Source organism: Brassica napus, chromosome C7, assembly GCF_020379485.1.
Source record: "Brassica napus cultivar Da-Ae chromosome C7, Da-Ae, whole genome shotgun sequence".
Lineage (NCBI taxonomy): Eukaryota > Viridiplantae > Streptophyta > Magnoliopsida > Brassicales > Brassicaceae > Brassica > Brassica napus.
Genome location: NC_063450.1, coordinates 48,828,262 through 48,889,091, shown reverse-complemented (window position 1 = coordinate 48,889,091; position 60,830 = coordinate 48,828,262). Strand labels below are relative to the sequence as shown.

At 33.3% G+C, this 60,830-nt stretch overlaps 5 protein-coding genes and 2 non-coding genes across 9 annotated transcripts; 5 read left to right on the top strand and 2 right to left on the bottom strand.

Annotated features, from left to right (window-relative positions):
• Positions 1–17,549: 17,549 nt before the first annotated feature.
• LOC106414408 (eukaryotic translation initiation factor 3 subunit B) lies at positions 17,550–20,180 on the bottom strand. Of its 2 annotated transcripts, none has more exons than XM_048763036.1 (7): positions 19,849–20,180; positions 19,651–19,734; positions 19,492–19,563; positions 19,254–19,416; positions 18,890–19,137; positions 17,987–18,815; positions 17,550–17,901 (listed from the first exon to the last, which is right to left on the bottom strand). In XM_048763036.1, exons 4-7 carry the CDS (start codon positions 19,398–19,400, stop codon positions 17,845–17,847), a joined length of 1,281 nt encoding a protein of 426 aa, XP_048618993.1. In that variant the 5' UTR covers positions 19,401–19,416; positions 19,492–19,563; positions 19,651–19,734; positions 19,849–20,180; the 3' UTR covers positions 17,550–17,844. The 2 variants fall into 2 exon arrangements, with proteins under 2 accessions (XP_048618993.1, XP_013710525.1); XM_013855071.3 differs by having other exon boundaries at positions 18,890–18,990; positions 19,063–19,137; positions 19,651–20,176.
• Positions 20,181–32,472: 12,292 nt separating this feature from the next.
• Positions 32,473–34,980, top strand: LOC125590076 (protein DETOXIFICATION 56-like). Of its 2 annotated transcripts, XM_048763035.1 has the most exons (2): positions 32,473–34,410; positions 34,515–34,980. In XM_048763035.1, exons 1-2 carry the CDS (start codon positions 33,139–33,141, stop codon positions 34,518–34,520), a joined length of 1,278 nt encoding a protein of 425 aa, XP_048618992.1. In that variant the 5' UTR covers positions 32,473–33,138; the 3' UTR covers positions 34,521–34,980. The 2 variants fall into 2 exon arrangements, with proteins under 2 accessions (XP_048618992.1, XP_048618991.1); XM_048763034.1 differs by having other exon boundaries at positions 32,478–34,980.
• TRNAK-CUU lies at positions 34,848–34,920 on the bottom strand. The gene has a single exon. It is a non-coding gene; the product is annotated as a tRNA-Lys (tRNA).
• An 8,190-nt stretch (positions 34,981–43,170) lies between the features above and the next one.
• On the top strand, positions 43,171–45,917 carry LOC125590075 (ACT domain-containing protein ACR7-like). The gene is made up of 6 exons (XM_048763033.1): positions 43,171–43,466; positions 43,949–43,994; positions 44,088–44,202; positions 44,292–44,359; positions 44,447–45,118; positions 45,183–45,917. Exons 1-6 carry the CDS (start codon positions 43,405–43,407, stop codon positions 45,570–45,572), a joined length of 1,353 nt encoding a protein of 450 aa, XP_048618990.1. The 5' UTR covers positions 43,171–43,404; the 3' UTR covers positions 45,573–45,917.
• A 4,616-nt stretch (positions 45,918–50,533) lies between these two features.
• LOC125590074 (AT-hook motif nuclear-localized protein 2-like) lies at positions 50,534–52,496 on the top strand. Its single transcript, XM_048763032.1, has 4 exons — positions 50,534–51,259; positions 51,534–51,601; positions 51,682–51,813; positions 51,884–52,496. Exons 1-4 carry the CDS (start codon positions 50,857–50,859, stop codon positions 52,268–52,270), a joined length of 990 nt encoding a protein of 329 aa, XP_048618989.1. The 5' UTR covers positions 50,534–50,856; the 3' UTR covers positions 52,271–52,496.
• Positions 52,497–52,910: 414 nt separating this feature from the next.
• On the top strand, positions 52,911–55,260 carry LOC106442631. The gene is made up of 5 exons (XM_048764335.1): positions 52,911–53,196; positions 53,282–53,537; positions 53,576–53,723; positions 53,820–53,852; positions 54,024–55,260. Exons 1-5 carry the CDS (start codon positions 52,911–52,913, stop codon positions 54,078–54,080), a joined length of 780 nt encoding a protein of 259 aa, XP_048620292.1. The 3' UTR covers positions 54,081–55,260.
• On the top strand, positions 54,419–54,491 carry TRNAK-CUU. Its single transcript has one exon. It is a non-coding gene; the product is annotated as a tRNA-Lys (tRNA).
• Positions 55,261–60,830: the final 5,570 nt, after the last annotated feature.

Here is a 60,830-nt window from a genome sequence, read left to right as displayed (position 1 = left end):
AACCTCACCGCTTGCAAAACGAAATATGTTCCTGAACAAACCTCAGAGCACGTAAACTTAATTCCCAAAAGCGTAACCTAAGCTCCATGCATTGTTACACTTTTATATCCTTTGCCTGAGATATCGTATCTTCCAGATATCTCTCCAACTAACGAGATCTCTGATTGCTTATCACCAAAGCAATACTCTCCTAATGGTTATCTACCACGTCATCACCTTGTAACGACTTGTTAACCGATATTTCACATACCGGTCCAACCATGTGACACTTCCTCTGATCTACATCGGTCATGCTCCAAACCCGGAGCTAACATTCTCCCCCTTTTTGTCTAAATGTGACAATCTATGCATCCTGCAAATATCAGAGGCCTTACAAGACATTCACAATAACAGGAATCAACTGCAACACACCATCATGTCCATCACTAAGTCAAAACAAATTCCATTAGTTAGACTAGATCCACAAGTTGGTCTAGTACCTGTGTCATAGCATAAGTCATAGATTACAGAACCAAAATACAAAAGAAGGATACATAACCAGAAAATAAGAACAAATTACACACATAGGTCTGAGCCTATGTTGGATCACAATGGTTCATCACTGACACTCAGCCACTGTCTGTATCATCTTCATTCTCCCCCTGGTGTGGATATTCTCCCCCAGCAGAGATGCACATTAAGACAAAAACCATTAGATTTCGATACAGAGAACCATTACCCCATAAGGACATCTTACTCCTGAGCCCGATGCAAATTCCCTTGAGGAAGGCAATAGTCTGATCAATGTCTTCTTCAAGGTTAGGCGCCCTTGAGTCAACTCCTGAGCCAAGGCCAGCTTTCTTGTCCTTAACCACCAGCTTAGGAAAGTCTGATTCCTCTTCATCACTAGCGTCAAGAGGTACAATGCATTGAATGAGCATGACTTGTTGAATCAAGGTAGGCAAGATGATTCTTCTTTTCTTTTCAGTCTTGGTGTTTTCAGCCATGGTCAAAATCTGGTTGTAGACCATTTTCCCAAAGTCAAAGATTTTCCTATGGTAGAGCATGTAGATGAAGCGAAGGCGTTCCACATTCATGGCTGTGTAGCTCATTGTTGGGTTCCAGTTTGAGCAAACCAGCTTGTACAACATTTGATTTGTGGCAGTCAAGTACTTTGAGCACATGTCCTCCCAGCGTTTGATTCTGTCGCCAGATAGAAAGGTGCAGACTTTGTCAATGTTCTAATCCCACCAACTGGGATCGTCCTCAACCTCTGGAATGCAGTACATTGTATTGATCAAACTTGGAGAGAATTCTACCAGAGACCCACATACATAGACAACAACTCCATCTCCTCGTGGTTCAGCGTCCACTAGATTTGCTATGAACTCTCGCACTACTGATGGTTGAAATGAGTCAGAGTCACAGACCGTGTAGAGTAGCCCGGCGTCAGCTTCTACCTTCTTAACATCTTGTAGGTTCTTGTCCGAGAGAGAAAGTCGTTGCTGGTGAATGAACTGCCTAGTTCTGAGATCGACATACCTTTCTCGAGCCCCTTGTGTAATGAATCTGGCTGATAGAGGTCTCTTTGAAGAGCGCAGTAGTTCGGGTTTCTCTTGATACAGAGCCTGAAATGTCGCACGGCTGCTTTCATACCTCGTCTCTTTGGGAAGGAGCTCATCCTGCATGTCCTCATCTCCCTGATTATCCTCCTCTTTTGATGAGTTCTCTTCAGACAGAGACTCTGTTTCAGGTTCAAAGTCCTCGGGAGGTGGGGTGCATCTTATGCGGCGTCCCGAGCATTTGCGCGAGTTTTTCCGGGAGCTGGAACCACTGGTCTCGGATGCCGGTGTCGGTGAGGTTGCGGAGTTGATTTTGTGAGTTAACCGCGAGCTTCTTCTTACAGATTGCATGGTGTGGAGATGGAGTGTTGCCGACTTCGTGTGTTACATCCGAAAGGTCACGCTCCCCCTAAAGTAGTAACCCTAACATACTCACAAGAAACCCATTAATTGGCCCAAGGTAGCGGGCCCAAGTACATTAGGCATTTTACATACAAAACGAACTAGTCCATTAGTAGAGTTTTGAGATTTTACGGAGTTACACACCCTATTGAATGTGTCACACACCCTCGTAACATGACACATTCAAGTGAGAACTGGTGAACATCCATCAGTAAATCATAGAGCTTGACCACCTGAGATTCCTACTATGACTTTCATTTACAAAATTACTTACATAGAGCCTATCATGTTGATTCAGTCAGAGGAAGTTCAAGATCTAACACAAAATTAACCACACATCAAGTCATAAGCAGAATCGTCTTAGTGTCACAATGAGCATACCCTGATATTCTCAGCTGAGTAGCTTTCACAGATCAGTTCCAATCTTTTGAACCACACACAGAGTCTCTGAGGTTACATGACTGACACATTTGCTTGAAACACTTCTCTGAGTTCTCACCTCTACCTCACCTTTTATACAACTTTTTATTCTTCAGAAGTCAGACCAGGTTCATGCCCAATTAGAACAGTGATCGATGCCAGATGAGAGTGTGGCAGCACCCTGATCTAGAACGAGTGTTCATCACGCTAGGCCGTGGTCCAGACTTTTGCCCAATCAAGGCAGTGATCGACTCCATATACACGAGTGTGGTAATACCCTGATCCAGGACGAGTGCCCATCACACTGGGCCTTGAGCTGTGATATGTTTTTCTTGGCAGACACTTCATCATTTTCAGCCTTATATTTCTTCAGGTGTTTCTTGATCCAATCCAGACAATGATCATAGCTCATATCTAAAATGGGGTGACATCCTGATCCGAGAAGAGTGTCTTTCACCATAGGATGTGTGTCAGTAACAAGTACCTCACGTCCAGTGCATGTTTTTCTACGAGATGGAGTAGTTTGCTCAAGATTTCGCTTGATGCAGACTCGATGTGTGTTTAGTTTTGTACAGACAGACCTTCTTCCCTACTGACTCATGTTGCTCTGTTCAGAGGTCCACGATTCCCAGGGCCTTTGGGAGCCCCAAGAAACTGTTGAAATCCAAAGGTTTAGTGAAGATATCTGCAAGCTGATTCTCAGATGGAACATGTTCAATGACTATCAATTTTTGCTCAACCAGTTCTCTTACAAAGTGGTGTCTGAGATCAACATGCTTAATACGAGAGTGTTGCACTGGATTCTTTGTTAGGCTAATGGCACTCATATTATCACAATGAACAAGCATAGAGTCAGAGAGGTACGCGTAGTCAACTAGTATTTGTCTCATCCAGAGGAGTTGAGTGCAACAACTTCCCAAAGCGATATATTCAGCTTCAGCAGTGGATAGAGAGACACAGTTCAGTTTTTTGCTGTGCCAAGATACTAGGTTGTTTCCAAGAAAGAAACATCCTCCAGAGGTGCTTCTTCTGTCGTCAACGCAACCTGCCCAATCGGCGTCGCAGTACCCTGCAAGGTTCACATTAGTTTCAAATGTATAATGTAGACCGAAATCTAGTGTACCTTTCACATATTTGATGATGCGTTTAACTGCATTCATATGGGACTCCTTCGGTGAGGCTTGATACTGTGCACAGATGCTGACACTGAGACATATGTTTGGATGGCTAGCAGTGAGATACAGGAGGCTGCCTACCATGGCTCGATACAGTTTCTCATCCACCTTTGTGCCTCCTTCATCTTTGGAGAGCTTGGTTGTGGTACTCATGGGAGTTATGGCGGTCTTGCTGGTTTGCAATCCAAATCATTTTACCAGGTTCTTAGCGTAGGTGCTTTGAGTGACGAATATTCCACCATCCATTTGTTTGACTTGGAGTCCAAGAAAATAGCAGAGTTCACCCACCATGCTCATCTCGAATTCCTTTGTCATTGTGTTCACAAATTCGTCGACTAGAGCCTTAGAGGTGCTCCCAAAGATAATGTCATCGACATAAACCTGTATCACCAAAATATGTGAGTTGATCTCTTGAACGAACAGCGTCTTGTCCACAGCTCCTCTTCTGAAGCCAGTAGCGATGAGGAGTTGAGTTAATCTCTCATACCATGCTCTAGGAGCTTGTTTCAGCCCATAGAGTGCTTTGCCTGAGATATCGTATCTTTCAGATATCTCTCCAACTAACGAGATCTCTGATTGCTTATCACCAAAGCAATACTCTCCCAATAGTTATCTGCCACGTCATCATCTTGCAACGACTTGTCAACCGATATTTCGCATACTGGTCCACTTCCTTTGATCTACATCCGTCTTGCTCCAAACCCGGAGCTAACAGTATCTTGATCAATAATTGTTCCCACTCACTAATTTGAATTTTCAACTCATTATATCACAGATCTCATCACCTTCACACAAAACGTTACATTATAGAGGATTAATGGATAACGATGTTAACCTTGTTAATATAATTTCTAGATGCGTAGCTTCAGGTATTTTGATCTACTCATGCGCACATTAGCTTCTGACGTAAATGCAATGGCTAAAGAATTGAGAGAGAAAAGGAAAGAAAATGGAGGGATCAAACATGGATACGTCAATCAGAGACAAGAGTAGAAAATTACAAAGATGATCATATTCTCTGGAGTAAGCTTCGTGAACGAGCAGAGACTGATCTTCGAACATCTCAAGGATCAAGAACAACGAAACGACACGCCTTAGTTTTCTATTCATATAAGCTTGGGCTTTCTACCATTTTAAAGGCCCATTGTTTATTTCATTGGAGGTATGTGAGAAACCTTACCAGGCCTCTTTTATCTAACACGTTAGTGTTGCTCAAAAACGAAAAAAAATCTTACACGTTAGTTAAACGATATCAATAGAAACGATATCAATAGTTTGATATGTTTTCTCTTATTTTCTTCCACAAAAAGCTTTCAATCTGATTTTGGAGAAGGAAAAACTAATTTCTTAACTATAAATTAAAAAAATGTGACCCTTAAATTTGATATCTAATTTTTTAAACATTAATCTCCTGGCTAAGCCATTAGGCAGTATTTTGAAACCCGATCCGGATCCGCGGTTGAACCGGTATACCTGGTAACCCAAAAAAATCCGGTTTGGGTTTGGGTTTTGGTGAAAAACTCAATATTTAAAAACCCATAAAAACCCGTAAAAATCCACTAAAACCCAGAACCCGGTACCGGTTGAGCCAATAGATAACTTTTTTTTTTAATTATGTTCTTAGATTCTATTTTATATTCTAAATTTCTAATTAAGATTTCATTTTTATATTTGTGATTTTTAGAATTTGATGAAGATTTCACTATGCCATATTAGACATTTAAGTATTCATGAAATTTAATTTATTATTCACATTAGACATTTAAATATTTATAAATTTTCTATCTTGATTTTTTTTACTTTTTATAACTCGTAATTTCTAACAAAGTATTTAAATAGTTTAAACTATTTTTTTTTGTTATTTTGTATGTCAAATGAAAAATAAATAAATTGAAATTAAGTATTTTTAAATATTTTTTAAACATAGAATATATACATATCCAAACTATTGTCTTATTTTTAAAAAAAAAATATTTATAAAATATTAAACTTTGGTTTCTATAATTTTATTTTCATACCTAATATTTTATTATATAATAAAATTAATTAATTTATTAATCTGCGGTTGAACCGCGGTCGACCTAGTGACCCGGTGAATCGTCCGGTTCGGGTTTAAAAACATTGCCATTAGGTAAAATATAAAGACGTTTCAGCAAATTTGAAAGATTTACTTTAGATAACTGAAATATTATATTTTCTAAGAATGTACCTAATGAAAGATAATATCTTAACCAAGAGTGTTGTATATTACTTCTAGCTTCAACGGAACAATTTCAAAATGTAAACGTTTTCGTTGATTGAGGATTAAAAAATGACATGTTAACAAACGAAAATAAATACAGTTACCAATATATACAGCATGATACAACCATTTGGTTTTTGGTGTATTTTTTTTTTTTTTTGGTTCTTGGTGTTTTGGTAGACAAAAAACCTAAAACATTGATTGTGTCACGTAAGTGCCGTGTGAATCGGAAAGACATATCTAATATGTCACAAAATATTGCCAAATTATATTATGTTTTTAAAATCAAATAGTATAATAAAAAATAAAAAATAGTAGTAATTACAAAAATATATATATTTTTAACGTCGTCAGCAAAACATTAAACTCTAAATCCTAATCTCTAAACCCTAAACCTTCGGATAAACCCTGAACTCTAGGCTAAATCCTAAACTTTAAATCAAAATCATTAAACACTAAAACATTCGAGGGTTTAGGGTTTAGGATTTAGAGTTTTAGTGCTTAGTGTTTTTTATTCGAAGTTTATGATTTATCCAAGAGTTTAGGATTTATCCAAGGGTTTAGGGTTTAGGGTTTACACAATTTTAGGGTTTAGGATCCTGTGTTTAGGGATTGGGCTTATATCATTGGTTTATTTTATTAATCCTGTAATCCTGTAATTATATAAACAAGAAAATTTGGCATCATATCATTGGTTTATTTTATTAATCCTGTAATTCTGACCATTGAGAAGTGAGACCTGTTGCATGCAGAGACCACGTGTTTTGTCTTTGACCAAATCTTAATCCTCTCTTTTGTTCTATGATTCTTTAAGATCTAACTTAGCCGAGATCTACGGCTCAAATCTTCCGACACTTCACTTCAAAACATCAAGATATCACATAAGTTACTCGACGATGATGCGAGATTTTTTTATCTAAAGAAACAAAAAACAATCCTCCAAACAAATTGATCCAATGATAGTTTACCCATATTGGTTTGAAATACTCTCAGCATTTAGTTTACATATTGAAATGCTATGATATTCATACAGTCATTTTTTAGTTGAATCCCCCAGCATTGAGTTTACATATTGAAATGCTATGATATTCATACAAAGTCTTTTTTAGTGGAATCCCCCAACTATGCCATCGGTCGCCTAATATCATTTTTTTTCTTTTGATCTGTGACACTAATCACACGCTTAAAGTCCTTCTAGAACGCATCTCCCATCTCGGATTCAAGTCTAGATAAATGTGATTACATAAAAAGACGAAAAACAAAAAACACATCGTTGCTACCTGCTACAACTACAAAGCACTCAAGCAGACACGAATCATGTCTTCTCCATTTAATTAGTCTCGAACGTTCATTATATATCACATGACACTTTCAACCTCTCAAACATTTCATTATATATTTTATATTGGCTAGAAAAATCAGATTTCCGTTACTATACTTTCATATAAATAGTGGCAAGTATTTAATGGTAACAGAACAACGGTTACGATCTACTGTCATTTATGGCTAAATTTGAGACGGTGAAAATTTATGAATATGTTGGGTATCTTCTTTTAAAAAACTCAACCATGCCGACCAAAGTCGTTCGCATGTCGATAGGTACACGTGGGACCAACTTCTGCTTTGACGCGCCTTCGACTAGTCTTAAAGCCAGCCATTTCTTCTTTACCGTGACCACATGATTCTTTTTTTCCCACCATTTTTCTATATTTTCAAAACGTTTTTATTTTAAATTAAATAAAACATACCCTCAACTTCTTATCTTCTAATTTTCACAATTCCTAACACTAATATTTTTACTATAAAAGATAATATCCGTTGCCAAAAAAAAAGATGTTATCCAAACCGTATAATGTTAAAAGTATAAACATTTGGTTTTCTCTATTTTTTTTATAATATCTTGAAAAATGTAAATATTAATATATGTACCCAAAAATAACTTTATGTTACCTCTTAACTTTAAAAATATATGGTTTCTAACGTAACAAGTCATATAGTTTCCCGCTATTTTAGTTTACGAAGTCTTCTATTTTAGTTTCTCGCTAAAAATATTTTATTTTTCAGCTAAAAATATTTTATTTTCAGCTAAAAATATTTTAATTTCCCGCTAAAAATATTGAAGTTTTCTGGACGACTTACAAGTAAGTCTTCTGAATCAAAAATTAACCTAATTGGATTTTTTGTCTCCCTATACAAAGAAAAAATTACACATTCTCTCTCCTCCTCACAAATGGCTGCAACAAAAATATAATGTTCATCATTCTAAAACTCTTCAACCTCTCTCTAATCTCTTTGAACTTATAGACACCAAACTTTATATCAATTTATTGTTTCTGTCTCATGTCTTTCTCATTAATTTATCTTATTTTTGCAGGTTTTTCATCACATGGTTTTCATCTTTCACTCATTTAAAGGTAGATCTATTAATTTTATATATGTATTTTTGTATGTTCTATAAAAGTAGATCTATCTAATTTTTCACTCATTTTCTCTATTTTAAGTCATTTGTAACGTTTTTGGATATGCATGTTTTTCATATCTGGATTTGGATACGCAGGTTTTTCAGACCTGGAATAGTTCTGAAAAGTCTTCCAGACGACTTCCAGAAAGTCGTATAGCATAATCTTCTCTCATGTCTCCCTTTCATAACAGATCTGAGCGTTTTGTAAGTTTTCAACATAGATGAGTGAAAGTAGTTAATTATGATATTCTTTGGTTTTAGGGTTTGACAACATATGTTGTAGTATTGTATGTATTCTTAGGGTTAGATTTTGGAAAACTAGAATGTTTTTTTTTAAATTAAATTTTTACCTATATGTGTTATTTATGTGTATAGTAAACACTTTTTTAAGTTTAATTTGATTTTATGAAGTGTTTAATTAGTTAATTAAGTTTAGGGGTTATGTTTAGGGTTTAGACGACTAACTTGTAAGTCGTCTGGTAAATAATTTAAACCAGATGACTTACATGTAAGTCGTTTGATGAATAATTTAAATCAGACGACTTATATGTAGGTCATCCTAATATTTCTGCCATGGTTGTATCTTGTTGTTTAATGATTGAAAGACTCTGAATTTAGTTTTGTCTTGCTATTGCATTATGTATATATGATATTACATTCAATTACTGGTAAAGTTTCAGACTTTGAAGGTTTTTTTGAGTATATATGATATTACATTCAATTTTTGTTTCATGGTTGATTCATATACCTCTATCACACTTGTTTTTACTGAAAATTTGTGTTCATGATTTCTGTAATGTAGCAATTTGTGGAGAACAACATCTGAAGAAAAGAGAGAGATGGAGCATTTAGCTTGTGAAGTGACTCAAAGATGATTCTTGGTGTTGAAGACTATAATGTTTAGTCACATGTCTAATAGTTTGTTTATGATCTATATGTGTACTCTTTCAATTGTAATTTCTTGTTTTTGTAAACTTGCCAAAAGTACTTTTATTGATACAATATATTAAGAATCATTTTAACCATTCTATTCACTCATAGCAAAAAACATCATTGATGCTTATAACAATAATAATGCTTAAGTCATTGATACAACATTTTTAAAAAAGAAATATTTTAACCATTCTATCCACTCATAGCAATAATCATCATTGGTGCATACTTAAGAGATGGAAACAACCAATAGTAATTAGTCAAAACATATCACAATTGTTACAAGTTTGTGTTAAAAAACTTAGTCAAACATATCACAATTTTTACATATCTTGAAGTTACTTAACACTCTTAAAAATACAAGTTATTCAAAAACTAGAGTAGAAGACTTAAAACTAGAAACTTTAGTTAACATGAAGTAGAAGACTTAAGACTTCCACGAAAGTCTTCTCGGATCAGCTAGAAACTTTAGTTAACTTGAATGCTGGTAACCTCATCAATATCACGAATTAAATTATAACTTTCATTCAGTAGCTCAAAAATTGATTAATATACATGAATTAACAAGAAAATGTTAAAAAGTCTTTATAGTTTTAGAGAAAAAGAAAGTTCATTAAACTTTAGGTTTTGTGGACGACTTCTATGTAAGTCGTCCATTTAGGTCATTTTTGCAATTACAATTTCATTGGCGACTTACATGTAAGTCGTCTAGGGAAAAGGGGTTAGTTTTGCATTTGACCGGAATGTGTCAGAAATTTGACTTATTCTGAACGACGTACACGAAAGTCATCCAGTAGAAAATAAAAAAATAATATTTTGTTTTTTCTAAACGACTTACATGGAAGTCGTCTCATGTTAGTTTTGCAATTGAAATATTAAACAAAAAATAAATTTCTAGACGACTTACACATAATTCGTCCGTTCGACGACTTTCAGGGAAGTCGTCCAAGATAAGCAAGGTTTGACCAGAATCTCGGAATACAATCATGGATGACTTCTATGTAAGTCGTCGGACGGACGACGTACGTGTAAGTCGTCTAGAATTTTTGTTTTGTTTATTATTTCAATTCCAAAACTAACCTGAGACGACTTCCATGTAAGTCGTCTAGAAAAATAACATATTTTTTTTAATTTTTTACTAGACGACTTATACGTAAGTAACCCAGAAAAAGTCAAATTTCTAACTGGTTCCGGTCAGATGCAAAACTAACTCATTTTCCCTAGACTACTTACATGTAAGTCGTCTACAAAAAAAAATTTAAAACTCAACTGCAAAACTAACCTCTGCGACCAGACGACTTCCAGGTAAGTCTGGAAGTCGTCTGGACGAACAGATGTGGAAAAAATCTCGATTTCATAGTTTCAACCAGTGAGATAACTTGTTTATCACATAGAAGTCTTTTCCAAGCACCCAGAATCTTAAACAAAAGTGACCCACCAAGAATCGTAAGCTTCAATGGCTCTATGAACCATAAAATTTTAGAATCAAAATCTTGAGTTTTCTTTGGATGAATATGGAGAGAAAGTGAAAGAGATGTTGTTTTTAGTTCATAAGACTTGAGAAAGAAGGAGTGTACATAGATTTGAGGTGCATTAAGAGTTTCAAATTGGTTGTTCGTTGTGGTTGATGTATTGATGTAAATGGCTTGAAGAAGATGAGGTTGAGAGAGTAAAAAAATCAATTTCGAAAAATAATAGAAAAAAAATTAATGGTAATTTTGTAAATAAACTGAACTTACGAGGTGAATAGGATAAATGAAAAGTCCAAAAAAATAAGATGTTAGTTTTGAATTTGAGTTTTGAGTCACGTTTGCAAAATCACCCTTAAATAATTTCACAGACCAGTCGGTGCGAAATCATTAAAGGGTCTGCAACTTGACATACAAAGTTTGACATATTTAGGAATTAGGACCCTAATCACGACCTACGTGATTATCATCCGAAACAACAATACAATATCGTATATCTTAATCTGTTTGATTATGGTTAATACCTTTGACTGAACCTTGCTTTTCCAAAGGTGTACAAACTTGGCTATCATGTGATTAATCTATAGTTTTATTATTCTGTATATTAAAGAAACTCAAGTTTATAATTCGAACATATATTCAAGTCATACGCCTGGTTGCATTTTTAGAATTGTTTAGGAAGTATATTAGTTCCCAAAGCTGGCTTTACATGGATTATATATTTGATGTTTTCAATTATACATGTCTTTCAATTATATGTAGATACAAAAAATAAAAGAATAAATCATCAGAAATAGATCAACTAGAAGATTATAGGTGACCAAAAGGAAAATTACTCAAAACTGTTTTAATTTTACTAAATTATGAAAAGCTGAAACTAATACGTAATGTGTTTTAATTTTCAACTAGACCCTGATCCGCGCGCCAGCACGGATGTGAATTTTTGGTTTTTGATTATTTATTTTATTAAATGATGTATTTTTAATATTTGATCATATTATATACACTAAGTAAATATTTTTTGCATCTAAAACTATCTATTTTTTGACGAATATGTGATATCATATTAAAAAAATTGAGTATATAGAGTTAATTTGAAAATCGTAAAAATATATTTTTTTCTTTCGTGTGTGATATCATATAAACAATGACCCGTCCAGTTAATAGAAGTCATGATTTCTTTCATGTGTGATTTTTTATATGAATCATTGCCTAAAAACTATATTAAATTTTAAATATTTTAATTAGAATATTTTTAAATATCTTTACCTTTTTATTTGAAATGCAACTCAATTTTTTTTTAAACAATTATAACAAAATCTTTGAAAAATTTTTTTAGAAGTTTTTTGAAAAATCTGAAAATTAACATTTTAAATTATAATTATCCTAAAATATGATTAGTTTTGTTGTAAACGAAAACTAAAATTATGTTAAAAATAATTATATTCAATGATAATAACATTTTAAATTGATTGTTTTTTAAAATATATGTTTACAAAAAATATTGTTAGAAAGAAATATTCATTTACCTTTCAAATATAAAATGAAAATATTATAATTAAATAATAAAAATTATAAATAAAAACCATAAATTTAGCAGATGACAAATGAGTTATATTATGCTAAACTTTTTGCTTAAAGTTATACTACAGATATGAACAAATAATACCATATAAATATTTTTTAAAAGATATCCATTGTTAAATATTTTTTGAATAAATAATTATTTTTAAATTTAATCAACTGAAAAGTAATACACGTACGATTATGTAGGTCAAAATCTAGTTTTATTGTGTATGTTATATATTAGTGCTGCATGTTTAGATAACATGTTAATGATACACGTTTTGAAAAATATCTATTATTAAAATTATGCACGTAAAGATAACTTATAAGTTTTTTTGTTGATTAAATGACATTGCGTCCAAATTTATTTAAGGATATTTCATTAATGTAACTGAAAAAGACAAGTAATAAAATAGATAGTTTAAATTCATTTAAGGATATTTCATTAATGTAACTTAAAAAACAGGAAATAAAATAGGTAGTTTAAATTCATTTAAAGATATTTTATTAATGTAACTGAAAAAGACAAGCAAAAAATAAAAAGTTTAATTAATGAAGTATGAGCATTTTCAAATGGGTACTTCTCTTTTAATAATATAGAAGTAAGAAAATATTTACATAGCAAATAATACTTCAACAACAAAAGGGGTTGTCTTGAAATCCAATAAATCTATAATATTTCATTCCTGAGCAGCCACGTCAGCAGGTAAGTGGGTCCCACTTTTTAAAAATGTGAAAAAATGTCATGTATGTGGCTCGAACCCGGGTTATTGAGTTATAAACACAAACATTTATACCACTAAACTAAATGATACTTTGTATATTGAAGGCTAAAACTAATATATTTATGAAGGTCGAAAATCTTTGCTTCTTCAGTTTTTTCTGTGAGACCTACACTTAATTTTTTTTTATCTAATGATTTAATAAATACTTTATAACTCACGTTTTGAAATGGGCTTCGTTGAAAAAATGTCCAATAGATCTCTTTGGTCTGTAAGCGTTATCTTCAATGGAAGTTTAGGGCTTTCAATTTTTAATCATCGGTTCATGACTCATCTAAGAAACACAGATTGACTCTTTGAGTTCCATGGATCAGTTTATCTTCTTTAGTCTCTACATCTCTCCATCTTTAATAAATTCATCATCGGTTCTTTTATTTTGCCTGATAAATCATGATTGTGTGGTTTTAATTTTCTTTGGTCATCCTTAGCTTGCACCATTTGATCTAACCAAGAAGATGAAGAAGACATTTGTCGTTCAGGATGCCATCGAGGACGCAGCTGAGTCACACGGAAGGCATACTATATGTTGCCTGATTGTTCAAGAAGAGTTTATGTGTTGTGAAACATATTTGTTTCTTTTCATCAGTTGCTTTGTTTAATCTTTTTTCCTGCAAATAATGATATAATGATGGCTTTGACAGTTCATTTACGGGAGCCAAGAAGTAAAAGAAGAAGAAGCCAGTGAGTGTTTGACATTTTCTGTCTTTCTGAGTTTTTTTTCCATTCATTAAACTTGAATTTTAAAGATTATGTGCCTCATATTCTTTTTATTTTGATGGTTGTTAGGTTGAATGAAGATCGTTGAATAAAGAAAATGTTGATGCTCTAGAAGATTTGGAGGGTACTTTATATTTCTTTCTCTGATAATTCTAGCGACATAAATTTAAACCTTACAGAGGGTATATTGCATAGCATCCTAATGATGAGGAAGAGGTGGAGGAAATTGATCTGCACCAGCAACGTTACCCATGGGAGGAAAGTGACATGCATTACTTATACGACGAGGTAAGCATATCATTAGATGGTTTGCGGTCCATCTTTGAGAGCCGTCGATTGTAAGTGTCTATCGTTTTGAAGTTGCACGACACTAAGATGTAAAGAATTACAAATCACGATTACCTTATTAGCAGAGTTTTTTTGCACAGTTATTGTCAATGGAATTAACACTTGAAATTGATGGTGCTATATTTCATGTTCCAAATGCTAACGCAAGCTCCAATGTTGATTCTCAGCTTTAACATGCCAAAATCACAATGCAGTGGGTGTTGTAAGGTAATTCAGTAGGCACACATGTTTAGTTGAAAAAAAATTCTAAATTGTATTTATGCATCAAACTTATCATCTGTAACATAATAATATGTTTTTTCTATGCTATGAACTGTTTGTAAATAAATGTCTCGGATGTATATGACTGCTGAGTTTGTTGCTTTTGACAGTGAAATCACTAAGCTTGCAGTGTGTCAGGACAATAAAAGCATCTCAACTGATGGTTAGCTTTGCAATTTCATTGGTTTCTTTTTCCTATTATGTTGGATGGATTATTTTAGCTAACAAATATCGCAACAGAGTGCTGACAATAACTTTAATAGATTTATATATACATTTAGAATTGAAAGTTTGGTGAGAACATGAACAAGTACTTCTGTCACGCTATTGGACAGTTATACGCCATTTCAAGAGAATTAATTTCTTATATTTTCAAAATCAGTAAGATTTTAACTGTTTTGTCTACTTTGCATTCATACCTCATTCTCCATCTAACTTCTCGGTGCTACTATATAATGATCAAGTCATTTTCTGCACAAATAGGCAAGTGGGGATGTTACGTTGGGTGTTTGGTTTATTGGGCTTGGCTATACAAAGTTTGTTGTGACTCTAAAACTTTTACCTCATTTAACATTGATTATGGTTCTTGGGAGAATTGCAGATTGTGAATGAAAGGCACAAGCAGGGAACATATGTGTAGCTACGTTCGACTCGACATGTAGCGGTAGCTGCAGATCCATTGATCCCGTTGTGGAGGTTAACGTGCAATGTGTTGCCTGGAAATCATTATTTGGAAGCTCCATTTCGAGGCCTTTCCTCAACATATCGAGGCCTTTCCTCAACATATAAATAGACCAAGAGATATATCCTTTGTATGATGATTGTATTATGATAGCTACTAATATAGGAGATGAATAGAGAAAGAGAAATGAGTAAGAATCTCTTATATGGGTAGTTTTTGTAAACACATTTGGGTTTATTAACAGTTGTGACAAACAATTATGTTTATAGTAAATGAAACCCGTCGCAGCGTCAATAACAAATGCGCCTGTTTTTTGTTGTTTGGGATTGAAATAGCTTATGAGTTTTCTAAATCAATATAATTGATTTGACTAAAGCTATCTTGGATGACAAAAAGAAGGATTGCAAGTTTAATAACTTATACTTTAGACTTTAATTTCAACTAACTTATAATCAGTTTTTTATCATATCATCTTAGTTATAAACGTAAGGATTTATTAGAATAAATAAACAGTTTCGACAATATTTAATATGTGATTTAATAAACAAAAGAACACGTATGATTTTTAGGATTTAAAGAGTTTGGAGAAAATAGTTAATGAATATGAAAAGAATACGAAGCAAATGATGAAAAATGATTCGAGCAAATTAATGGCAACATAGAGCTAAACGAGATAAAAATATCAATCAATAAATAATGAAAGAAGAATGAGCAGGGTTAAGTTATTACACAAGCCAAAACTAAGACAAATCAAACGACAGAACGTGAAAACAAATGTAAACAAGACAAGAGAAGAGAGTGAAAATAAAATGCATTGAAAAACTGAATGGTAGATTCGTAAGCAAGAGACAAAAAGAGATTAAAATGCAAAAAAGCGCGGGTAACGATCCCTAGTTACTTCAATGGTTGGCTTGGCTTGGCTTGATTCTTTGGCATGGTCTCCAGACGTGTGGGGAAAGCGTCGGTAAAAGGTTCATAATAATTTTTTTTATCTGAATCATTTTACAAAACTAGACAACAACTTTTTTAGCGGCATGGAGTGATCGTCATGGGAGAAAACGGTAAGATTCTTACCGAACTCGTCAAGGGTAAAAGACCAAAGATACTTGCAGAGAACATAGTTGGAATATAGAATTACGAAAGATTGAATACATTTTTCACATGGTTGGAGTTTCATTAACTTTCCGCAGGGGACAAATCACAAGTTGCCGATTTTATATACTATGAAATTTTTTTATTTATATTTTTGGGGGAGTGCTATGAATATGTGTTCTTCTCAGGTCTTAAATTTGGACGGTATACTAAGCACTTAATAAGTTTTGATTGCATAGCAACACGAAGCCATAACCTTTTTCTTTTGTTTTTGGTAATGATCAATTGCGTTGCTAAAGAATTAACAATGTTGACCGGGTGACTGTGGTCGAGTGGTAAGGAGACGAGACTGAGACGCCACCACGTTTCAGGTTCGATCCACCTGCTGCGCGAAACTAAGTCACAATTATCCTGGTTACCTAACACGGATATGGGCCTATGCTTTAGGGCCCATTTGAATACCCGGAGAGAAGATCTATCCGTGGGCTGCACCTCCCCTTGGGGATTAGTCTGGACCTCTCCATGGGCCTGGGATACCCCCAGATTAAACAAAAAAAAAAAAAAAAAAAGAATTAACAATGTTTATGTATACACTACAGGCGTGGCCAGTAGCTTTATGAGCATTCTTTTCCTTTGTTTTACTTCATTGTGTTTTTAGATAGACACTTGGGTACAAGTGACAAACCATTATCTTCCTTTTGAAAGTGAAACATGGTTCCATAACATAGTTTCCAGCTCAAATAGCTAACAGTCTCGTTGAGGAAAAAAAAAAGCAAACATTCATTGGTACTAATAGAAAAACAAAAGGTTACCTTGGATAGACTACTTTCAAGAGTTTTTCTCTCTCTCTGTTCTGCAGCCTGGCTGCCGAGAAATGGGTTCCAATCGTTGAAGCCCAGGTGAACGGTTTGAAACTTCAGTTGGAGAAAAAGAAACGGGAATGCTTCTCAATCTTGGGACTGGAATTAACAACTAAAACTGTTTTATTGGACAAATATAAGCACATGAGCCAACCAATAGCAAAAGTTTTCTTCTTTTTCTCTCACTTTCCCCATGGAACTAAATGGATTTCTCAATGTTGTTGTAAAAATTTTGGTTACATTTTGGTTCTAATACATGTGGATATAAAACCATATACTGAGAAGACACCTTAAACTCTTTTCATATTAAAACTTTCATCTCTTTCTGACTAATTACAGCATCATTTAACACAAAAAGAAAGAAGGAAAAAGAAGCAAGAGTCTCTGTTGGTACATATAAACACAACACGAACTGTATGCGAGAAAGACACGTTTTGTTGTTTGTGATGAACATATAGACACACACACGAAAACAAACGGGAGCTTGTAAAACAAGGTTTACCTTTTTGCTATGGGTCTATAATTCATATACGCAACTGTTAATAATGCAGCAGCTATCACAAGTCTTCTCACTTTGTAATATAAGAATAAAAAAATAAAGAAAACTAGCTACATCATATGATGAGTTGAACAAATGTGCTCTCTGCTAAACAACAATGATGCTCGAATACTAAAACAAAAGCAGCGTACATGTGTTAAACATTCAAAGGCATAATCTTCCTACCTCTATTGGACCAAATAGTAGCTTTATAACAAGTTAAATGAGTGCTGACAAAAATAAGAAAAAACAAGTTATTTATTCTACCAAAGAGAATACTTGCAGAGAAGTTGACAAATAACATAAGAAGTTTAAATACTTGCATAAATTTATATAAAGAGTAAAGCATTCTTCTTCATTGCTTCTTAAGCATGTCATCATCTATGATTCCTCCGTAAGGGCGCCAATCCAGCTGCAACCAATCAGCGAAAATAAAGAATATGAGTAAGCCAGTTCTGTATTCTACCAAGAGAAACTATGTCATAATTGTACTTTACCTGGGTTATAGGAAATTGACACTGATGAACAAAAAGACGCTTTCCATCGGAGGACCAGATAGTAAAACTCTCACGAGGGTCATCTGGTTCACTGTGACAATCACTATGAAACTTCTCTTGTGGAGTTGTAAACACCGTGGCAACATATTTTCCACTTTGATTCCAAGCAACCTGGTTGGCCACCACGTTTGCAACTGGGGAAATTTGAGCAAGCTGATCCACATCAAAAAACTCAAGGTTGCCCTCTTTCAATCCAGCAAGAACAATGCGATTGCCTTTGGGCGACCAAAATAGAGCATCTGCTTGCCTGTTGCTCAAAGTAGTAAGCTCTGTGACCTTTCCAGGTGTCTTCTTCATCGAGTAGAAACTGACAGATAGAGTTGGTTCGTCTCCGTAAATCACAGCAAATCGGTGACCGCTAGGCTCCCACGCAAAAGCCAGGATCTTCTTGTCCACCCTGAGAGAATCTGTGGGTATGCCTTCCTCTTTGATGCGGAAAAACTCAAATCCCCCGTAAGTATTGACAGCGAGGTACTCACCATTGCTCTGCCAGCGCATCGTGCAGTCGCCAAGAATAGCGGTAAGATCCTTCTCGGCCAGCTTAACGTTGTTGGGGAATTGCAGAAGAACAACCTTGACAGGCTGCTTGTCACTTGCTTTCAACAGTATTGCAAGTACAGCTTGAGTAGGAGACCAGGAAATATCTATAACATCATCAAGGAGCAGTGGGGCGTTGCCCAACAGGTTGAATTTCTTGGTCTCGTAGACAGCTACAGTCTTGTTTTTGCTAATAATGGCAAAGAATTTATCATCTTTACCCCCAGCCCATCTGCATGGAAAAACATTTAACACATCAATGAACTTGTATAATAATAAAAATTTAAATGCAGTTAAAGAAAATACCTTATAATAAGAGGCCACTGGGGGGAATCAGCAACATCAACATTATTTAGTCCAACGATTGCTGTCCCAGTTTTCACATCGAAGATCTTAAGCCAGAGTCCCTGCAAACGGCACAAGTTAGAACAATTTTGCAACACAGAGAAATTTTGGGAAGAAAATATCAAACTCATCACATTTGGATCACTTGGTTTTGGTTTGCTATAGGTGACCAGGTATTTTTCACCTGGGGAAATATCAAACTCTTCTACCTTCAATGACAAAAACAAAAACAAAAAAAAAAAGGAGAGAGGGTCAAAAATTCTTCTTTTTTTTTTTAAGGAGAGAAAGCATGATTGATTATTTCAATATAAATACGAAGAAATACCTGATAATGACAAAAACGCAAGAGTTGGCCAAAGTCCGTACAATATCTTGAGCCCCAAATAATGACCATGTTGTGGTCAGCTGCTGTGACAAAGAATGTACCTTGAGGAGACCACCGCGAAGGCACCCTCTTATCAGCAGTAAACATGAAAAAAGATGCGGTGCTGCAAAGAAAAATATATTTGGTTAGCATCCTAACCTAGCCATGATATGCAGATGAAAACAAGACAGTGACGCACCTTGGACTCCAAGGGTATGTTAAAAAACTTCCTGGTCACAGAAGAAGAGCGTGGAAGATCACAGAGAGTATTCTGCACAGACAGAAACACAACAAAGATATGTCAAAAGAAAATTGTTTCTTACTCCACACATAATTGAAACAAAGATCTTGTGCCTACTTTGGTTTCGATCTTGATAAAATGCAAGTAAGAGCGCTCCGTCTGAATGTTTGATTCCTCATGCCCTCATGGGACCGAGCTTTGCTATAAATACAGGAACCATTAATTGTTCAAAAAAAACCCCAGCACATATAACTGAAAACCGTCACGAAGAAATAAAAAAGATCATGAAATAGAGAGCCATAAAAAGAATATCACCACGCAACCGTCCGTCGAGTTCTAGTCTTCCAGGTATCTACGCCTTGATTCGCCATGATTGGATTGAATCTACCTGAGAGATAAAAGGGAATGAGAGCGGCCAAGTACAGACGCAGAGTGGCTAGGTTTTCTTTTTCCATGGAGGCCGAAAACCTCTTTCTATAGAGCTTGCTGTCTCACTAAGAGTGTTTGGGATACATACAAATTGTTTGGGATTAATTTACTTCTTTCTTTTCTTAAAAATCAAATTAAAATGCCTTTTAAGTTTTAATCATAATTTTTTTTTTTCCTTTTTAACTATATTTTCTTAGCATGTAGTTTTCAAAACTAAATTCTGACTCTCCCTTCCAAAGGGCGGGTATATATATATACATATATATATATATATATACATATATATATATATATATATATTGTTTTTAATTATTTTTTAAAACAAATTCATATTTGTGTATAAATCATAATCAAAATCTATTTTATAAATTAGTAGCAATTTAAAAGTTGATTCGGCGTATGCTCGGTTCTTTGTTCTTTGTAATCATATGCTGTATTTTTGTAATCATATTTTTCTGTTTTAGATCTTCGCCTACGGATATAATGTTGATTTGTAATTTTTCTTTTCTTTCTGTAAATATGTAACATTTTCTGTAATATTTTTAATATATTAAAAATATTTAATTTGATTTTTATTGGCGATTTATGATTGATTGATGGTTTGATATAAATATCAAGCATTCATAACATTTTTCTGTAATATTTTTAATATGTTAAAATAATTTAATTTATTTATTGTTATATAACATAGGATTATCCTAACGTAATGGTTAGTGTATATTAACAGAAAACCGCAGGGTTATATAACGTATATTAGCGTATGGTTAATTTTTTTCTTACTTGTTGATAATAAGTTGAAGTATATATTAAAATACATGTATATATTTTATTCTGTTATAATTTATAAAATAGTTAATAAATAGATTAAGTTAATTTATATTTATTAATTGTTGTAGTTATTTTATTTTGGATATAAATTATGTATATGTAAATATTATAGATTTTTTATTTCTTATTATATAAATGAAAAATGAATTGATATGTTTTCAGTTATAGTTAATATTATTTACTAAACGTCGAAGTGAATTTATTTACTCTCTATTAGGTCAAGCGAATGTTAAATCATTTTTTGTTAACATATACTCCTTCTGTTCCTTTTTTTTTGAAACACATACTCCTTATGTTCCTAAAAGATAGATTTTTTAGTGTTTTGACACATATTAAGAAAAACGCATTAAATCACTATAATAAATTTATCGTTTTCTGTAATTTTTAATTTTCAACAACTTTTACCAATAGTAATCTAATAAAACCAATTAATTTTCTTAAAGTTTGCAATTTTTTTATAGATAACATAAAATATACATCTTTTCGAAACAAAATATTTTTCCAAAACATAAATCTTTTAGAAACAGAGAAAATAGTCAATAAGCCTCCAAAATAAGTCATGAACTTTTTCTCCAAGAAAATAAATAAAGTTTGTTATGAAATAACTTATAATTTATAGTATCGAGAAATTTAAATAAGAGTAGAATTTAATACCCGTAGGAAGCAAATAACACTAATATGAGGGAGAGAGTTTATTATAAGGAAGAAGAAGAAGATGTAATGGTGTTTGATTATAAACTCTTGTTCTTGTTTATGGTGTACAAAAGAGTGAGATGAGTGATGGTATTTATAGTGAACAACAATACATAAAATAACAAAGATAGTGCTTAATTTGGTAAATGAGTGGGTGATCATAGTGTTTGATGAGTAGATGATCATAGTGCTTGAGTTGGTAAAGGAGTGGATGATCATAGTGCTTGAGTTTGGTAAAGAAGTGGATGATCATTTCAATGCTTAATTTATAACACTCCCCCTTGATCATCCATCTTGTATTACGTGGTGCCTCGTTAAAAACCTAGTCATGGAAAACCCAATGGGAAAAACCGTAGTAAAAGTAAAAAGAGTACAACTACGTAAGCTCCCCCTCGAATGAGTAGTCATAGAACCTTTAGAACAATGATAGATTTTCATCTCTCAAATTTTAACATTCTCTTTGGTTGTCTATCTTTTGTATGTTCTTTGTTGCCTCGTTAAAACCTTGTCATGGAAAAACCCAATGGGAAAAAAAAAACCATGATAAGGAAAAAGAGTACAACCACACTTACTATCATATTTCTTTCTCTGGAAATAATATCTTCAGGATATGCATTCCAATCAACTCTCTTCAGAGAATTAAGCTTAAGAGAATAAACTCTATTCATTTCTATTATGATATCTAGGGCCTTTAGACTTCTTGTCCATAATTCTCTTTTGACTTAGACAATAGTTTATTGGTCTATTTGGATTTCAAACCAAATTTCTTACATATAATTGTATAGAAATTCTAATTTGTAACTATAGAAGTTACTATTATGATTTTCTTTCTTTTCATATGAAATTACATATTTCAGTAATGAAAAAGATTAATAATTTTCTTAAATAACACTCTTACGTATGGTATTTCAGGACCAAATATATACGAACATCTTAAATAAAATACTTTAAGGATCTTTATGATAACATCTTAGTTTTAGATCTCCAGTTTAGAATACATAAAACAATATAGTATTGTCAAGAGTTTTCTTCCAAAATATAATTTTTCTATAACTCTTCGGGAGTTTTGATTATATTCAAATCATGATTCTATTGATTTATAATCTCTTGATAAATACAAATGGATACATTTGTTAACCTTATAATATTTCATATATTCCATAAAATAGTTTGTTTCAATTCGATCGAATATGCAGAGTTCCCGGGAACATGATTTTGATATCATCAATCCTTCATGGATTATACTTTCAGGGATTAACATTTTTCAAGTGGATTGTTTCATTCAAGTTCTTCCTTTATTACCAGACTATAAGGAACTTGAAACTAGTTGCATCTACCACATGAAATTATGTCTCTTCACAATTAATTTCATATTGATCCTTCTTTGTGTGCAACGGTTCATTTACATCTCACTTGTTTTACACCTTTTAGTGTATGGACTACTGGTCCAAATACTTCTCTATTTCACAAGAAGTTTATATCTTTGTCTATTGCATCTTTCTGATTTGGCCAATCATTTCTTTGTGTACACTTTTCAATAGACTTTCTTTCATGATCCTCTTTCTCATTTATTATATCAACTGCTACTTTGCATGTATAATATCATCGACGTCAATTTTCTTATCGGTTCCATTTTGTTTCATACATGACATAACTTATTGAGATCTCTTCATTTGTCTCAGGTACCTGAATTTTCGTCAGTCATGTTTAATTTCTCTTCTGGAGATCATACAAAACTATATTGCCTCGTTTTGACCATTATCAATATATGCTCCTTTTCATTTACGAGGATTTATCTTGGGAACCAATCTGTCTACCACGCTGCAGGCGTGACTAGCAGTTTGATATTGTTCTTGTAGAACATTTATTTTATTGGAGCATTTACAGCTGGTATATGTGACTTGATCACTATATTTATATGGGTCGTGTCTGGCAACTGCTTTAGTAAGTTTTGAAATGAATTATCTTTTGGACTTCTATTTCACATTGTGTTTAGCCCGAGGATCAATGATAATTCATTTCAACTTATTTTCTTTTCCAGCTGTTTATTTTCTCCCCCTTATGTTGGAAGTACTAACTCACTTTTAGAATTCATGTATAGCCTTACTTATAGTTTTCGGGGATGGCTCTGGATTCTTAAGTGTCAATAGAGATTTATATCCAACATATATTTCCAACCTCATTTGAAAACACATCTTCATTTGAAGCTCTGTGGCGGAGCAACATCCAACATTCTTAGATGAAAATGATTGGTTTCTGATTCTATACCAATGATGGGGAGAACTAGTGAATATTTATTGGCTTGATGCGATCCAATGTTGCTCAAAATGTTTAGCACTTATCTCAGTGAATGTGCTATAGTCGTTAAAGACTTTAAGAAGTGAATTCACCAATATTATAAAAATGCATAGTGGGTGATCAGTCCACTAACATCTTCGTTATTTATGCCAATATCTTATTTTGGCTGGTGAAAACCATATTACCCTTTTATCTTATGGGTAAGCAACATATGTCAAATCATTCGGAAGAATCTTCTGGTTCTTATATGACTATGCATATGACCTTTAAGTATATATTCGCATTATTAATGAACCAAAATGGTCTAACTGATTCATGCCAAATGTAAACTTCTAGTTTACTATACATTTATCTTCATTATACTAATCTTTGTGTAGTACAATATATAAGAGGCTGTAGATATTTTCTCTAAAATACTTATACTGCTTTGAGAATTATTTCTGATTGAAATGTATATATCATTTCGTTTGCTTATTGTCTCAACATAAGTGTCTCAAAATCTTACGGATTTACTTTGAGAAAAATTCATTAATCTTAGTTTTAGTGTAAACATAATCTTCTGGATGTTTGACTTATCATAAAAAGTGAGATTCTTTAACTCTTCCCCTCGAGATGATAATACTACAGGTTTATCAATCTCGAATGTATCTCATTTTCTTAATCAACAACATATCCTACATGGGTTATGTATTTTTCGTAGATCCTTTTAACTTTTGATACTTATAAAAATACAATACCTTAAGAACTTTAAATTGCATTCTTAAGAACTTTAAATTAAATTTTTATGTGCAGTAATACTATGTATACTTCTGGAGCATCATATATATCCTCTTTTTAAGCATTCTATAAGTTTTTACTACCTTGTATTGTACACACAATAAATTTTCTTTCATCTTCAGATGAATTCATAATTTCTTTTCTTTATTACCATGTTTATTTTCTCAACTTTAAGTGAGAGTATGAGTTCTATAAAGAAACTCTTTGGACCTTGACCTCATTTATGCTCACGTCTAAAACCACTATTTATGAGTTTTTTAAATGTCATATTCTCTTCAGGAGAATGAATCATAATCAACTAGACGTGATTTATCAATAGATATTTTTCAATATATATGCATCATAAAAAAAAATTTCTTGAAGAAATTTTACTTTTAAACTTAACATCCAACATAGTTGGCTTTATTTACAGACTTCGGGTCTTGTAATCTTTAAATGCAAAATACAAAATGAGCTTTAGGTAATCACTTCAGGTGATAATACCTTTTTTATATATATTATCTTCCAAAACTTATGGATCTTTTAGAGTCAAGCTTTAAACTTAAAATCCTCAATATAAATGGTAATAAAATCAAAATATTTCAAATATATATAAATATGTATTAACAAAGGTGTCTTATTATATCAGAAAATAAATAAAACTTTCATAGTAATTATTATATAGACTATATTATTACTCTCATGCTTTTTAACAAAGTTTAACCTATCAATCAATTTTAATGAACAAATTTATATCACTGCCAACTTCATGCAAATTGATTTATCTAATCAAGTTTGTTAAACTTGTATATAAAGCATAAAAATACTTATCTTATAAACAGAAGTATATCGGCGATGAAAGTTTCAGCTGTTCACGTTTCTGAATTGGCTGATAACTTGTACATATCTTTCCGAGAGAATACACAATCCTGAAAACTTTAAATTTTGCTCATATAAATATGGCCATTACATTAGTAAATATCAACATATAATCCAAATTCTTTTATGATATTAGACCAAAGACTAATCGACCACAAAACTAACCGATTACAAATAATTTCTTTTATGATGTAGACCATGAATCATAAAGTATGTTTCCTTAATACCATTAAACCATGAAGCATATTAAAGTATAATAAGCAAAATTTAATTCATCAAATAACTATTATTCTTACATATAGACAAGCGTTGATATATATATATATCATCGTCTAAAATGACAATATATATATATATATATATTTAGAATTTCGCAATTTTAAAATGAACCATTTATTATGAACTTCATAATTTAAAAACCGTTTACATTAATCATACAAGCAATTACAAGGAGAAGCGATGTAAAGAAAATTAAACCGATAATCATCTTAAATTCACTCGGAGTAAATTCTCCATCGAATAAACCATAAATAGAAACACAAATAAAAATGGCACATAAAAACAAAAGTGCGCGAATCATCTTTCTTGAAAAATCGGAGGAGAGCGATTTTGAAATTTTTGAGAGAAGATGAAATGTTTTGGATGATGAAATGAAGTGAAAATGAGTTGTATTTATAGATGAAAATTACTGTTCATGACCGTTGGAGAAAGGGGAAATTTTTGAAAAAAATTCTTTGTGACCGTTGGGGTTAAATCGAGTGCACCAAAAATTAGTCCGAAAATATCGTATTAAACGGTCAATCAAATCTATAAAATTTAATAAAAGTGAAAAATTATGACAATGAAATATTTATGTTATATGACAATAAATCATGCGACGGCTCAGCCGATCAATGCAGAATAATAAATAAATTATACGGCGGCTCGGCCGACCAATAAATAATAAACAGGATATAAGGCGGCTCGGCCGACCAATAAATAAATTAAATTACTAGTAAATAATATAGGCGGTATTCCGGCCATTATAACATGATATAAATAATAGTAGAGGCGGTATACCGACCATTATAACAGGGTATAAATGATACAAATAAATTTTACCGAATTGCAGAGTGATCGTGCTGATAACGTGTTATGAAATAACTTATAATTTATAGTATCGAGAAATTTAAATAAGAGTAGAATTTAATACCCGTAGGAAGCAAATAACACTAATATGAGGGAGAGAGTTTATTATAAGGAAGAAGAAAAAGATGTAAAGGTGTTTGATTATAAACTCTTGTTCTTGTTTATGGTGTACAAAAGAGTGAGATGAGTGATGGTATTTATAGTGAACAACAATACATAAAATAACAAAGATAGTGCTTAATTTGGTAAATGAGTGGGTGATCATAGTGTTTGATGAGTAGATGATCATAGTGCTTGAGTTGGTAAAGGAGTGGATGATCATAGTGCTTGAGTTTGGTAAAGAAGTGGATGGTCATTTCGATGCTTAATTTATAACAAAGTTTATATTTTTATTTTGGAATTGTGTATTTATAGTTTGACATTAAGAGAGACTTTTTTAACATTGAGATTAAGAAAGTTGAGAACTAAAGCAAATTTTGGAGGAGACATGTGGGTTAATTAGTGATTAAGTGGATTCTGTAGGACCAATTAGTTGGCCTAGTTGGAGACAAATTAAGCTAACGACAAACTAAAGCTCAAAGAAACCTCACATGATTCAAGGTTCTTTCCATTAGGAATCTCATTATTATCAGTAAAGTTATATCTTCCGTATACACACATTTCATAGATACAAGTTTTCAAACATGGATCGCCACGAAAATATTAAAATCTTTAATTGTGTTCTTGTTTGGAGTGGATAGTACTCCAAACATGGGCAAATAGTTAGGCTCTACTAAAGTAGTAGTTTACAAAACTGTGATACTTATAATAAAAAAGGCTTCTGATACTGTATAATATATGATTGTTGGATATTAAAAATATATGCTTGTTTGGACTTTTGATTTAGGAATAACAGTGATCGAAGTGAAACAAAATCTAACATGTAATAGTTTTTATACTGTTTTTGTTGGAGTTCAGTTTTTAATCTAATGTACAAATTAATTGTGACGTATTTGGTTCAGTTTAGTTTTAGGATATAGAAAGAAACCCTCATCTTAACTAAAATGTTGAACATTGTCTGAACGGAATTTTGCATTATAAACAATAATGGCCTTAATTATATTGGTTTGTGCAATAGTTATAAGTAGGCCTGAGATTTTTGTCTGAACCGAACCAGCCGGACCGGACCGAACCGGAATTTTTGGTTTTCGGTTCGGTTACGGTTTTGGATTCGGTTTGGTTCGGTAAGCTTTTTAAAAATAATTCGGTTTTCTGTTCGGTTTTCGATTTTCAAAAAAAAAAAAATTAAAACCGAAAAAAAAATCGAAAATATTTGAAAATAACTGAAAAACCGAACCAAAATTAACCGGAAAAACCAAAAATAACTGAAATAACCGATTTTAACCGAATATATTCGGATTTTTTGAGAATTATACCGAAATTACCCGAAAATAAAAAAGAAAATCGATTATTTTCCAAAATAAAAGTAAAAACCGAAAGTAACCAAAAACCGAACCGAACCAAAATTTAATTCGGTTAATTTCGGAATTAATTTTCAAAATTTCGGTTAACTGAAAACCGAAAGTTCGGTTCGGTTTCAGAAAACTGAAATCGCAGGCCTAGTTATAAGTTAAGTCGTCCAACTTTTCAGGAACTCGTCGAGGATTAAATTCAATTAACATTTTAAATCTCTATAATATTATTTGAGAAGTCAATTTCCTATGTGTCGCTCCTACATTAACTGTCACGATGGCTGATTACACTGATATCCTTAATGAATTAAAATATTACACTTAAAATACTATTTTTTATTTAGTTTCCTTTTTAAATTTTTCCAAAAACATATACATATAAGAAAAAGGAAAAAAAAATTAAAATTAAAAAAACGAATTGAAAAACGAAAAATATATGTATATATAATATGATTTTATAAAAAGGGAAAGTTCACAAAATAATAATATTACATTTAAAAATATTTCCAAATAAAATAAAATATACTTTTGAAGTAATAAAATACTTTCTTTATATCTATATTTTCTTAGATGAAAAATATAAATTTGTATATAATGTGATTTCATTAAGAATTTACATAGATAATCTTGATATTAGAAAAATAAATATTATTTCTTTAAAACATAATTTTAAACAATACAAAAAATTCAAAGTAATATAAATATTTTTATATATCGATCTTTTTCTTAGATGACTACATTATAAAATAATTAAGTAACATAAAATGATATATGTTTAACTGACTAAAATAGTTTATAATTTTTATTATTCAAGTGTTATTTATTTTTCATATATTTAGTTGACTATGATATCTTGCAATAATAGAAAAAAATATCGATAAATTATAGTTCACTTATATAATATTATTTTCAAATACAATCACAATTTTGTTTACTGCTTTTTTAAGAGATATTAAAAAAACTAAAAATAAATTTTAAAAATAAGCATCGTTTAATAAAATAGTTACAAAATAGTTTAATAAGGTAGATATACTATTTTTTATCATTATTAAAGTTATTTATTTTCTTAATATTAAATTTTCTTATAAATTTTACTTTTTTATGTTTGTGGAACTTGACATAACCATAATAAAAATATCAAAGAAAATATAAATTCTCATTTTTAAGATTATTTAAAATAAATTTCAGTTTCCATTCAATAAATCAAAGGCAAAAGTTATTTAGAATTTATAAAATATTTTAATTATTGTAAATATTGATATGTGTTCATGAGCTCCTAAAAATGTACTAGCTACTTATGCATGTAACTTCCTATTGAGCATTGCTTTATTTTCTAATATTTTTTTAAAAAACATCAACATATAATTTGATAAATATTATAAAAATACATGCACATTTAAACGATAAATAAAATTGATTTGATTTGACTTAATTATAATAAAAATAATTATAATTCATTTTGAATTTGAAAGAATATATGTAACCTAATATACTCACAACATGACTGAATCGACTAATCCAACTTATATATAAAATCATAGATTTAACTACAATAAGAATATATAATTTTATAAAAATAGTAATTTGTTTTATAAATATAAATCATAGGACAACTCAAAACATATTAAAAATGAAAATAAAATAGTAACCAACTGTTACAATTTAATTCTTTTGTAAAATTTATATATATGCATGAGACTTCAGAATATTATCGTTATATTAATTTAAATAATTTGAAATTAGACACTTTACTTTATTTATTTTTTTCATTCTAAGCAAAATATATCTTTAAATTATAGATAATCTTCATAAAATATATTTACATATCTAAGACATCAACCACCTAAATGTGAATAAGAAATTAATTAAAATTTTAATATATTTAGAATAAAAAATATTGCAGTTGATTTCAGAGATTCAATCAAATTTACTCACATGATAACGAAATCGACTGTAAAAACAACAAAATTGACTGTAAAAAATAACAAAATCGATTAGATATAATATATATTTAATCATATGTATAATTAAAGTAATATAATATTATTAATATAAATGATTCATACAAGTTATAAATTAATTTAAAATTAAAAAATAAATAATAATTAATTATTATAGTATATTTACTTTAGAAATATTTATATCCGTTCATGAGCACGGAAAAATCAGCTAGTATATATTGAACGCTAATCTATCTTCCGCTGTTGGCTCACCAAAATGTTTCCGGACAGCAATTGTCTTATTCTGCCAACCAGCAATTTTTAATTGATCTCTTCTTAATAATATTACTATAAAGATTTTTAACGTTAAAACCCCTCAACTACGTTTGTTTTGGGTAAAAACCTCCAAACTAAGTATTTAACGTAAAAGCCCTCAAACTAACTTTATTTAACGAAGTAAACCTTAATAGGTCATAATTACCAATACTACCGGTAAATCTTTAGTTTAGGAGTTTCTACATTAAGTAAATATAGTTGAGGGGTTTTACCATTAAAAATAAAAATAAAATCAAAATTTTATAATATTATCTAAAAATTAGTAACTTAAATTTTCAAAATTAGCATTTTTAATTTTTTTTGTAAATATATGAGTTTGATGTGTTATTAACATCAACATTATATATGTATAAATTAAAAATGTAAAAACCGAGAAAATATAACAAAAATTATATAAAGAATTTAGACGCAGTAAGACTTTCTTCTCTAACTTCCGGATCAGACATATTCCAAGAGCACAAAATACTATGGCGGACAAGCTTGCAAGTGGTGCGAGGAGTTCTCCTTCAGCTATGTTATATGTCGATTCAATACTTTCGGTTTGGCTTTCTGAATCGCGCGGTCCAGTTACTTAGTTCTCGCTTATGTTGTCAAAAATTTTTTATTAATTTTTAAATAATATTATAAAATTTTAATTCTCGCTTATGTTGTCAAAAATTTTTTTATTAATTTTTAAATAATATTATAAAATTTTAGTTCTCGCTTATGTTGTCAAAAATTTTTTATTAATTTTTAAATAATATTATAAAATTTTAATTTTTTTTGTTTTTTAAAATTTTAATGGTAAAACCCCTCAACTATGTTTACTTAATGTAGAAACCCATAAATTAAAGATTTACCGGTAGCAATGGTAATTATGACCTGTTATGGTTTAATTCATTAAATAACGTTAGTTTGAGGGTTTCTTCATTAAATACTTAGTTTGAGAGTTTTTACCCAAAACAAACTTAGTTTAGGGGTTTTAACGTTAAAAATCTTTACTATAATAGTAATAATACTTAACTGCAAGATAACTTAAAATATATATATGAAGACATGAGTTTTGTAGTCAGGTTTTGCTTTCCCAGATCCAGTACTTCTCCGAAGGTACATGTAATTCTGTAAGTTCTCTCCAATAATATAAATTTTAAGCTATTTCAGCAAAAATATTCTTTTAACTTTCTCCAATAATTTTGATTAAAAAGCTTTATACATATCAAACCAAATATCATCAGAAGCATCGTTATTTTCTTTATCAGTCAAGGATCACATGTTTAATTTTGCCCGCGGTTTCAAGAAATGCTATCAGTAGACAGTAGTCATGCATGGCACTATCTTTCAATGGTTTGCGACTTTGAGCTTCACAGTCATAGACTTAATTTGTGTAGGTTAGAGGAAAACTCTTTTTTACTTTTATTTTTCCTATCCATTCAAATGGATCGACTCGGCAGTAATGTAACATGTTTGTTGGCTTGTTGCCTAATGTGTCGAGCAGACGTTGAAATACTCTCTGATGGTCCGGCACAAGTAAATGAGCCCTTGTAAGCCCAAATGGGTAGTTTCTCATTGAGTTGATTGATTAATTAGTTGCATACTTTTCAAGTTGCGATAACAAGGGCAATTAACGAATAAAACTCTAAACGTCTCTGATTCTAAAGCAACAATCATTTCTAAATTATCCTTCTGAGAAAATGTTTCAGTTAAAGTTGCAATGTCTGATTGCGATCATTAATTCGATGTAAGAGTGGGAATCATATCAGTACGATGGTATCATGTTTTTCATGCATATGATTTCCATTACACCTACTTTGGGTTATTTAATTTAAACTTGAAAAAGCATCTAATTAGCGCCAAATCGTGGATAGTAATTTTCTAAAAAAAATTTAAATTTTCTGATATCGGCTCATGTCCACTATCATAATCACTCATGATTTATGAAATAAACACGGATAGACGGATAGTTTGCTACATATGTTTTTCCTACAATTTTGTTCAACCACTGATTTAATACTTATCATCTCACATAAACTTACCAACCAGTTGAAGCCCCTTTTTAACCTTTTTTTTTCTTCTCTTTGGTTCTTTTAGAATTTAGACGAAACCTCTTTTGAGAAGCACCAAAATAAAAGTTGAATTATCCTGTGATCCATAAAAAGCGTTTGTATATTAAATTCATGATGTTTTTCTTCACACAATTATATGCCTAATTGCAATTATTTGTTGCTTTTCTATAAAGAAAAATAGAAAGCCAAGGTCGCATATCCTCTCTCTTTTATTTGTCTTTTGACTCTTCTTAGATTTATAGGTACTAAGAAGAGATCAGAGATGGAACTGATCAACTATCAGTTTTGTCAGTAATAATCGGGGCTTGAATCCGTGCACTATAGTTATACTTTTGACCATCATAGAATTTCGCATAGTAGTTAAAACAAATCTGGAATCAAGTTTAGAAAATCTTTAAAAAGATGATATTAATAATATTAGTTGCTCATTTAAAAAAAAAAAAATAATAACAAGAAAAAAAAAACTGAAAATGGAACTTGTATGGTTTCACCATCATCAACGCACTAAGAAAGTATAGGACACCCACCAAGTTGTTCCACCTCTTCTTCTTGAGCGTTACAATAACTCTCTCCAGAAAATCGCATCCTCTCACGCAAACCATGCTTTTAATTTACAATTTACCTACACGAAAACATAAAAGCCATTTTCCACCTACAGAGTTGTTGATCTTATCAACAAACAAACAAACAAGCAAAGCAATTATCTCTGCATTTCTCAAAACCAGGCTAAAAAATTGGCTGAAGCCTCTCAAAGCTCTTTTCCTTTTATTCCTTCATTTATCAACTTCTCTTTCCACAAATTAACCTCTTCTTCTACACACACAAATGTCAGAGGCATCGAAGTTAGAGACTTTTCATCCAGAAGTCTCTGAAGGGTGCTGTTCAAAGACCTCGATGCAGAGCATTGTTAAAGAGCTGAAACTTCAAATGAGAATAGGTTTACCATTGGTGGCTATGAACTTGCTGTGGTTTGGTAAGATAACAAGTACATCAGTGTTTCTTGGCCGTCAAGGCAAGCATAACCTAGCCGGAGGCTCATTAGGGTTTTCCTTTGCAAACGCTACTGGTTTTGCTGTTTTATACGGAATCTCTGCTGCAATGGAACCCATTTGTGGCCAAGCCTTCGGAGCCAAGAACTTTAAGCTTCTCCACAAAACACTTTTGATGTCGGTGCTCTTGCTCCTCCTGATCTCGATCCCTATCTCTCTCTTGTGGCTCAACGTTGACAAGATCCTCATCAGTTTTGGTCAAAAACAAGACATCTCCTCCATAGCCAAGAGATACCTTATCTACCTCCTTCCTGATCTACCAGTCCTCTCTCTGCTTTGTCCCCTCAAGGCTTATTTAAGCTCACAAGGCGTTACGCTCCCAATCATGTACACCACAGCTGCAGCCACTTCTCTTCATATCCCCATCAACATATTCCTCTCTAGGGCAAAGGGAATCCAAGGAGTTGCAATGGCGGTTTGGATCACAGATCTTATCGTCGTGATTCTTCTAACGGGGTACGTGATAGTCGCTGAGGGATTTAAAGATAACAAATGGAAACAAGGTGGATTGTTGGACCAACGTGGTCAAGACTGGCTTAATCTGATCAAGCTTAGTGGACCGTGTTGTCTCACTGTCTGCCTCGAGTGGTGGTGCTATGAGATCTTGGTTATACTAGGCGGGAGGTTACCAAACCCTGAGGAGTCTGTATCCACCTTGGTCATAATTCTAAACTTCGACTACTTGCTTTACGCGGTGATGCTCTCTTTAGGCACGTGCGTGGCTACACGAGTGTCTAACGAGCTCGGTGCGAATAATCCCAAAGGAGCTTATAGAGCAGCTTACACTACACTCGTTGTGGGTGTTGTTTCGGGTTGCGTGGGAGCTTTAGTGATGATAGCGTGTAGAGGTGTGTGGGGGTCTTTGTACGCTAGCCATGACCTGATGATCATAAACGGTGTGAAGAAGCTGATGCTGATAATGGCCGTTTTTGAGGTTATAAACTTCCCTTTATTGGTGTGTGGAGAGATTGTTCGTGCAACAGCAAAGCCGTTGCTTGGAATGTATGCGAATCTTGGTGGGTTCTACCTATTGGCTTTGCCGTTAGGGGTGAGTTTGGCGTTAAAAGCTAAACTAGGTCTTGTAGGGTTCTTGATAGGGTTTTTGGTTGGAGCATCAGTTTGTTTCTTGATATTGCTCATGTTTATTGCAAGGATTGATTGGGAGAAAGAGGCCGGTAAAGCACAGATTCTAACTTGTGACACAGAGGGAGAACATACTCCACAAGACTCTAAACAAGATGGGATCACAATATGAAGAAGTATGTTGATGTCTTAGGATATAATATGTTCAACGACGCTCATATAGAATAGAAGTATCTTATTAGTATTAGGATTCAAGTTAAGATAAGGAGTCAATGCAGAAAATGTGAAAGCTCCAGTGAGTTTACCAAATTGGAGTTTAGAGCAACTGGTGCCTATATATTAAGGTTTTCCATTTGGAAAAAAAAAAAAAGACAATGTCGACTAGAGGAGAGAAAAAGGAAACGCCCACCGTGGGGCTCGAACCCACGACCACAAGGTTAAGAGCCTTGCGCTCTACCAACTGAGCTAGACGGGCTATTGGTAGTTAATTAATGTAAAGTGTAATACTCCTTGGTTAGTTGATCAATCTTTACTACTCCTTAGCACCATCACATATCGCGCAATGATAATTCTGAAAAGGTTCTGAGTGATTTCAGAACTGAGAATGATTATCCTAAATTTCCCTAAAGGAGGAGGGATTGAAATTTGGATTTAAAAACATTTCTCTAACATGCATTCAGGTCACTTACAGATAAGATAAAGCTATACAATTAAGGATTAAAGTGATAAGTCAAACCTGGTTTTAGTTACAGAAAATCAAAGTGCTTTTTACGAGATCTTCACACACCCTGTAAAGCACACATATATATATGTAACCTTAATCAACAATTATTCCCACGCACTAATTTTAATTTTCAATTCATTATGTGTATATTAACCACAAGACTCATCACTTTCACACAAAACGTTATACATATAGTTTTACCAAAAAGAAGTTACATAGATAGGAGTATTGGATAAATATGGTAACCTTGTTAATAGGATCCAGATATGATAGCTTCAGGGATTGATATGCGCGTGCCCACATTAGCTTCTGATGCAACCTGGTCGTTTCGAGACAGAGTAAAAAATTATAGAGATCATCAGATGGTGAAGAAATTGATCGGCACACTTTCGTGCGGATAACAGAGAGAAAACGAATATCCCAAAGAGCAAGAGGAGCCCCAGGAATCAAGAACAACGAACCATATCGGTTTGAACTAGTTGACTTTTTCATCAGCTTGGGCTTTCTGCCATTTTAAGGCCCAGTTAGTATTTTATTTTATCTTATTTTCTTCCCCAAAAAGCTTTCAATCAATTTCTGAAAATAACGAAAAAATGAATTCGTGATTTTGAAATAGATAAGATAGTTACGGCTCTGTTTGTTTACGTGTCGCGCGACCTGCAATCTGCGACTAAAATTACGTTCATTTACGTGTCGCACGACCTGCGACTTGCGGCTAAAATTATGTTCGTTTACGTGTCGTGCGACCTGCGGTCTACGACCTGCGATCTACGACCTGCTACCAGTCGCAAGATCAAAATTTTCTTAATTTTTAATCGCTGTTTTTTCGGACGACTTGAATGGAAACCCGTAACTGGTCGTGCGATCAGTCGCGCGACATCAAAACGAACAACAACCTGCGGTTTGCGACATGCGACCAATCGCAGGTCGCTTGTTATGCGACAGTAAAACAAACAACAACCTGTGACTTGCGATCAGTCGCAGGTCGCATATCGCAGGTCGCAGGTCGCGCGATAGGTAAACGAACATCGCCTACATCGTCCGGCATCTAACTTTAAAGCTCTAATCTCCTGATAATAAAAAGATGTTTCAACATATTGTAAACCGCTTCTTTAGATAACTGGAATGTTACATTTGTTTAAGACTGTACCTAATGAAAATTAATATCTTAACCAAGAGTGTATATCACTTCTAGCTTCAAGGGAACAATTTCAAAATGAAAATGTTTTCGTTGGTAAAATAAAAATGACATTTTACCAAACGAAAATAAATACGTTTACCAATACAATAAGGCACAACCATTTCGTTAATGATGTTTTGGTAGACAAAGAACCTAAAAACATTGATTGTGTCTTGTGAGTGCCATGTGAATCGGAAACACATATTTGAGGGAGAGTGTGGGTGCAATCAAATCTCATTGTATAATACTATAATGTATATATGGGTGGGTGTAATACTATAATGTATGTATGGGTGGGTCTAAAGCTTAATGCTCTGTAATTAAGAAAATTAATTTTATATATTTTCTAAATAAAAATATTCTTATCTATATAATTAACCATATTTCAATTAGTATAAAAATAAACTGGAAAATATAAAGTCATAAAAGCATATAAATTTAATAAATTTTGCAATGAATTTTTAAAATAATTATTTTGTAATGAAAATTTTATTCTAAATGGCATTTAATATTTAATATGAAACGAAGAGAGCTTTAGAGCTTGAAAAATTAGTACTGGTATTTACTAGTGGATTTGTTATTGTTTTAAATGTATACGATCACGTTTAGCGTTGTATAGACGGAGTATAGGTGTAGACACACTCTCAGGACACTCGGAGTTAGTATTAATTTTTAAGCTTTCGTCAACGTTATTTTTTAATTATTAATAACATTGAGTACACAAATGCACTAGATAATGCCATTCTTTTGTGAAATGTCAAAAAGTCGGTTTATAATTTAGACTCTCTCTTATGGTATAAACATATTTGTATTTTGGTTGCTGCCTTTATATTTAATTAGTTTGTGGAATCTATCGCAGTAATGTCTGGAGGCCGATTCTCTTAATTCTGCCTTTCAGAGTTGATTGTTTCAAATGACTAATCGATCAGGTGGGGTTGTATAATCCATATGTAGACAGTAGACTTTGTACTTTGTCGGTTATAATTTGTTTTCTATTTGGGAGATGTTAAAATTGCCGATGGAAATGATAAACAAACTTTTAAACAGTGTGTATATATATTTTTATTTTTTTTTATTTTTTTTTAAACACAAACAGTGTATATATTAGTATATAGTTATATACACTGCATAATTAAATGAGGTAGACTACTTGGTTTATGCAAACAAGAGGATTAAGTGGTTTAGGTTTTAACATCCCATGTGATGCATCATGAATTAGCTTGTGATTTTCCTTGAAGGCTTAACACATATATATTACTTCTTGCAATATATTTTCTGCTTTGGTGTGAAATAGTTGTTTAGCCGCTAGGCTTGTAGTAAATCTTCCTTGCGATATTATTCTAGTAATAAAGCTCTTGTAATCTTCTAAAATGTATAGTATAAATATCAATAGAATGACTGAAAAAAATAAGAAAGTGAAAAGAGTTGCATTTATAATTTTAAAATGACAATAATTAAGTGGAAATAGTTTTAGCATAACTAACAATTGGTGGGGAAAATACATTTATTCTTACACCTAAAATAGCCGAGAAATTAAATTCAGTAATGTAAATCACATCATTATACCTGCAGTATGCTGATCATCTGTCAAAACGTATATCAAACATGCCGTTAATTGATAACCTGGAGCTTCCCTTCAAGATTGTACTCATTCTTAAGAGCAAGCATATTTTATTTCTTCATAAAATTAACTAGTTACAAAAAGTGAAATCCATATATATTTTAAACTAAAGGTAGTTGTATTAAAATTAACAACTATAAAAAATTATATATGTATTTCTATCTTTTAAAAAATTAACAAGCTATCATTTTTCGTATACAAATACAACTACTAATCTTGGTATATGATCGTGATCAGGCAGTTAGTTGTCGCTGTAATTATCAAATCTAAAGTTCAAGTTCAAAACTATAAAAATTCATCTTGTCAGAAGAACAGATTTGATGATTTTTTTTTTGGATAAATGTTGCCTACAGCTGTATTATACGATACGACCGTAACAGCGACATATAAATACTAAGTATATGTTTTGTAGTGATACAAGCAATTAGAAGATGTCACGATCTTCTAAATGTGTGAGTCAAATATATAAGAAAAGTGGATTATAAAAAATGGCCGGTTCAAATGTCTGAAATTACAAGCCAAGTTATAGTCCCACGCCACACTCTTCTTTTGAAATGTCTTTTGATAATTACTACTTTTTAATTCATACTTTTCTTAATTCCGGCTTACATTTTAAATAATTTAGTCATCCACTAGTATCAAATGTGAATGGAATTATATAAACAAGAAAATTTGGAATCATATCATTGGTTTATTTGATTAATCCTGTAATTCTGACCATTGAGAAGTGAGAACTGTTGCACGCAGTCATCACGTGTTTTGTCTTTGACCAAATCTTAATCGTCTCTTTTGTTCTATGATTCTTAATATCTAAGAGCATATGCATAAATGAACTCCACTCAAAATTCACACAGTTTTAAAAAAAAAAAATATTAAAATAAACAAAAGGAGTGAATCTGTCTTTTGCAGGGTCATTGCACTGAACCCGGGTTATTACTGTAGCGCGAACCCCACGGCACGTGGCGGTCTGCGATTAGTCTGATTAATTAATTTTTTTTTAAAAAAAAAATCAAACCAAAAAAATAATAATAAAAAAATACTTTGTGAAAACCTCTTCCAATGCAAATGCCCCATAGCCGAGATCTACGGCTCAAGTCTTCCGGTATTTCAAAATATCAAGATATCACATAACTTACTCGACGATGCGGGTTTTTTTTATCTTAAGAAACAAAAAAAATGTCCTCCAAACAAATAGATCCAATAATAGTTTATCCATATTGGTTTGAAAAACTCATCAAATGTTATCATACAAAGTCTTTTTAAGCTGAAGTCCCCAACTATGCCATCGGTCGCCTATATATCACATTTTTCTTGTGAGCTGTGAAAATTATCACACGCTTAGAGCATGAATAGCGGTGTCCCTGGACCGATATCTTAGCCTTTTTGGGATTTAAATTAAATGAAAAAGACCTAATAATGCTTGGGACGAAAGACGAAAGTCCCCGGTTAAGAACTTTTTTGGTCGTGTCCTTAGGAACACGTGGCAACAAACATTCACGTTTCTTTCTCTCTCTCTCGACGGATCAACTTCTCTCCTTCTCTCGCGAAAGGTCGATGACTCCGGCTCTCTCTGTTGTTTCTGGTGAGAAGAAACAAGAACCTGACACCAAGGCTGTTGGATCGTCGGCGGCAGGGGATGATGTATCTTCTCCGGTGGATGATGTTCAGAAGAAGATTCGACATGCTGAGAGGTTTGGAGTTTCGGTGAAGCTAACCGAAGAGGAGAAGCGCAATTCTCGTGCTGAGATGTTAGATTAGGGTTACGAAAGGTGGTGGTGGCGCAGTCGTACGCAAGGATCTTAAGGGAAGGGGAGAATGTTTTGATTAATCATATGACGGGGAAGGAGTATAGGCTTAAGGCGATTGGTGATGTCGGGCCTGTGGTTGATGCTGGTGGTATCATTGCGTATGCGAGGAAAGCTGGGATGAAGATTGCTAATTTTTGGAATGTGATTGATTTCTTATTGTCTACGGAGATCTTCTTCATCTCCAGATCTCGAATCGGTTTGTATATCTCTTCCCATGTTTTGCTCTGTTTTGAGCTTTCTTCAGATTCAATCATATATATAGTTTAGTATTCAAATTTTTCGTGTTAGATGGATGGACTTAGATTGGTTAAACTCGTATCATTACATCATCTTTTTATCTCCCTTGCATAGTGGCTTCAATGAAAATGATTTTTTTTATTTTTTTTGAGATTTGGCAATGGTAGAGAGCTGTGTTAATGTTTTATTTCAGGTTGGTGAAGCAATGGTTCTTGATGGGATTGTATCATCACCATTATGAAGGCCACACGCGCTAAAGAAGCAGTGGGAGGACTTGGGTAGCCAGATTGAGAATTTTGATTGTTCCGAGTTTCCTACGGTAGTAAGCAAATATTATTATATCAGGCTTTCTTGGAAGCTTTGGGTGTCTCCATGTACTTAAATATCTTTCCTTTTTACCTTTGATAAGAGAATTGCTGGAGAGATCAAATCATTCTCAACTGAAGGATGGGTTGCTCCAAAGCTTTCCAAACGGATGGACAAGTTCATGCTCTATCTTCTCACTGCTGGTAAGAAAGCTTTGGCTGATGGTGGTGTAACTTCTGATGAAGTAATGGCTGAGTTTAACAAAGCCAAATGTGGAGTTTTGATTGGCTCTGCAATCGGTGGCATGAAGGTACACTCTGAAGCCAAAGATTGGGGAATTATTTGCTAATCGTTGCATCTCTAACAATCTGGTAGTGATACAGGTCTTCAATGATGCTATTGTAAGCGCTGAAGATCTCTTACAAGAAGATGAATCCTTTCTGCGTACCTTTCGCCACAACAAATATGGGTTCTGCTATGCTTTCTATAAATTTGTCTTAGGATCTTTTTATTACTTGTCATACAAGTTTGTGTCATGAACTCAACAATTAATTTACTAATAGACAATTAAAAGTCTCATCAGTAATCACCATTTTTACAAAAAGTCCTTAACAATGTCCTAATCTAAAAATAACAATAAAAAAACTCTTAAGGACTTAAAATTAAAGACAATGAATAACCATGCTCTTAAAGATTGCATCTCTTATCTCGATTCAAGTCTAATATTACGTATAAAAATAGGTGCGAGTCCATAAAAAGACGAAAAAACACAGCGTTGCTACCTGCTACAACTACAAGCACTCAAGCAGGCACTTATTATGTCTTCCCCATTTAATATGTCTCGAACCTTCTTATATTTCACATGACACTTTCAACCTCTCAAACATTTCTTAAGATATTTTATATTGCCTAGTAAATCACATTTCCGTTACAGTTACTATATTTTCATATAATAGTGACAAGTATTTATTTAATGGTAACAGAACGGGCGATCTACTATCATTTATGGCCAAGAGTCTGACTGTATGGTAATAATAGCGAAAAACTTTTTGGGTGGAAAACATTTACTCTCAGTTCAGCTACAATTTCACCAATCGAGTGAAAACAAGTTTATTTACTTTTCATCCCTCATATACTATTTAACTAGTGGTAAATAAGTTCATTTATTTCTCTCATGTAAGCTGAAGAGGAAAACATATAACGCTGACTTTTAACTTTTTTTGGTTTTCATTATTTTATTTATTTTACCATTTTTCTCATTTACTCCACTAAAGTTACTCCCAGTTACTCCATTTAAATTACTCCAAGTTACTCTTGTGTTTACCAATCATAACCTCAAATTTGAGAAGGTGAATATTTATGAGTATGTTGTGTATCTTCTTTAAAAATGAACAAATAAACCAGCCATGCCGACCAAAGTCGTTTGCATGTCGATAGGTACACGTGGGACCAACTTCTGCTTTGACGCGCCTTCGACTAGTCTTAAAGCCAGAGATTTCTTCTTACCGTGGACACATGACTCTTTTTCCCACCCTTTTCTATATTTTTCAACACGTTTTTATTTTTAATTAAAAAGAACATACCCACAACTTTTCTTTTCTCTTATCTTCTAATTTCCACAATTGATAAGACTAATATTGTTATTATAGAAAGATAACTTAAAAACTGTATAATGCTAAAAGTTCAAACATTTGGTTCTCTCTATATTTTTCTATAATTTCTTGAAAATGTTACTAATATATGTACCGGTAACATAACATTTCTTGAAAATGTTACTAAATATTTGGTTTCTAACAAGTCACAAGTGCAGTTGGAAAACAAGACAAAAATCTTACAGGTTGAATTTAAACCGTCAAATTTTTGTGTGCAAAAAACCTTTCTGTCAATTAATGAAATGAAAATCTAAATAGCCTAAAAACATCTGCTAGTGACCGTGATATTTGGCGGGAAAACAACCGACTTTCCGCACGAACCGGACTCATCAACGGCTGTTTGTTGTTACGTGAATCATGTGTCCTAACGACGTTAATTGTCATTTGCCGTTAACTTTACCGTTGACAAACGCGCGTAAAAACTATAACTCTCCCACATGTCACGGGGACCCCGACAGACCAACTAGCTCAAAGTGTTGCTTTTCTTGGGTTGTACGGCCGAGCCATATTGACAATACATTCTGTTTAAGATATTGATTTTCACTGGTTTATTGTTGATAATAACGGATTAATCTTATGTTCTGTTGATCTTCTCATCAATTTCTAGAATGAAACCATTGCCAATAAGAAAATAGATAAACATAAAGAAGAAGAATAACGATGATCAAAGCTAAAACAATCAAAAATACAGAATGGTAGCTAATAGCTTAACCATATTACGATCAAGAAAATATAGCGAAAGAAGAAAGTTTGTTACTGTATTATTCAACTCAAGTGTAAAGTAAAATACAGAGTTCTGATTATATACATATTTACATAGCATGAAAGATTAACCTGACTACGTCAACATTAAACCATTGATAACCAATCTCTTAACCTAATGTTTTGTGTCAATAAGCCATTGTATTTTTTCTTTTTCTTTTTCTTTTCCTGATGTTCGTGAAAATAAAGGACAGGAACATAAATAGGGAAAGTGGGTAAGAATCCAGATGGGTGGAAAGGAGACAGGAAGGAAAGTCAAATAAGAAGATTAGTAATTTTGAAAATTCTAATGGTTTAGATTTTTTTTCCTATGGGAGCCCCTAGACGAATCCAAAACAGGAACAGGTCAGCGTCTGTTTTGATTTTTCAAGAGCCGGTCGTAACGCCTCGTGGATATTTTATTATTCTTATTACTACCATTTATTTTCTTATCCTATTATTAAAGCCAGACTTAGCTCTGCCCCATAAGAGGAGAGAGGAAGACAGAGTGGTTTTTAGACAGAGAGAAAGAGCGACTCTGTGCAAACACATGAATTGTTTTTAAATGATAGCTTCATCCTAACATCTGAAGAAGAAGAAATATAAAAGGGTGTTCCGAGAGGCTGTGAGATATAGTTTGAAGGATTTATTCTCTGTAACAAGGGCAAGAAGAAGAGCTGAAGAATAAAGATGGAGTTATCCGATTGCTCTAATGAATATGAGAAGCTCGTTGTACGGATGAACATGCCCAGGTTTTTATTTTTTCTGTTACTCTTTCTTTGTTTCTTATTGAACTCAAATCTTTATGTAGAAACATAATCATCTTCTTTGAAGAAAAATCAAGATCTTTTAAACCCAAAAAAAAAACAAGATCATATTCCCAGATATTAACCTCTTTTTCTTCTAATCATTCAAAACTTAAATTCTCTGTTAACGTTTTCATATTTAACCAATCCAACAATTTCACAAAATTGTTATTTTTTGATTATCATATGATGAGTTTTCTGAAACGAGTATAAGGTTCTTCATTCTCGATGAATTGGTGAAGAAAGAAAAATATCCAATTTGCGTGGAAGTCTATCTTTGTCATCTCCTGGCTTTACCCTAATATATTAGTGTATAATATATATTAAGAAGTCAAATTATTGGTAATTTTTAATTTGTAATGTTTTGGTTGTTTGATTCATACAAAAGATTGAGGTTAAAGGGTCACTGTCTTTTTGGTCACTTGCAGGGTCGTGATTGACAATGGAGTTTGCCCTACTTCAACTGTCGTCAAGGTTTTTACCCTCACGCTACCTTCCTCTGTTTCTTCCTTTTCATTTCAAAATGATTTATAATAATTAATTCATTTATTTGATTTTTCTTGTTAGATTGATAGCGCAAGAAGTCCAGGGATATTGCTTGAATCTGTACAGCTTCTCACCGATATGAATCTCTGGATTAAGAAAGCTTACATTTCCTCTGACGGAAAATGGAACATGGATGGTAATTATCCCTAATCTTACGCTAATTATACTAATTTAGGAAGTAACAATAATTAGCTAATTCGATTTTCTTCTTTTTCGCTTCTTCAGTTTTTCATGTCAGCGATCTTAATGGAAACAAATTAACTGACGAGAACCTAATCCGTTACATTGAAAAGGTAAATCTAAGTTACCATTTAACCACACCATTCATTTGTGAATGTTACAAGTTAATAGGGTAACACTCTTTTTAAAAATATTTACAGTCGATCGAGACGTCTCATTACTGTAAAAGCGAAGGGTACACCGGTTTAACCGCTCTAGAGTTAACCGGAACAGACAGAGTTGGTTTACTCTCAGAGGTTTTTGCTGTTCTAGCCGATCTTCATTGTGATGTTGTTGAGGCTAAGGCATGGACGCATAACGGTAGGATTGCCTCGATGATCTACGTTAGAGACGGTAGCTCCGGGACTCCCATCGACGGAGATTCCGACCGTGTCCAACGGGTAGAAGGGCAGTTACATAATTTACTAAAAGCAGACGATGGTTACCAAAATGATACGAGGACATGCGTTTCGTATGGTGGCAATACTCATATGGAGAGGAGGTTGCATCAGAGGATGTTCATGGACCGTGACTACGAGAAGAAGTTTGATTCCGAGACATCTCCGGTCGTTTCCGTACAAAATCTTGAGAAACGTGGTTACTCGGTCGTGAACTTGCAGTGCAAGGATCGGTTGAAGCTTTTGTTTGACGTTGTTTGCACGTTAACGGACATGGCTTACATTGTGTTCCACGCCGCGATTCGAACGGTTGGAGAAACGGCATTTTTGGAATTTTATGTGAGGCATAGTGATGGAAACCCGGTTAATTCAGAACCGGAGAGACAACGTTTGATCCAATGTCTACAAGCTGCGATTGAAAGAAGAACGGTTAAGGTATGAAACAATGCACAATTTCAATGATCAGTTTAGTATCTGATTTATTTTTACCTTTATGCAGGGTGTGAGATTGGAGCTATGCACTACAGATAGACTTGGATTGTTGGCAGAAGTAACACGAGTATTGAGGGAGAACGGATTAAACATTGCTAGAGCCAAGATATCGACTAAAGAAGGTATAGCAAGGAATGTGTTCTATGTGACAGATGCAAATGGTAAACTTATAGATCCGGAGATAATCAAATCAATTAGAGAGAAGATTGGAATCGATGATATAAGTGTTAAAGAATCATTCCCGCTTAGTTGCCGAGAAACAGTTGAGAAGGAAGAACAAAAACAAGAGCAGCAACATCACCAAGCACGCATTGGAGGAGGGGCAGTACTATTATCACTTGGGAGTCTAGTTATGAGAAATCTATACCAATTGGGTTTGGTCAAATCATATTTTTAGGACACTAAACCGGTTGACTAAACGAGTCATATATACCTATTCATTCGAGTTTGTTAACAACCCACGCGGTTGAATTGGTGTATTTGGATCAGATTGTCAACCGGTAATGGATTTGGTTTGTGGTTTGGTATTGTTATTGTACATAAAGGGGGTGAGAAGTTAGCTAAAGTATTGGTGGTCGGTCTTCTTGTTGGACCAATTGGTAGTAGAAGAATGTTAGGTAGATCTTGGTACATTTATTTTTTATCTGTACATATTAATTATATAACCTATGGTTGTTAAGAACATTAGCTTGTCAATAGTAAGTCAATGTGTTATGTAAATAAGAAGTTAGTTTATGGGGTTTGTTTTACGCAAGGAGACAAGCTGGTCCTACATGTGATTACTCTTATTAGTTTGTTTTGTTTTATGAATCTCGTTCTCATGTGATCTCTTAGCATGGTTATAAAAAGACAACCATATTTCTTCAAGATGAAGATAAGCTTTACAAACCAATAAAGAATTATTTGTATAAGAATAATTGTGCAAGACTTATTGGCCATGGACGTGCGTCTCCATGATGCAACACCCACGTATGTTAATGACAACTACGGTGATGCATAATCCTTGCTCTGAGTCCTTTCCGTGTTATAAGAAAAGAATGTCTTTTTTACACATTAAATTATTCCATACAGATCAAATAAATTTTGATGTTTATGACATTGATTACATTAAAAATGTTAGTATTATCGTTGGTAAAAAATGTTTGAATTAATGATAACTCCCTCCGATCCAAAAATAAGATGTTTTAGATTTTTAATTGTTCCACAACGACAGATTTTCTATATGTTTAAGATATTTTTTTATATTTTTAAGAAACATTAAATGAAAATATTTGAATTGATTAAATTTTATTGGTGAAAAATTATTGGAAAGTGTATAATAAAGTTAAAAAAAAATTATAAATATTTATTGAATTCTTAATAAGCGTGAACGCTTTAGAAAATCTTAATTTCGGGTAACAGAAGAGAGTATTACCTTTCGAAAAGCATGCAGTATAACTAGAAAAACGTCGAAACAAACATTTAATATGTGCACAGTTCCTTATAATTCATCCAATGAGAAAACAATCCGAAAAGAAATTTAAAGAATCTATCAAGGATCTAACTTTACTGTGTCTTTAAATGCAAAGTTGCAAACAGCTAAGCAATATATACGAAAAAAGCGAACCACGTGACTTCTGAACCCGAAACCCCTACTAACCGGTTCTTTCTGAGATGCTTCCTAATTCCGCCGGTTAAAGTCGGGTTCGCTTTTGACAAAAAAAAAAGAAAACAATTCGGGTTCGCATTTTAACTCCACACACTCTGTTATTCTGTTTTTTTTTTCTTCTTTAAAAGAAATAACTGGACATAAAATTAGATACATTAAAAAAGCGAAAACAATAACTCATGAAACTAATATAAGGGTTGAAATGGATTTTAATGATGTGTATCATGTGTTAATGACTAATTTACCTGTTTTTATAAATAAAATAAATAAATTCACTGGTTTGTATTAGTTTCGTTATCCGTATTACTATAGAGGTTCGAACTATTGTATGATAAAAATATTTATACGTTTTGTTCTTGATAAATAATGATATTTATTACATAAATAACATACTTTTACAATTTGATAAACAGTAGTAACTACATAGGGCTTCTGTGGCCCAAACAAATTACATTGAGCCGATTATTACATTAGTTCATAGTTTGTTAACTTTTTTATATGTATATGTATGTGCGTTATCTATACAAATGTTTTGTTGACATATAGTTGATATTTAGCAACAAAACTGGATTATATTCGAATTCTGAGAAACAAATAAAAATTTTATTATGAGAAACAAATAAAATTTAGATTAAAATATTTACTGTAAAATAGTTGATTTCAAAATAGAAAGTATATCCTGTCAACAAAAATTATGAAATGGTTTTTAGATTTTAAATCTCTAACACAGGATATGAAAAATAATTTTAATAAACTTTTAATCGCACGCCGATGATTTTATATAGTTAGTATACTTGACCACTTGTATTCACATGGTATTACTATTACATACTGCCATTTGCCGATACGTCAGGGGTTAGGACGTAAAGGATAACCTATTTTAGAATAACATGTACTATTAAAATATCTTAGTATTAATCTTATTTCGTGTCACAGTGTCTTAATAATGATGGCTTCGAGACTTCAACAATCAGATCAGAACACATAGTCGAAACTTGAAACCAAACATTCACCTCTAAACTAAATAAATAGCACTAAAACTAAATAATAGTACTACTACTAGATATAAGTATAGCACAAATCAGTTCTTTTTTCTGACAAACGGTTTTCTATTGTAATAAATTATACATACATCAATACAAACCTATGACTTTCGCAAATTATACACTTTGGAAAAGAATATATTAAAATATAAAGATTTAATATTAACCTTTAATTAGGGTTCCTTCTTGTTGCCTTAGAATTTTGTACTTTAATTGTCATTGGTTCGCATTCTACTAATTTTGATTTGCTGTTAAAGATCAAAAGAGGAAGACTGTGGATTTCTGAACAAACACAAAATTGCCGAAAAAGGCACATCGGAATATTTATAAAAAATAAATGTATTCCAACAGGAAGAAATAAATAAATAATACTACTAATACGTGGTTCTTATCTAATCTTTATTTTCTTAATTATCTTATTGCTTTTGACAAATTAGATGTGTTAATATAGCTATAAGGGTCAATGCTTTTGTGGTCCCGATTTACATTATATTCGGTTTTGAATATAAATTATAAATACTTATGATTCATGATTACTTCCATTTTCTAAATTATTTAAACAATAAAGTAGACCAAACCGGAAAAAAATATTTCCCTTGTATATTTTATCATATACTAATGTGTGTTTATATTAGCACATGAAGTGGCAAACTATAATTGTCGGCAAAGAAAATGATAAAATATGTGTGTATATCTATATATTAGAACAAATTGCTTATAATTGAAGATATCATTAATTAGTTTGGTAGATATCAATGTGAGCTAAACATGTGAAAAGATTACAACGAAAGACAAATAAAGTAAACTAATACTGTTGACAAAGAAAAATCTATATTCAGTTACAGTAAACATACTCCTCTTTTAATTTTTATCATAAAATTAGTGCTCAAGGTGACATAAGTTAGTTTGGTAGAAGCAAATTGAGCTAAACCTTAAAACAATTAAAAAGAAAAGGGACATGTAATAAAACCCTCCATTGCACACAAGCATAAGAAAACATATAAAATTTTCTAATAACCGAATCCGATCCGAAACCCGATTTTCTGGGTAATTACCGGTTCGGATCTTCGGATCCGCGAAATATGCCCAGGTCTATTTTTAGCGGTCCCAAACAAAGCCTTTGTTTTTGATTAGCACCGTAGTCCGGGTCAAGCTCGTTGGAGATGAGCAGGTCCTTTCGCTACCTGCCATGATAAGGAACTCGTGCAGAAGCCCGAGACTAGATACAAAGGGGTCCATGTAGTGTTCGATTGTTCCCAAAACGAATTGTACTCAACATCTTTAACAAATACGTAAACTTCAGTCCTACGCCGTTACACGCGGGTCAATATGAACAACGGTAACAAAACTAATTATTTACTCGAACCCGAGATTAGTCGGTTTATATGCATAACAAGTAAACGCAGTGCAGTGATCGGAAATATCCAGCATGTTTAATCACCTTTTTATACATATAAACTTATTTTCTTATTTCAAAGTATATATTTAATTGCCGCTTAATCCTATAAGTTGCCGTGAATTTTTTTCCATACTATATCCGTTAAAGAGTTTAACTAAAAATATAAAGAGAGAGATGCACGGCAGCATTTCTTTTGTGCAAATTCCAATGTTTACACCTAAAACGATATTATACTATTCTTAGATGATGTTAAACTTCAAATTAGCTAAATCACAGTATGAGCTTGAATGAACAGAGTTATAACTAATAACCAAGAAGTTCTTCTTACAAAAAGATACGAACTTCTTCTACCAAAAACAACATGCATTGCGTGAAACCTCTTTTCTTTTCATTTTTTTGTAAGTTTTGTTCGAGAATATGCCAAACTCAATACAAGATTATGTAATCATAGCCTCATAGGCCATAGACACTGAAAACTTTGAGAAGATTGAGGACAAAACACTGGGATCATCTAAAAAGAACAACGACATTTAATGTAGAATTTGCTAGTCTTTGAGGGTTACTAAAACAAAGTACATGTGTAATTGGAAATTTTAGCATGAGGATGTTCTAAGAAATTAAATTTGAACTTAGCATAAAATGACTTCAAAAATTAAAAGACAGTATTCATGTAATTTGTGTCCTACATTATTTACGTTTTTTTTCTAGATTTAAAATCTAGACATTACAAGCAATAGTGATAAAATAAAATACGGCTAATGAAATAAACAACTCTTGATGACAAAAAGAAAAGAAAAGAAATAAACAACTCTTATCTGCAGGCCACCTCTGTCTTTTATAATATATATATAATTCAAAACAAGAGAAATTCAAATTAGTATCACCCACTTTCAGTTTTTTCTACTTAATATTTATTATTTATTCTCTCTTTTAATTTATTAATTTTTCCCATCGGATTCCAGCTAAAAACACGAATTTCTATATATGCCAAAAAATATCATTTTCTCCGAAGTTAAAATATAAATTTATTGTGAGGTGTAGTATAATTTATAACGCTCCATTAAATACATTTCCTTTTACCAAACATACATTTTCTTTTCGAGATTACTTAATTTATTCAATATTAAATTATAAACGGACAGACAAGGAAAAAGTTAGGAAGGAAATGAACTGAAAGCCTGAACCGAAATATTAAAATATAAAGCAAACGTTTTTTTAATCATGATATTTCCATATTCAAAATCAAAATATATTCATTTTCTTTTTCCATCTAAACCATACAGCATAAATAAACCTAATTTTCCTCACTTTCCTCTCAAACATTTCCTAATTTCATCCTAATAATTACCAGTCTTTAAATTCTTAGAAACAATATTTCCTAGAAGAAATTTTTTTTTTTTCTCATGTATTTCTGAATGATTTTCTTCCTCTTTGATTTTTAATCTGATTTTTTTTTACAAAGTTATTGTTCGTATTTTGGTATTGCTTCTTTAGTTTGTTGAATGCTTTATAAGCTTTAGATTTGGAAAATTAAATCTTCTGTCCCAAAATCTATATTAAGTTTGTCAAAATAAGTAATAATCTTCTAGATATGGAGTCTACCGGAGAAGTTGTTAGGACATCCGACGTGAGCGACGGTGGCGTTATGGTAGTGAGATCCAACGCGCCGTCGGACTTCCACGTGGCTCCGAGGTCAGAAACTTCAAATCCACCTCCAACCACCGTCGCTCCTCCTCAAAATTCCTTTGCTCCGACTGCGCCGCCGCCAACAACTGAAGGTTTCTCCAGCGGACCCATGAAGAAGAAGCGTGGACGTCCTAGGAAGTACGGACACGACGGAGCACCGGTGGCGCTATCACCGAATCCGATATCTTCAGCCGCACCAACGACCTCTCACGTCATCGATTTCTCTGCATCTGAGAAACGCGGCAAAGTGAAACCAGCAACAACTCCGAGCTCCTTCATCAGGACAAAGTACCAAGTCGAGAATTTAGGTAATAATTTTTATGGTTAAAAATATACTTTTGTCTAGATCGTGTTACTGAATCTGAGTTCTCATGGCTTCAAAGTTAGATATAGATTTTTTTCGGATCTTTCTGGGTCTTGAGCTAAAACATGCAAAGAAAAGAAAAGAAAAGAAAAGGTCCACTATTTCAAGTGGGACCTCTTTAACTTAGAACTCGACTTTTGTTTTGTCCGTACGTATATGGCCATCTACGTATACATATACAGTATATTTACATGTATTTTTGTTGTGGTTTTTTGAAGGCGAATGGGCTCCTTCCTCGGCCGGCGCTAATTTCACGCCGCATATAATTACGGTGAACGCAGGCGAGGTCAGGACAATTTATATATTAATATATTTAATTCATTATATAAAATGGAATGGTAGTTGATGATTTGGTGGTGGTTATAGGACGTAACGAAGAAGATAATATCGTTTTCTCAACAAGGGTCTCTCGCTATTTGCGTTCTCTGCGCAAACGGTGTCGTTTCAAGCGTTACTCTTCGTCAGCCCGATTCATCTGGTGGTACATTGACATACGAGGTACGAATGATTTCTTGAAGATAATCAGATTACGTATCCCTACAGTTGTTTATGTGTGTTTTTCCTAAAGGGTCGCTTTGAGATATTATCACTGTCGGGATCATTCATGCCAAGTGACTCGGACGGGACACGGAGCAGAACCGGTGGAATGACCGTGTCGTTAGCTAGTCCTGATGGACGTGTAGTAGGCGGTGGAGTCGCTGGCTTGCTGGTCGCAGCCACTCCTATTCAAGTGGTTGTTGGAAGTTTCTTAGCTGGAACGAATCAGCAAGATCAGAATCCGAGGAAGCAGAACCACAACTTCATGTCGTCTCCAATGCCAACCACTTCGAATGCAGCTGATCATGGAACCATCCGTCCTACGTCGTCTTCTCACCAGATCGGTACATGGACACCGCCTTTAGCTTCTGATCCAAGACACAAACCCTCTAATGACATTAACATCACTTTAACTTGATTTCTTCCTCAAAAGAAGTGGTGGATCCTCTTTATTTCGGTTTAGACTTCTCTCTTTCAAGGTTTAGGTTTTATGTTGGTGTGTACTAAATTAGGTTTGTTTTTCAACTTTTTTTTTATTTGGTTTCTTGCATTCTTGGATGTACCAGTAGAAGTTTAATCTTGTTCCCCAGTCACTTGACCAGCTACACGTTCTTGTTTACATAAACCGTAGACAATCTCTTTCACACTGATGTCCATTGATATCCTAAACTCAAATCAATGATTTGAACCTGGTAAAGTCTGAAAAAGAAAATGTGTGGCTGTATAAACATATATCATGATAGATTACTTGGTGAGATTTCCAGAGTGTTTAGAATTTGGAACTCATGCAATGTACTTTACAGAGAAATATACTGTATCTTTTTTTCTTTTTGAAACACACAGAAATATACTGTGTTACATCAATTATCAAACTTTTGTCATATACTCCAAATGTATGATCCTAAAACATACATATTGAATTTTTTTTTTTCCTTTCCAAAATTATCATCACAAGTATAAACTAAATTTATTTTTTACTAAAAACAGTAAGATACAATTAGTTATATATTTTTGATAAAACTAAAGTTTATATTAATACCTGAAAATATCTTATATTAATGGATTTTAGTTTGATCCGGTTCCACAAGTACAAGTCAAGTGACATCACACTTGGTCTTAAAAAGATCACGCCACGTCATCAGTCCAAATATTCGCCAGACCAGTTATATAACAGACAAAATCCAGCTAACAACGACGACACACTCTTCTTCTCTCTCAATCTGACGCCGTCGCTGTCACCGAGAAACGAGTGTCGTCATCTAACAATGATCCCTTATGCAACCATCGAAGAGGCAGAAACCTCACGAGACTCGAGACAGTTTGGTTCGAATACTCCGCCACAAGGTCAGATTACTACCTCCACAACATTCTCTTCCTCTTCCTCATCTTCTCCCTCTCGTGTTCATCGAACTTTCGCGATCCGTTTCAGGCTGGTTCGATCGGTACAACATTCAGCCTAAGGTCAAGAACTCATTCTCCGATCATGTTTCGTTGTTACAGAGACGTCATGAAGATGTTCATCCTCGTCGTTGCCCCCTTACAACTCGTTTCTTATCCTTCGATCCAGGTAATAAAGGGTGGGTGTTGTTTTTATTGCATCGAGATTTGTCTGATGAATCTCGAACCTTATGGTTGTGGATAGCTTTACGCCAAATTGAAGCCATTGAATCTCTTCTTGATACAACGTTTGGAGTAATTGTACTATATGATGTTTACGCTGTAGATATGATTTTCCATGGACTCTGACAAATTACATTCCATTCTATGGTGGAGCTGAGTATCATGACTACCATCATTACGTTGGAGGACAAAGCCAGAGTAACTTTGCTTCAGTTTTCACTTACTGCGATTACATCTATGGAACTGACAAAGTGAGTATATTGTGAAAGTGAGTATATTGTAATTTCACTTCTCCTTTCTAGTTAAAGCATTGACAATGTGGTTGTATCATTCTTACTTTCCATCAGGGTTACAGATTACAAAAGAAGCTTCTTCAACAGGTAAAATAAATACTTCCCAAACTGAGACTTGTACAACTAGCTTATGTCTTGTGATAACCATAAATGTGGTCTCTACGTCCTAGTTTAATGACATAATGATGATACGTTTCTTAATGTTTTTATTTGCATATACTCCTCCACTACTTAATGCTACTATCTTATGAGTTGCAGATTAAGGAGGATTCCAAGAAGAGCAACAAGCAGAATGGAGAAGAGAAATTGGATTAGTAAACCTGAAACTCCTCACATTGGTTCTGGTTTCTACAAGGTGATAAAAGCAGAAGCAGCTTATAGGTGATAAGTACAATCTAAGCAAGACTCACAAAATAAAGGGTACTTTAGTTTTTTTTTTTAATTCGCCTTTCTCCTTTTTTTTTTCATTGTTTGACTTTATATTTTGAATCCGTGATCTGAAACTCTAGTGTTATCCATAGATTTTAGCTGTAAAAGAGCATTCTTCATTTGGGTAAAGCAATGTTGATTTAGAACAGTTCAATAGAGTGTAAGATACTAAGATCAGTAAAGTAGTTAAGGGTATTTTAGTGTACACTAAACTACAATTAAAAGCCCGTCTAGCTCAGTTGGTAGAGCGCAAGGCTCTTAACCTTGTGGTCGTGGGTTCGAGCCCCACGGTGGGCGTTTCTTTTACATTACAAGAATCAGCAGGTTACATTACAAGAATCAGCAGGTTATTTTTGTAGCATAAATTAAAATTACCCACTTTTGTAACGGGTAAATAAAGCTACGTACTCTCTGTTTTCTCTTTGATTTTTCGTTCCATTACTTTATATGAGCGGCTTTGATTTTGGGTTACGTAAATAAATTAAAAGCGCTGGATGAATATTATATATAAATTATTTTTATGTATTATATGTTTTTACATATTATATATTATGAAATAATAAATATATATTGAATAATTAAAATTTTAGTAACTAGTACGTATATAGTTAAATAGGTGTAAATCTAGATTGCACGGAAGCTTCATCGGACGTCCGCTTCCCACTTCGGAACCGGAATCGGAATCAGAACCTTGTGGAAGCTTACAGAATCTCGCTTCCAAAAGGCTTCTAAAATATTTTCTTTAAAAACACGTTGGAAGCTTACAATTCCGTTTTGGAATCATGCTTCCACATTTTTTTAAGAACACGATGTCATAAATCAAAACAAAAAAAATTAAAATTCATAGTTTTCATTTATATAAAATCTAAATTTTAATAGTAATGAAATAGAGAGAATTAAAATATATAAATATTTAAACTAATACTATCAAGTATCTTTATGCATAGAGGTTTTTATTAAAGATATATCATAGATTCAAATATATTGTGTCAATTATTTCTGAAGTATTAAAAATAATTAATATAATGATTTTTTTTAAACTTAATTTATGTGTATTTTCACAGTTTTAATATGAAATCATTTCAAAATTATTATAAATGAATAAATATTTAATTATAAGTTTAAATCATATAATTTTAGTCCTAAATTTTATAAATTTTTCTTATATTTTAATATATATATATATATATATATGTATAAATGGATATACGCTTCCAATACATACCCGCTTCCTAATTTTTTAAAAAATCTCGCTTCTGCGTTTCCATACGCTTCCGCTTCCACGTACCCGCTTCCGTTTCCATGTAACATAGGTGTAAATACATAGATAAATTTTATTAATTCATACAAAAACTTTTTCCGTTTTATATGGTATAAAATTAAGTTTAAATGATACTAACATAGATATATAGTACATTTTTAATATTGACATCTGTTAAAAAATATTTTATACTCATATTATTTTTGATCATTTGTATTTTTTTATAACAAAAATTTTAAATCACTGATAATAATAAACAATTTGTGGGATGTTTAATAGTTTTAGTAATTTATAATTCTAAAAAAGTTCAATGCAAAGTTTAAAATCTAAATATTAAGTTGTCAATATTTGTTCAAAATGTTTATCAAAAAAATTCAAAGCAAATTTCGAAATTAAAATACTTATGTATTTTATATGGTATATAATTTCTTTAAAAAAAGTATTAATATACATACATATATATATATAATATGGGCTTTTTGCAAAAGTGACTCAAAACTTGGAGTCAAACAGAAAACTAACCTTTTCTTTTGACTCCTTTTTTTTTTGAGATTTTAACCCCACACCTGCACTTTATCTACGAAAATGCCATTAACATTTTTTTTTTTTTTTTTTCGAAAATGGCTTCTTTACTGTCTCAACCTCATCTTCTTCAAGTATTTACAATACTGCCACTGCAATGAATAGTGGCAACAACCTTGTACGAACTGTTTGGAGCTTTTAATGCCCTTTAATGCACGTAAATCTCTTTACACTCTCTCTGTTTCAATTGTTATGAACTAAAAACAACATTTCTTTCACTTTCTCTCTATATTCATCCAAAAAACTCAAGCTTTTGATTCAAAATATGGGCTATGGTTGCAGAGCCATATTTCTTTCGTTTTGACTTACGGTTGCTTTCGTTTGAGGTTCTGGGTGGTTGGAGAAGACCCTGTGTGCAAACGAAGTCATCTCACCTAGTTTAAGGTACGAATTTGAATTTTTTTTCAAGATCTGTTCGCGTAGAAGACTTACTAGTAAGTCATCTGTATGTAGAAGACTTACTGATGAGTCTTCTGGTCAAACGGACGACTTAAATTAAGTCGTCCAGCTTTGTTTGTTAAAAAAAAACACTTCAGACGACTTATATATACGTCGTCTACGAGAAACGGGCTAGTTTTGCATTTGACCGAATCGTGTCAGATCTTTGACTATTTCTGGACGACTTATAATTCAGTCGTCTCTGGGGAAGTTAAAATTTCAATATTTTATGAAAACTTGACGACTTACGTGTAAGTCGTCCTAGGTTAGTTTTGTAATTGAAAAATAAAACTTCATAATTTAACTTTAACCAGACGACTTAATATAAAGTCGTCCCTCAGAAGACTTAATTTAAAGTCGTCCGGGGAAAGCAAAGTCGTCCAGAATTTTTCCCAATTTTCTGGTCAAACCTTGCTTATCCCGGACGACCTTAAATTAAGTCGTTTAGCTGGACGACTTTCATCTAAGTCGTCTGGAGAAAGTTAAATTTCAAGTTTTATTTTTCAATTACAAAACTAACCTAGGACGACTTACGTGTAAGTCGTCAAGTTTTCATAAAATATTGAAATTTTAACTTTCCCAGAGACGACTGAATTATAAGTCGTCCAGAAATAGTCAAAGATCTGACACGATTCGGTCAAATGCAAAACTAGCCCGTTTCTCGTAGACGACTTATATATAAGTCGTCTGAAGTTTTTTTTTTAACAAACAAAGCTTGACGACTTTAGTCGACTTTTTCAATTGCAAAAGTGACCTCTTTAGACGACTTACCTTTAAGTCTTCTGGACGACTTAATGCTAAGTCGTCTGCGGCAATGTTTATTGAACTTCTTCATTTCCCTTTTCTCTATGTTTACTAATGTGTTTTATTTTGAATATTTGCAGATGATTTTTCAGTTACATGCAGTGTATGGAGAATGGTTGTTGAGAGATTTCCGTTGGGATTTTGTGGTTGATGATCTCAAAGGAGGAAGATTGTTTTTATTGAATGAAGATTCAACACATGCTGAACTTGTTGCAATGGCTCAAGAAGATTATAACCTGGACATGAGAACAGTGAGTGTGGAGATTAGCTACTCATTACCAGCAGAAATGATGATGGCTCCAGGCAGTCTTCCCATTCATGTTACAAGTGATAGACAAGTTCGAAACTTGCTGGAGATACTCAAAACCCATAGAGTATGTCTTTGTGTATCAAGCCGCAGCAAGGTCGAAACGGTTTCAGAGAAAAGGGATATTGATGAAGCTGGTGAATGGGAAAAAGATGTTGGTGATAATGATGAAGCTGGTGAATGGGAAGAAGATGTTGGTGATAATGATGAAGCTGGTGAATGGGAAGAAGATGGGGAGGAGGAAAATGGGGAGGAGGATGCTGATAATTCTATTGTTGGTGAAACGGATCAGAATGGTGGGGATTACAGTCTTTATGGAAAGGTTCCAGATGAGGACGAGGAAGATGATGATAATATTTGTTTTGAAGAAATCCAAAAGACATATGCTAAGACAAATGCTATTGAAGGAGGAAAATCGAATGGTACCAGTATCTATGTCAACCAGAGTTTTGTTAGCAAGGGTGCTCTGCTTTCAGAGCTGCGGTTGGCAGCAGTGAGGGGTAAGTTTTCTTTCAAATTATACAAATCAACGAAAACTCTCGTTGTGGCAACATGTCCGGTTAGCTATTGTGGATGGAAGGTCAGAGCGAGTGTCAAACATGGGACAAACACGTTTTGGGTAACAAAGTATGTGGAAAAACATTTATGCTCAGCGGGAGACCGAATCGCTCAGCGGAGACACTGTACTCCGAAGTATGTAGGTAGTCTTTTCATTGATCGTGTTGGAATCATTGATGGGATAACTCCGCAGCATATCACTGATGCAATGAGGAACATGTTTGGCATGGCGCTTGATTACACCACTTCATACAGAGCACTGTTATATGCACAAAGATTGGTGAGAGGATCAGCAGAAGAAGGGTATTCGCGTCTGGCATCATATCTCGAGCAAATCTCCATTGCAAATCCTGATTCTATCACGGCGATAGAACTTGATTCTATGAAAAGATTTAAGTATCTATTTCTCTCTTTTGGAGCTTCTATCAAAGGTTTTAAGTATCAGAGAAGGGTCATTGTGGTGGATGGAACTCACCTAAGTGGAAAGTATGGAGGAACTATGTTAGTTGCAGCCGCACAAGATGGCAATTTTCAGATATTCCCATTGGCTTTTGGGATCGTGGATGAGGAAGATATACCTTCTTGGGAATGGTTTTTCACAAAATTGGCTAGTTGTATATCTCATGACAAGCCTCTGGTGATAGTCTCCGACCGGCACAAGGCCATTAAAAGTGCGTGTGATAAGGTGTTTCCTTGGGCAACCCGAGGAATATGTTATTATCACCTTCAAGATAACATTGTCAAAAAGTTTAAAGGGAAACATCTCATGTACTTGGTGAAAGGGGCTGCTTATGCTCACACGGTTTACGATTTTGACCGGTACATGGCTGAGATACGGAGTGCAAACCCGGAACTTGCAACGTATTTGGAGAAAGCCGACGTCAGGCTATGGTCAAGGGTTTATTGTAAGGGGAACAGGTTCAACATAAAAACAAGCAACATTGCTGAATCTATTAATTCCGCACTGAAGCGAGCAAGAGGATTTCCGATTACGTTCCTGCTGGAGTTCATAAGGCAGAAGTTAGGAAAATGGTATTGGAAAAGGAGACAAGATGCTTTGAGTCTCACAACTGAACATAGCGGGGGTGTTGAATACTTGCTTGCTGTTCGAGAAGAGATAGCGGGTACGATGACGGTCGAACCAATTGATGGATGGCATTTCTTTGTCAAAGGTGGCAAAATGGACTGTGTGGTTGATTTGGAACATGCAAAGTGTGATTGTGGTGTCTATGGAGTGGAGAAAATACCTTGCTCTCATGCTATAGCTGCTGGAATACATGCTGGTTTGCATATCTCCACACTTGTATGTCCACTGTACTCAAAGAATTATCTGTATGCAGGATACTCAGAGAATATATATCCTATCGTGTCACAACATATTGAGGAACGAGAATGCTTTCCTCCAGAACTAAAGCGTGGTCGGGGGAGACCGAAGAAATCAAGATGGCAATCTTGGTTGGAGCTATCTAGGATGAGAGGACACAAACCCAGGAAGAAACACAGGGCACGGAGATGCTCAAACTGCAAGGAAACTGGCCATACGAAACCACAATGTACACAAAATTTTTAAGTCGTCCCGTCTTGATTACCCGTCCAGACGACTAAATTTTTAGTCGTCCAGTGTATTTTATTTTTAGACGACCTTCTACTAAGTCGTCCAGTGTATTTTATTTTTAGACGACCTTCTACTAAGTCGTCCAGTGTATTTTATTTTTAGACGACCTTCTACTAAGTCGTCCAGTGTATTTTATTTTTAGACGACCTTCTACTATCCCTTCAAGTGTATTTTATTTTTAGACTACCTTCTACTATCCCTTCAAGTCGTCCAAACCTTCTAGACGACTTATTTGTAAGTCGTCCAGTTGGAAAACCTTCCAGACGACTTATAATAAGTCGTCCAAACCTTCTAGACGACTTATTTGTAAGTCGTCCAGTTGGAAAACCTTCCAGACGACTTATTTCTTCCAGACAACTTATATATTTACAAGTTCAAATACAAACACTAATCTTCCAGACAACTTATATATTTACAACTTATATATTTACAAGTTCAACTTATATATTCAAATACAAAGACAAGTTCAAATACAAACACTAATCTAATCATACAAGCCCACGAACCTATCACCATCCACATTTTCTTTTAGATGCTGATCAACAAGCTCCTTCCATATATCCACCGCCATATTATCCCTCATTTTCTTTGCGTTGCACCTAGCAAAGTCTTTAGGGTCAAAGGAGACACCGAGAGCATGACATTCAATGTACTTTACAGTGTACACGCCACAATCACCATTGTTGGCCGTGGGTACACCTTTCAGCGGTCTCTCATATGTGTATGGCTCCAACCCGTATTTGACCCGTATTTCGTCGGTGGCTGCGCACTCAACAAGCAGATAAGGGACCATCTGGAGAAAAGGCTCCATTATCGCATCCCATGCGTCTGGTACACTAGATGAAGGTATGCTGTCCCAGACGACTATGTGCCTCTTAGGGATCGATATCCAAATAGCAACCCAATGCTTGTCGTCCAAGTTCACTGGCGCATAGATATCATCAATGTCCTCCCCCCACTTCTTGTTTGATTGGCAAAATGAAGGTATTGATCCGTCATAAAAATACGACGCCCCACCAGGTAGAACTCTTCCTAAACCTTTGTGATCAGGTTCCGATGTTTTGAAGAGGT

Excerpts from the sequence above, each read along its gene's own strand:
- LOC106414408 (XM_048763036.1), bottom strand. The coding sequence starts at position 19,400 with ATGTTTACTGCTGATAAGAGGGTGCCTTCGCGGTGGTCTCCTCAAGGT. Across the intron at positions 19,138-19,253 it reads TGCGTTTTTGTCATTATCAG|GTAGAAGAGTTTGATATTTC; the intron begins GTATTTCTTCGT and ends TTGTCATTGAAG. Across the intron at positions 18,816-18,889 it reads CAGTGGCCTCTTATTATAAG|ATGGGCTGGGGGTAAAGATG; the intron begins GTATTTTCTTTA and ends TTTTCCATGCAG.
- LOC125590076 (XM_048763034.1), top strand. The coding sequence starts at position 33,139 with ATGTCAGAGGCATCGAAGTTAGAGACTTTTCATCCAGAAGTCTCTGAA.
- LOC125590075 (XM_048763033.1), top strand. The coding sequence starts at position 43,405 with ATGGAGTTATCCGATTGCTCTAATGAATATGAGAAGCTCGTTGTACGG. Across the intron at positions 43,995-44,087 it reads CTACTTCAACTGTCGTCAAG|ATTGATAGCGCAAGAAGTCC; the intron begins GTTTTTACCCTC and ends TTTTCTTGTTAG. Across the intron at positions 44,203-44,291 it reads CGGAAAATGGAACATGGATG|TTTTTCATGTCAGCGATCTT; the intron begins GTAATTATCCCT and ends TCGCTTCTTCAG.
- LOC125590074 (XM_048763032.1), top strand. The coding sequence starts at position 50,857 with ATGGAGTCTACCGGAGAAGTTGTTAGGACATCCGACGTGAGCGACGGT. Across the intron at positions 51,260-51,533 it reads GTACCAAGTCGAGAATTTAG|GCGAATGGGCTCCTTCCTCG; the intron begins GTAATAATTTTT and ends GGTTTTTTGAAG. Across the intron at positions 51,602-51,681 it reads TTACGGTGAACGCAGGCGAG|GACGTAACGAAGAAGATAAT; the intron begins GTCAGGACAATT and ends TGGTGGTTATAG.
- LOC106442631 (XM_048764335.1), top strand. The coding sequence starts at position 52,911 with ATGGATTTTAGTTTGATCCGGTTCCACAAGTACAAGTCAAGTGACATC. Across the intron at positions 53,197-53,281 it reads TTCGAATACTCCGCCACAAG|GCTGGTTCGATCGGTACAAC; the intron begins GTCAGATTACTA and ends GATCCGTTTCAG. Across the intron at positions 53,853-54,023 it reads AAAAGAAGCTTCTTCAACAG|ATTAAGGAGGATTCCAAGAA; the intron begins GTAAAATAAATA and ends TATGAGTTGCAG.